This window comes from Theropithecus gelada, chromosome 5 (genome assembly GCF_003255815.1).
Source record: "Theropithecus gelada isolate Dixy chromosome 5, Tgel_1.0, whole genome shotgun sequence".
Taxonomy (NCBI): domain Eukaryota; kingdom Metazoa; phylum Chordata; class Mammalia; order Primates; family Cercopithecidae; genus Theropithecus; species Theropithecus gelada.
This window is the reverse complement of record NC_037672.1, coordinates 73,549,464-73,621,552: the sequence shown is the minus strand read 5'-3', so window position 1 is coordinate 73,621,552 and position 72,089 is coordinate 73,549,464. Positions and strand designations below refer to the sequence as shown.

Here is a 72,089-nt window from a genome sequence, read left to right as displayed (position 1 = left end):
TGTTTAAGTGAAGAGCTGAGAATTTTCTCTGGATTTTAACATTTGTAATTCCAGTTACTCTAAAACAACTGAGAAAGATCTATACTAAAGAAAACCTTTTTAATGTCATCCAGGCCAACATGGTGAAACCCCGTCTCTATTAAAAATACGCAAATTAGCTGGGCGTGATGGCGCACGCCTTTAGTCCCAGCTACTAGGGATGCTGAGGCAGTAGAATCTGAACCCCGGAGGCGGAGGTTGCAAAGAGCCGAGATCGCGACAGTGCACTCCAGCCTGGCAACAAAGCGAGACTCCATCTCAAAAAAGAAAAGAAAGAAAGAAAAAAAAATTATGGCATTTGCCTACCAAAATTACTTTTTGAAAAAGTTTTCGAGTCATTGAACATAAATGTCTTTTCTGTCAGAGGCATGCATAGAAATAGAGATGAGAAGGCAAAAGGAAGCAACACTAGCAACCTCTGAGAAAACTCTTGTGGGCAGACAGGGAAGAAAATGTGGGCTGCTGTTTTGACTAGCAACCATCTACAGAGGAATTTTATTGCTCTTTGAGAAACACTCAGTCCCTTCTAGGTCATGGCTCGGTGATGGCTGTGTCTGCCTTAAATGACAGAACGGTAAGGAACAGCTAGCTGTCGGTCATTCTACTCTTTGGAACTACCAGGATTCAGCTTCCACAAAATAGAGGTAGAAACAATGTAGGTGGTATTTGCTTGATATACTTATGCTGTTAATGCTTTTGGATCGTGTCACCTAACAAGAATTTTACTGACTTAACTGAGATGACTCTGTAATTGATTTTTGCAAAACTCCCTCGCTCAAAAAGTAAAACAAACAAACTGAGAGTTAGTATTTTATTTTCTTAGTTCCCCTGGGAATTCTAGAAACTTGTTTTTGCAGGAGTGGCATCTCCATATGCCCATATGGAATTTGTGCACCAAAGGAGGTTAAGGTTAACTATTGATATGTATTTGCATAGTACTTTATAAATGAATGGGGGTGAAAAGGGAAGATAAAGGGAAGATACAAACACTTTGGTGCTGTACTGACTGGGTAACTAAGGTCACTCAAATTACTCAGCCTCAGGAATCTAAGGAGCTCATTATGAATAACAAAAGAAAATTCCAAGGGTTTTAAGAGCTTTTGTGCCTGGAACCAGAATGCCAAACATATTTCTTATTCTAACACAGCCAGATAAACTAGAATCTTTCAGTGTATCAGAGATTCATCAACAGAGAAGAAAAATGAGCTTACATTGTCAGCCGTGGTGGTAACCTCATTTCAAAGCTATGTATACTTTTGAGTGATATAGATATGAATATAACAAAATTCTGATTTACAAGAATCTCAGTACATTTGCTCAGAGCTGTGCTAGGCTGTGATAGTTCTTTTTCACAACTACCATTGTAGGTGAATGCCAGATATATAATAATCACCTTCATACCAGTAAATTTTCTTTATGAAAAAATTTCAAAGAATTTTGTGTCAGTAAAGGGTTGTGACTTGAGAAATAAAAATAAAATTCTAAGCCCCCACGACTGACTGAATGGATTTCCTCTCGACCAAGGGAACCACAGAGAAAACCTGCATTCACAACCATAACGGGATGGGAGCTCAGTCATGCCTCATCATAACCCCTCCCTTGCTAACTGTCATTAGGTTTTCTTCCCTAAGTGTCACCAATAAATTCGGTAGTCCCAAAAGTGGGATCTTTCCTTGTTTGGTATTGCAGAGCCAATTCATGAAACCAAAAATGAGAACAAGCGGATCTAGCTTTATTTGATGGCCAAGGAAAGGAGAAACAGGAACATAGCTCACAGATCAATTTCTCACCTACTGAGAGATGAGATGTTAAAATGTAGGGTCTCTTTAAGGAAAGGCTTGGACGTTAAAAGTGAGGGGAGGAATATTCATATCCTTTCTGGAAATGGGCAGTGATATCAGAACCAGAGTCCAACATTGCTCTTGCTCTTTTATGGTTTCTTCTGGTCATTGTCATGGTGATTGTTAACTATCATGACTCTGCTGCAAGTGTCACTTAGCATGAAAATTGGATTATAATGAAGTCTGAGATCTCTTTAAGGCCACTCAGTCAGCCATCTTGATTCTAACTGGTTTTTGACTAATTCTCCTGAGGAGGAACTTCTGTCTGCATGCCTTCCTGTTTCTAAAAATAAGCAAAGTTACAGCAAGGTAGAAGTTCAGCTATGTCACAAAGGCATTATACTGGGTAATAAATCAACTAAAGAGAAATCAGCCTTTTCAAAAGATTGCTAACTCGTCTTCCCAGGTATAGAACAAAGGTAAGATGAGATTAATAATTCCTTCACCTTTCCCTGAGACATCTGCTCCCTCTATTCCCTTTTTTCCTCAAATGTTCACCTATCTTATGTGAACTGTTCATTTACTGGGCACTAAATAATGTCTCTCAAGTGTGTAATCATTTGTCTCACTGCCACTGTCATGCGTGTCCGTGTGCAGAGACCACCAAACAGGCTTTGTGTGAGCAACAAGGCTGTTTATTTCACCTGGGTGCAGGTGGGCTGAGTCCGAAAAAGGAGTCAGCGAAGGGAGATAGGGGTGGGGCCGTTTTACAGGATTTGGGTAGGTAGTGGAAAATTAAATCAAAGGGGGTTGTTCTCTGGTGGGCAGGGGCGGGGAGTCACAAGGTGCTCAGTGGGGGAGCTTCTGAGCCAAGAGATGGAATTTCACAAGGTAATGTCATCAGGTAAGGCAGAAACTCGCCATTTTCACTTCTTTTGTGATTCTTCAGTTACTTCAGGCCATCTGGATGTATAAGTGCAGGCTTAGGTTCAGAGGCCTGACCTTCACCATCCTTCCTTTTTTGAAGGAAAATTCATAAATACTAAACCTCCCAAGAACTTCTTTGGAAATGATTGATTTCTGTCAAATGTACTTCTCAGGTCATGTTTAACAGAGTAATCCACTAGCAAATGATTATTTAAAACAAAGAATCCAAGCTCCCCCCAGACCAATGTATTCGAGTCTGGGAATGGTGCCCAAGACATCGTATTTTTGACAGAATTATCAAATTCTGATACATTTTACAAATATCACAGCTTGGAAACAATTTTTCTCTCTTCTTTCTCTCTCTCCTTTTTTTTTTTTTTTTTTTTTTTTTTGAGACAGAGTCTTGTTTTATTGCCCAGGATGAAGTGTAGTGGCATAATCATTGCATAGCCTACTGCAGCCTCCACCTTCTGGACTCAAGCAATTCTTTTGTCTCAGCCTCCTGAGTAGCAGGGACTGCCGGCGTGTGCTACCATGCCCACCAAATTTTTTTTTCTTTTTTTTTTGAGACGGAGTCTCACTTTGTCGCCCAGGCTGGAGTGCAGTGGCGCGATCTTGGCTCACTGCAACCCCCACCTCCCGGTTCAAGCAATTCTCCTGCCTCAGCCTCCTGAGTAGTTGGGATTACAGGCACATGCCACCATGCCCGGCTAATTTTTTGCTATTTTAGTAGAGACAGTTTCACCATGTTAGCCAAGATCATCTCGATCTCCTGACCGTCCTCGATCATGGTCTCGATCCACCTGCCTCAAACTCCCAATATTTTGTTTTATTTTTTGTAGAAACAGGGTCTCACTATGTTGCCCAAGCTGGTCTGAAACTCCTGGCCTCAAGCGATTCTCCTGCCTCAGCTTCTCAAAATGCTAGGATTGGCCAGGCTCGGTGACTCACGCCTGTAATCTCAGCACTTTGGGAGGCCGAGGCAAGCGGATCATGAGGGCAGCAGATCAAGACTATCCTGGCTAACATGGTGAAAACCTGTCTCTACTAAAAAAAAAAGAAAAAAAAAAAAAAGAAACAAAATAGCTGGGCATAGTAGCAGGCACCTGTAATCCCAGCTACTCCAGAGGCTGAGGCAGGAGAATGGCATGAACCCGGGGACCGAAGCTTTCACTGAGCCAAGATCGTGCCACTGTACTCCAGTCGGGGTGACAGAGCGAGACTCCATCTCAAAAAAAAAGAAAAAAAAAAAAGTGCTAGGATTGCAGCTGTGAGCCATCACATCCAGGCATACACTATTTCTCTAGGAGTTCTGTTTTTTGTTTGTTTGTTTTTGCTTTGTATTGTTGCTGCTATTGTTCTTGTTTGAGACAGAGTCTCTCTATATCCCCCAGGCTGGAGTGCAGTGGCATGATCTTGGCTCACCGCAACCTCCACCTCCCAGGTTCCAGTGATTCTCCTGCCTCAGCTTCCCAAGTACCTGGGACTACAGGCACACTCCACCACACCTGTCTAATTTTCATATTTTTTAGTGGAGATGGAGTTTCATCATGTTGGCCAGGCTGGTCTCGGACTCCTGACCTCAAGTGATCCACCCACCTCGTCTTCCCAAAGTGCTGGGATTACAGGCATCTGCTTAGTTTTAGTAAAAGTAAACTCTAGGATGTAAAGAATAAGTGTCTTTCTTTTAAAACTTTAAAGAATTCTAATCCTCAAAGGATGAGATCAGTGGGTTTGGCCTATGTTGAAAATAGTGAAAGAAATTATTAGTACACCCTTGCATATCCAAGCACCAGATTTTTAATATTTCACATAAGTCCTACATTTTAATTACTAATATTGTACTAATGCTAATTTGCTGTTCTCAGTAACTATTCTATGGTTATACGAAATGTTTGTGTTAGAGGAAGTGGGGGGAAAAATATAAGGAAACCCCTTTTACTATTTTTGCAACATTTGTATAAGTCTGAAATTAGTTCAAAATAAGTTTTTTTAAGCTGCTTAAGTCTTTGAAAAATCCTTATTAGACCTTGTTGCAAATATAGTAAAATAGCCCAGTGTTTTGAACACCGTGACTTATGTTCTAGTTTCAGCTATATTATCTAACAACATTTTTCCTTATGGTGAAAGGAATCAAACACATTCCTCCATATATCTCTCAACTTCCTGAGCCCAGCACAAACACATTCCTCCATATTTCTCTCAAACTTCAGAAAAACACCACCTGGGAAATCTCCGATAAGGACACAGCGGGAACCAATAAAAAATGCTAAATGTGCTGTAACCGAGAGAATTACCTTGTTCCCCTGTAACTTTACATATCCTGTTTACATCGGGCTATAAAAAGCAAGCACTCGCATTGTTCGAGGCCCTCTTGTATGCTGTGGAATGGAGGGACCAAGTTCGAACTTGTAGTAAAGATCCTTGCCGCTTGGCTTTGACTCTGGACTCTGGTGGTCTTCTTTGGGGAACAAACGGTCTGGGCATAACAATGGCTCAAAAGATTGGACTAAACTAGAGCTAGATCCACTATGGCATTGCTTCTATCCCTAACATTATGTAATTCTATGATTCCAATTTATATATTCTGGATATAATATCCTCATCCAGTGTATATATTGCAAATATATATTTCCAGACTGTGGCCTTCTTTTTCATTCTCTTAACAGTGTCATTTCATAAACAGAAGTTCTTAATTTTAAGGAAGGCCAATTGTCACACTTTTCTTGATGGTGAGTGCTTTTTATGTCCTGTTTAAGAAATGTCTGCCTACTACAAGGCCATGAAGCTATTCTCCTATGTTCTTATCCTCATGCTCATTGTTGATATGGTTTGGCTTTATGTCCCCACCCAAATCTCATCTTGAATTGTAATCCCCAGGTGTTAAGGGAGGAACCTGGCAGCAGGTGATTGGATCACGGGGGCGGTGTTCTCCCCATGGTGTTTTCATGATAGTGAGTGAGTTATCATGAAGTCTGATGGTTTTCTAAGTGTCAGTTTCCTCTACTGTCTCTTTTTCTGCCACTTTGTGAAGCAGATACTTGTTTCTCCTTTGCCTTCCACCATGATTGTAAGTTTTCTGAGGTCTCCCCAGCCATGTGGAACTGTGAGTCAATTAAACCTCTTTCCTTTACAAATTATCCAAATCATGGGTATTTCTTTATAACAGTGTGGAAATGAAATAATACAGAGAAGTGATACCAGGAGTGGGGCACTGCTATAAAGATAACTTAAATGTGGAAGCAACTTTGGAACTGGATATTGGGAAGAGTTTGGAACAGTTTGGAGGGATCAAAAGAAGACAGGAAGATATGAGAAAGTTTGGAACTTCCTAGAGACTTGTTGAGTGGTTTTAACCAAACTGCTGATAGTGATATGAACAATGAAGTCCACGCTGAGGTGGTCTTCAATGGAGATGAAGAAACCATTGGGAACAGGAGTAAAGATCACTCGTGCTATGCTTCGACAAACAGACAGGCAGCATTTGCCTTTGCCCTGGAGATCTGTGAAACTTTGAACTTCAGAGAGATAATTTAGGGCATCTGGCCGAAGAAATTTCTAAGCAGCAGGCATTCAAAAGGTGAACTGAATATTCCTGAAAGTGTACAGTTATATGCATTCACAAAGAGATGATTTGAAATTGGAACTTATGTTTATTAATACAAGGGAAGTAGAGCATCAAAGTTTGGAAAATTTGGAGCCTTACATTGAGGTAGAAAAGAAAAACCCATTTTCTACGGAGAAATTCAAGCTGGCCACAGAAATTTGCATAAGTAATGAAGAACAAAATGTTAATAGCCAAGACAATGGGGAAAATACATCCAGGGCATGTCAGAGACCTTCACAGCAGCCCCTCCCATCACAGGCCCAGAGGCATAGCAGGGCAAAAAAAAAATGGTTTCGTGGGCCAGGCTCAGGGCCCTGCTGCTCTGTGTAGCCTTAGGACTTGGTGCCCTGCATCCCAGCTGCACCAGCTCCAGCCATGTCTTAGAGGTGCCAAAATACAGCTTGGGCCATTGCTTCAGAGGGTGCAAGCCTCAAGCCTTGGCAGCTTCTATGTGGCATTGGGCCTATGGGTGCACAGAATATAAGAATTGAGGTTTGGGAACCTCTGCCTAGATTCCAGAGGATGTAAGGAAATGCCTGGATGTCCAGGCAGAAGACTGCTTTACAGGCAGAGTTTTTCCATAAGGAAACTGGAAAGGGGAAATGTGAAGTTGGAGCCCCCACACAGTCCGCACTAGAGTACTGCCTAGTGGAGCTGTGAGAAGAAGGCTACCATTCTCCAGACCCCAGAATGGAATATCACCAATAGCTTGCATTGTACACCAGAAAATAACCACAGGTACTCAATGCCAGCCCATGAAGGAGACCACCCTTTCATCCGTGTGCCCTGGTTGTTAGACATGGAGTCAAAGGAGATCTTTCCAGAGCTTTAAGATTTAATGACTGCTCCACTGTACTTTGGACTTGCATGATGCCTGTGACTCCCTAGTTTTTGTCAATTACTCCCACTGGAGTGGGAATATTTACCCAATGTCTGTACCCCCATTGTGTCTCGGAAGTAACTAACTTGCTTTCGTATTTACAGGCTCATAGAGGGAAGGAAGGCACTTGCCTTGACTCAGTTGTGACTTTGGACTTGGACCTTTGGGTTAATGCTGGAATAAGTTAAGACTTTGGGGGACTATTGAGAAGGCATGATATATTTTGAAATGTGAAAGGGACATTTGGGAGGGGCTAGGAACAGAATGATATGGTTTCGTTCTGTGTCCCCACCCAACTCTCATCTCCAATTATAATCCCCAGGTGTTGAGGGATTACAACTGGAGATGAGAGTTGGGTGGGGACACAGAATCAAACCATATCATCTCCCTCCTGGTGGGAGGTGACTGGTTCATAGGGGCAGCTTTTCCCCTGCTGTTCTTATGAAACAGAGTGAGTTCTCATGAGATCTGATGGTTTTACCAGTGGTAGTTTTTTCCTGCTTTCTCTCTTTTTCTGCGGCCTTATGAAGAAGATACTTGTTTCTCTTTCACCTTCTGCCATGAGTGTAAGTTTCCTGAGGCCTCCTCAGCCATGCAGAACTGTGAGTCAATTAAACCTCTTTCCTTTATAAATTACCCAATTTGGGTTAGTTCTTTATAGCAGTGTAAAAAGAGACTAATGCAATTATTTTGCCTTTCATAGTTAATTACCTACTGTAACCTGAATTGATTATACTGTATGATATAAGAAAGATAGGCCAAGTTTCACATTTTTCCATATGAATTATGAAAAAAAAATCTCAGAATTTCAAACTCACTATGCTAAAGGGAAAATTAATCTTGGCAACTGAGTCATGCAAAAATCACAAAAAGCAAAAAGACAGGAAAAAAACCCTACTTGCCTTTTGTTCTGAAACAGACAACTGTAATTTCATAGGCTTACTTTATCTTATGTAAAATGTAGATTTACTGAATAAAAGTCAAATAATTGACCTTTCCCCCACAGTCTTCCTTCCAAATGTAAAATGTATATTCACTAAGCATTAATCTGAGCTTCACAAGAATGTAACCCCTTGACTCATTGCCTATCCTGCCTCCTTTTTTTTTCCTTCCCCTCCTGCTTGTTCTTTTCCCTTTAAATATTGAAGTTCCCAAAACCCTGTTTGAAAAAACTCAGGCCACAGATCCTACTGTAACTTCTATTTCTTTTTCCCAGGCATGTCCTCCACCTTTGTAAAATAGATCTCTGAATCCACTGAAATCTGCCTCAGTCACTTTTTGGATTGCAGGTGTATTAGTCTGTTTTCACACTGCTATAAAGAACTGCTGGGGACTGGGTAATTATAAACAAAAAAGGTTTAATTGACTCACATTTCCTCATGGCTGGGGAAGCCTCAGGAAACTTACAATCCTGGTGGAAGGTGAAGAAGAAGCAAGCACCTTCTTCACAAGACAGCAGGAGAGAGAAAGGGAGAGAGGATGAACTGCCAAATACTTTTAAACCATCAGATCTCATGAGAACTCACTGAGTATCGTAAGAACAGCATGGAGAAACTGCCCCCATGATCCAATCACCTCCCAGCAGATCCCTCTCTAGACATGCAGGAATTACAATTCAAGATGAGATTTGAGTGGGGATTCAGAGGCAAACCATATTAATAGGATATCCTATTAACTCGGAATCACTTGTTGAAAAACAAAGTTGTTTGCCCAATAAATTGTAGTTGTGTAGTTATCATAATAAAATTAGGTGACTAGATGTATGTGTCAGTTTCTGGTCTCCATCCTCTTTTCTATAGATATATCTGTCTATCCTAAAAGTAATACCGCTGTAGTCTAGATGTCTGGAAGTATAACTTCCAGGTTTGACTTTCTTCAAGACTAATACAAGGTTCAAAACAGTATCAAAATCCAGATGTAGAAGGCAAGTCTATGATGAGGTGCAGGGCCACATCCAAATAGGGCTGATCGGGAGTTGGTACTGACCAGGATTTGATGTTGACCTTATAACGGTGAATTAAGGTTTAAATATATGAAGGTGGGTTGTCTTGTTTTTTTTTTTTTTAATTCTCTCTGTTCCTCAGTTTTTTTAAGTGTAACATATAGGAAAAGTACCTTTCTTATTTGATTATTGTGAGCAATAATATATTGATTCATAAAATACTTAAAATTATTCTTATAGAAGAATAGTTCTATTATATAGTAGACTCTCACTTAATGTTTGGTATTGTAATTATTGTTTTTCTTGTTAGTATTCTTATTTTAGCATCTGTAAAGTGCTCAACATTTTACTTTGAGGCATTACAGTTGCATCTCTTTCTACTATTGAAATGATTATGGACTAACAGATAAGGAAAACAGGTGTATATAGGGATATGGCTTGCAAACATTGAACCCCAAAATGCTATAGCATGGCACTACAGCAATACCAATGGAGATCATTTCCTCTTATTTAAAAAACAGAGTGGGAGAACTGGGTTTTTGAGAATGGGTATTAATTCTGTTATATTTTTATAATTTAATGGGGAAATGAAGAAATTACTTAATACATTAAAAAACGAATACAATATCTTTCATATTATAAATATTCAATATGTATCAGCTAGTAAAGAAATTATCAGCTGGTCATGGTGGCTCAGGCCTGTAATCCCGGCATTTTGGAAGGCCAAAGTGGGCAGATTACTTGTGTTCGGTAGTTGGAGACCAGCCTGAGCAACATGGCAAAACCTGTCTCTACAAAATTAAAAAATAATAAAACTTATTGTGACATATGGCATGTGCCTGTAGTCTGAGCTACTCAGGAGGCTGGGGCGGGAAGATCGCTTGAGCCTAGGAGGCAGAGGTTGCAGTGAGCTGAGACTGCACCATTGCACTCCAGCCCGGGCAACAGAGAGAGACCTTGTCTCAAAAAAATTATCTTCATTTTTGTACACCAGCATTAGATTTATTAAAAAGCAACAAGTGTAGAAAGACATCTATGCTAGAGAGATGTACTTTTACATTAAACCACTAATTGAAAGATATATTTTTTTCTCAAAAACAAAAAAAAAACATGCTTCTCATGGTACTCAGTAGGATGAACATCAGTTGTGCTAAAATTAAAGTAACATAGCTTTAAAAATATTTCATGTTCAGTGTATTATTATTGCCAATATATCCTCAAATAGAATGTTGTATTTTTATGTAGGTCATTATAAAACAGAAGGAAAATATATATATAACAATAAGATTAAAAATAATAATAGCAATATTATAACTCAAATTAATGTATATACTGAATAATTTCGAAACAAAATATTTTTGGTTTCAGAAATTTTGCCTTTTAACCAGGAAAATTCCAACTTATCTCTTCCAAGTAAAATACTTCTTAATTTTATAATTCTTCCAAATAAGACAAAAAACAACCACAACCAAAAGAGCTAAGAATATGCCTACATTTATAAGCAGTATCCTCTTTTTTCAATAGTTTTATTTGGGTAAATTTGAAATCCCTGGTTGTTTATTGCTTATCATTGAAGGAATCAAAATATTCACACAGGAGGTTCAGGATGCATCAAATGTAATGGGAATTAGTGATTGATTATGTTGTGTTCCTTTACTGGAACCTAAACCACTTTAGAAGACTTTAAAATATTTGAAAAGTTTTCATGCTGAAAGAAAATGATAACTCTGCAGATTAATAATTATAATATTCATGGTTCCCTACTTCAACTTTGTTCTCAATGCTTTCTTGTAATCATTTAGTGACCAACTTCAGTGATTCCTCTCATTCTGCCTGTAACTATTTCAAAATTTGTCCACTATCCCTAAACCTCTTACAAATTTTTTCACTAAAACCACTGGAAAAAAACTTACTGACAAAAATTAAGCAAATTTGTACTAGTTACTGTATTCATTTTCAGCCATACCATTGCCACATTGGCCTTCCTGTAAAATATGTAAATAGAGTAAAAAAATTATACTCATGAAGGGTTATATATGACTGTCTTCTGTATATCGAGCAGATCTGTACTTGACTTTGTGCTCAAGTCCAATATAACAGCTGCTCCCTTGGCCTTCATGGGAGCAATGTTATCCTGTTGGTCCACAAACAAAGGAATGTCCATGGAGGGACTCCATGGTAGGTCATCTCATATATGCTGTTGTTCCACCATAAGTTATAAAAGCTTTGGTTTGGAAATGATCTAGGATTGGGTGAGTTTTAGCAAGATTACTAATTGTATGTCTGAGGAATAAGATGAGAAATGCACAATTAAGGCAATGAAAGATAAAGTGTTTTCTATGTAACAGGGTATTGCATTCATGAAGCTGCCCTGGAATTGCTTTCAGATCTTAGAGGAAGAAGCACCTAAGCCCACTGGGGAGGTAAATGAAGACTACATGAAAAAGGTACTGTGTGACATGAGACTTGAGACTTGAAAAATGATGCTAGAAGGAGAAAATGAAAGAGCACATTCACAATAAATAAAGAGCAAGTGTGAGAAAGGGAGAGGGAAGCAAAATAAAAATGCATTATCTTAAAGAAACACTGATGTCACACTGAACGTGATATGTAGAGCAGGGCTACATGGAGTTGAGTGGGTATGCTGGAATCAGAGGAAGGACAGGCCACACTTTATCATGAAATATGTTACCATTTCATAATAAAGTTGTGAAGTATTTTCTCATAGAAAATGTAGTCACTCATAATAAAAGAGGTGTTATTTTTCAGAGGCAGTAGGAGAGATAGGTGTAAGATTGCACAACAAAGGACAATGTGACAATCCAGGAAGTTAGTGAAAACTCCTCTGTGAGATATAACTGCATTTGAAATAAGGTACTTCGGTTCTGGCCACAAAGAATGTGACTCTGGGTTAAAAAGTACCAACCCAGTCTGAGCACAGTGGCTCATTTCTGGAATCCCAATGCTTTAGGAGTCTGAGCCTAGATGATCTCTTGAGGCCTGGAGTTCAAGATCAGCCTGGGCAACATAGTGAGACCCTGTTACTACAAAAAAACTACCCGGGCATGGTGGTGTGCACCTGTAGTCCCAGCCACTGGGGAGGCTGAGAAAGGAGGCTCGCTACAGTGATCTATGATTGTACTACTGTGCTTCAGCCTGGGCTACAGAGCAAGACCTTATCTCAAGAAACAACAACTACAACCCCTTAAAGTGTATCTTTTTTTTTTTTTTTTGAGACGGAGTCTCGCTCTGTTGCCCAGGCAGGAGTGCAGTGGCTGGATCTCGGCTCCGGGTTCACGCCATTCTCCTGCCTCAGCCTCCCGAGTAGCTGGGACTACAGGCACCTGCCACCTGGCCCGGCTAGTTTTTTTTTTTTTATTTTTTAGTAGAGACGGGGTTTCACCAGGTTAGCTAGGATGGTCTCGATCTCCTGACCTCGTGACCCGCCCGTCTCGGCCTCCCAAAGTGCTGGGATTACAGGCTTGAGCCACCGCATCCGGCCAAGTGTATCTTTTTCTCCCTAAAACTAGAAAATAAATATGAAGAAGTTAATTTTATTTTTAAATTTTTTATTAATAAGTGTTTAATAAATTATTTCCTGTTTGACTACTATCACTCTGGCTGTTACTCATGCTTTCAGTATTTATTTTTTCACGTCTTATCAAGACATTCATTCTGTTGGATCCACCTATGCCAGTGAGTATTGGATCCTAAGGTATTTGGTTTCCTTCCAAAAATACCTTACTGAAAATACCTTATAGCATGCAGGAACTCTAAAGAAATTAAGAGATCACATAGTTAAACACCTTTCATATGACAGACAAGGAAATGGGGACGAGAGAGGGTGAGTAATGAGAAGTATTAAAACACTGATGTAAATATAAATATTCACATTTCTTGTACGTACTTTTATATTCAATTAAGATATGAAATGTAACCTTGATGTTTCATAAATGGTGTCTTAAACAAATGAGATTATCAATGACAAATTTAAATATTTAAGAAAGAGTTAAACATCATTATAATTACAATGCAAAGAATTATAGCAAATTTCTAATGAGCTACACTTGTTTTATGTATCTGTTTTTTTATATTAGTCTCATTTTCCAACTTAATATAACCTCTTAATTTTGTTGAGTTGTGTTGAAGGGAATTGCAATGGTTTCTTAGATATGACACCAAAAGGAGAAACAACCAAATTAAAATGAACAAATTGGACTTCATAAAAATTAAAACTTATGTGCATCAAAGAATACCATCAAGAAAGTGAAATGAGGAGCCACAAAATTGGAGAATATATTTGCAAAGCATATATCTGATAAGTTACTTTTATCAAGAAAATGTAAAGAAAGCTTAAAATGCAAGAAGAAAACAACACAATAAAGAAGTGAGTTGAATTATTACTTTAGCTTTGAAAGTTATGGAAATGACGAGTTAATGGGTGCAGCACACCAGCATGGCACATATATACTTATGTAACAAACCTGTACGTTGTGCACATGTACCCTAGAACTTAAAGTATAATAATAAAAAAGAAAGAAAGTTATGGAAAAATGCTATTGTGGCCAATGAAATATAATCAATGGAGCAATTTAAAGACACTACCGAATGAACTTGCCTGGATAGTTGATGAGGATAGTTCATGAGGTTCTGACACCTTCCTGTTTCATTATCCTTGATCTCAATAAACTATTACTAAATTTGAAATTTTTCCTACATCTTATACTAGAGTTGAACTGGAATTTTTTTTTTACAAAATGGGTCAGGAAATGGGTGTATAATTTGCCAAAAGACACATATTGAGCATATTTTCCATTACTGCAAAAATGTTTGGGGGTGAATGTTATGATTACTTTGAAAAGCTCTATAGAGATGCAGTTCTGAACAAGAAACATACCACAAAACTACAAAAATCAAGGTTTGACATATACTATGGTTTAAATGTGTCCCCTTCAAAATTCAAAATGTTGAATTTCCATTTCAAAATTCAAATGTTGCCAATGTGATAGTATTGAGGTAGACCTTTTAAGAGGAGATTAGGCCATGAGGGCTTCTTCCTTGTGAATGGGACTAGGTGTCCTTATAACAGAACTTGACAGGGACAGTTTGCCCCTTTTTGCCTTTATGTCTTTTTTTTTTTTTTTTTTTTTTTTTTTTTTTTGGAGACAGAGTCTCGCTCTGTCGCCCAAACTGGAGTGCAGTGGCCGGATCTCAGCTCACTGCAAGCTCCGCCCTTCGGGTTTACGCCATTCTCCTGCCTCAGCCTCCCGAGTAGCTGGAACTACAGGCGCCCGCCACCTCGCCCGGCCAGTTTTCCGTATTTTTTAGTAGAGATGGGGTTTCAGCGGGTTAGCCAGGATGGTCTCGATCTCCTGACCTCGTGATCCGCCCGTCTCGGCCTCCCAAAGTGCTGGGATCACAGGCTTGAGCCACCGCGCACGGCCGCCTTTATGTCTTTATGCCTTCCGCCAAGAGTGGACACAGCATTCCTCCCCTCCAGAAGACTCGGTGTTCCAGGAGCCATCTTGGAAGCAGAGACCAGAGAGATCCTCACCAGACAATGAACCTGCTAGCCCCTTGATCTTGAACTTTCCAGCCTCCAGAACTGTGTGAAGCAAATTTCTGTTCTTTATAAATTATCCACTCTCAGGTATTTTGTTATAGCAGTGCAAATGGACTAAGACAATGTCCTTCTTGGAGATGCCAGCGGTCCCTGTGGTGAGTTGCTGTCTGAGATACTTGAAATGTCCTTTGTGTATAGTCTCTGCTTCTCTCTTGTCCATACATTGAAAAAATATGGGTGAGGACTTTGATTCCTTCCTTCCTATATATCTGTTGTTATACCTGAATTAAGTGGTCAAATTAAATTTATGGAGAAGGTAAAAATACGATATATGTGCTTTACTTTGACTTTTGGTTCCAAACGTTCTATGAAAAGAAATGAGATCAGTTTTACAGAGAAGCACTAAGTATGCTATGTTTTTATATGGTAGCATAAACATTCCATTTTCTTTGTGCATTTGAAGGTGAGCTTCCATGAATATAAAAATCAAAGAAAGTTTTCTTTTATAGGTAAATAAGGAAATGAAAATATAGAATGATCTATCAATCTCATAAATATTCTGAAGGGGCTTACATTATAGGGTCAGTTAGAACCCTGTGGCCATCACTCATACAAGACACTCTAAGAAATCATGACTCTGAAACTTGAAGCACTTCAGATTTCTTTCAGAAATTACAGATTCATTTAATTATAGTTTTAGTTTTATCTCTAAATGAACGTAGATGCATTATTGAATTACAAACATATTTCTAGCACAACTGTCTATATAGTAATAAGATAATTGTGTTTTTTTTTTTTTTTTGTTGAGACAGAGTCTTGCTTTGTCGCCCAGCCTGGAGTGCAGTGGCCGGATCTCAGCTCACTGCAAGCTCCGCCTCCCGGGTTCACGCCATTCTCCTGCCTCAGCCTCCTGAGTAGCTGGGACTACAGGCGCCCGCCACCTCGCCCGGCTAGTTTTTTTGTATTTTTTAGTAGAGATGGGGTTTCACCGTGTTAGCCAGGATGGTCTCGATCTCCTGACCTTGTGATCCGCCCGTCTCGGCCTCCCAAAGTGCTGGGATTACAGGCTTGAGCCACCGCGCCCGGCCCTGATAATTGTTTTTTATCTCCCTATTTAGAAAAAATAAATATCAAACACACAACACATAGAAGTATACAGACAGACAAAAAAGATCTAGTAATTGTAAGATTTATCATTTGCCAGTTTGTAAGTTTCTCTTTAAAGAATGCAGTTTCTAGGACCTAATAAGCAGGCACAGCTGGAAGGCAAAACAGATCCCCCAAAATTAAGGGTCCTATTTTTATACCGAAACCTGGATCCCCAAAAGAGGGAATCAGTCCATCTCCCATAAGACTCTTATCTCTCAGTGTGGGGTGAGGATATTTACATGCCTTCTAGGTGGCCAAGAGCATGCTTCTCTGATTTAAACATGAAAAGAGCCATGTATTCTCAGATAATGGCTATTGCCTTTTCCCAAAAGGATATTTCCTACCTATTTATAAAACATCAAAGCTCTCTCATAATGTGAAGTAATGTCTTTTTTTTTTTTTTTTTTTTTTGAGACGGAGTCTTGCTCTGTCACCCAGGCTGGAGTGCAGTGGCCGGATCTCAGCTCACTGCAAGCTCCGCCTCCCGGGTTTACGCCATTCTCCCGCCTCAGTCTCCTGAGTAGCTGGGACTATAGGCGCCCACCACCTCGCCCGGCTAGTTTTTTTTGTATTTTGTAATAGAGACGGAGTTTCACCGTGTTAGCCAGGATGGTCTCGATCTCCTGACCTCGTGATCCGCCCATCTCGGCCTCCCAAAGTGCCGTTTTTAATAACAAAACGGTCTTAAAAAGAACAAAGTTGGGGACTTATACGTCCTGATTTTGAAGTCAACTGCAGATCTACAGTAATAAAAAAAATGTGGCATAGGCCTACAGATAGATGTATAGATTGATGGAATAGGTTTTAGAATCCTGAAATATACCATATGTTAATGGTCAACTGATATTCAACAAGAGTGCCAAAACAGTTCAATAGGGAAAGAGCCTAGTAAACAAATGTTGTTTGTTTTGACAGTTAATAACACGTGTTGTCAAGGATGTGGAGGAATTGGAATCCTCATACATTGCTAATGAGACTGGAAAATGGTATGACCACTTTGGAAAACAGTCTAGTAATTCTTCAAAAGTTAAACACAAAGCTAATATGTGACCCAGCAATTCCATCTCTAGGTATAAACCCAAGAGAAATGAAAATATGTCTACACAGAACTTGTACATGAACATTAATAAATAACATTATTCATGATAGCCAAAAATTGGAAAAAATTCAAATGTCCATTAACTGATGAATAATAAACAAAATGTGGTATATCCATACTACACGTTATTTGGAAATAAACATGAATGAAATATTGGTACTTTAAATAACATGAATGAGTCTTTAAAATATTATGAAAAGTGAAAGCCAACCACAAAAGACCACATATTGTATGATTTCATTAGTGTGAAATATCCAGAAAAGGAAAACAAATAGAGACAGGTAGTAGATTAGTGTGTGGTTGCCTAGGACTCTAGAGATGCAGAAATTGCACAGGGTGGGGGTTGACAGCGAATGGTAAAGTATTTCTTTTTGGGAGATGAACCTGTTCTAAAATTATTTTCTGATTTTACAAGTCTGTTAATATACAACGAAACATTCAATTGTACACTGATATGGTTTGGCTATGTCTCCACCCAAATCTCACCTTGAATTGTAATAATCCTCACGTTTCAAGGGTGGGGCCAGGTGGAGATAATTGAATCATGGGGGTCGTTTCCTCCATATTGTTCTTGTGGTAGTGAATAAGTCACATGAGATATGATGGTTTTATAAATGGGAGTTCCCCTGCACAAGCTCTCTGTCTTGCCTGTCGCCATGGTTGTGAGGCCTCCCCAGCCATGTGGAACTGAGTCAATTAAACCTCTTTCCTTTATAAACTACCCAGTCTTGGATATGTCTTTACCAGCAGCATGAGAACAGACTAATATACATATATTAGATTGGTGAATTGCATAGCATGTGAATTATATGTCAAAAAATCATGACTAAAGTGTTTTTATAAAAATACTCTAAAAAATGCTAATTCATCCATATAATTATTTTATCTCTAGTTGTGTGTCAAGGAGACTGAAGACAAAAGAGCCTCTCTATTGCCACTACTTTTGGTAGTAGTCTAAAATATATTACATAAATGTGATGACGTGTTCATGCAAAATCATTGATCTCAGCTGGATGAAAGCACTTAAAAACATAAAGAGACATTAAATACATTTGTGTAAACACAGGGTCATCTACATTTTGTTTTTCCATTTGCCATTGACATGTTCAGACTACTTATATAATGTATTTACTTCAAGGGATAAGAATTATATTTTAACTTCCGGATTGATTTATCCTTGCATAAAAACAAAACGTAAGAATGGCAGAGGGAACAACAATTTAAAAAAAGGCATTGTATTTTATCAAGATGGCTATGAAATGGACTTCAGCTCTTCTACTGATACAGCTGAGCTATTACTCTAGCTCTGGGAGTTGTGGAAATGTGCTGGTGTGGCCCACAGAATATAGTCATTGGATGAATATAAAGACAATCCTGGATAAACTTATGCAGAGAGGTCATGAGGTGACTATTCTAACATTGTCAGCTTCTATTCTTGTTTATCCCAACATAACATCCGTTACTAAATTTGAGGTTAATTCTATACCTGTAATTAAAGATTATTTTGCAGGGTTTTTCTCACACAACAGATTACTAAATGGATACATGACTTCCAAAACATATATTTTGAACATATTTTTCACTAATGCAAGAACTTCTTTGGGAATATTCTGGTTACACTGAGAAGTTCTTCAAAGATGTAGTTTTGAAAAAGAAACTTATGACAAACCTACAATAATCAAGATCTGATGTCGTTCATGCAAATACCATTGGTTCCCGTGGAGAGCTGCTGGCTGAGCTATTAAAAATATCTCCACGGGGACCAATGGCATTTGCATGTCGCTTCCTAAATTGTAGAAACTAGACTGAATACTCTGGAAAAACATGGCTATGGCTATGGTAGGATTAAGTGATGGTGGAGTACAAAGAGTTTTTAAATTTATAATGGTTACTTTTATATTTTAGAGAGAAAAACAAATCTATGTTTAATTCTACAGTGACTTGTGTTAATAATCATTCATGATTATGTATATACTAATGTGACATTAGAGTCTACCCACTTTATTTACATATGTATGAACAACATCTATAAAATATATAAATTATGTGTAATATGCACATTTATATTTGCTTTAGCAAGGCATAAACAATTTTGGCTACATTATTTCCAATGATTTTAGAAAATTACCTGGCATATTCATGTGACAATTTTATTTCTTTTGCCTTCCCCCTGCCCCGCTTCAGGAAAATGCACTACAATTATCTGAGATCATGGGAAAAGCTGAAATGTGGCTCATTCAAAACTACTGGTGTTTGGAATTTCCTCACCCACCCTTACCTAATTTTGAATTTGCTGTAGGACCCTACTGCAAAGCTGTCAAACCCCTGTCTAAGGTAAACCTATTCCTAGTTGTTTTATTCTGTTTGCTTTGCATTTTCAGGGGGAATGACTGTATTCTTCGTTCAGAGTGTTTGTCTCATAGTGAGACACATATGGAAAGTGGGGAAAGTGACCTGCCAATTAGAAACTGGTATATTTGTTCCTCAGAACCATCATAAGTATGCGAATTGCATTACCATTACAGAATAACCTGAGATACCTGGGAGACTTTGAGAATACAGTCAATTAACTTAAGGTCTTATTATTCAACACATAAGAATCATTTATTCGTTTAAAGAATATAGTGACTAAAATATACCAGAAGTGCCAGATTTGCAAAGAAACAAAGTAGACATGGCTTCTGCACCCTATACATTTTATCTTCTACTGTGAAAGATAAAATATAAGCAAGTAATAAAAACTGCATGAAAAGTGTCATCTTAAGGAAAGACTACAATGCTAACGAAGCATTTAGAGGAGAGTACAGAAAGTATCTCTGAGTCATTAATAATTAACGTGAGCCCTAAACAAGGTGAAGGGATGAGAGGGAGAGGAAGAAACATAAAGAAAAGCAGGTAGAAAAGTAAGGACAGTTCCCAGAGACCCAAAGTTTAGTTCTGTAGGAAGAGGTTGAGTAATGAAGCAGATGATGCTGGTGAGGTAGTATAGAGCCAGATAATTATAGGAGTTTGAACATATGTTAAGGGCATGCGGAAGACAGTGAAAAAGAGTTAAACAAAAAAGGGATATTATCAGATTTCCTTTTTAAAAAAAAATCTCAAGGTTTAGTAACTGGGTTGATTGTAGTGGGGCAGGACTATAGAAAGGGGAATCACGCTAAAGAGAACTTTTGTAAGAATGTTCTTGCAAGAATTCAGGCAACAAGTGACAGAAAACTAGACTAGAATGTTCAAAGAGGCAATACGCAATGGCTTACATGTATAATTCCAGCACTTTGGGAGGGGGAGGCGGGAAGCAGGTTTGAGCCCAGGAGTTTGAGACCATCATGGGCAAAAACATGAGCCCTTGTTTCTAGAAAAAAAATGTTTAAAAGTCAGCTGGGTATGGTGGTACATGCCTGTGGTCCCAGCTACATGGGAGGCTGTGGCAGGAGAATCACTTCAGCCCACGAGATCAAGGCTGCAGTGAGTCATAATCATGCCACTGTATCCCAGCCTGGGCAACAGATGGAGAACCTGTCTTAAAAAAAAAAAAAAAAGAATGTTGATAGATATGACTATGCCTACTCATACAATAATAGGCCAACCTCATATTGTGTTGTGTGTGTGGAAAAAAATAGTTAATATAGATAAAACACTTGAAATATCTCTAGTACATAGTGATCCAGAGTAATATTGACTCTTGTCATTATTACTGTTTTGTTTATATTACTAATACTATTAACTAATTTGTGCCAGACACTTTAGATATTATTCCTCATTTTATAGAAACTGGTCTTCTAATAGATTAACATTGTATTCTCAACCAAAATCCTACAGAACAGATATCCTGTGGATTGGTATAAAGTCAATGTATGGATCAGATTAACAAGTGGAAATGCTAAAATTTTATTGGAAAGGTTGAGGCTTTTCACTTGTATTTTAGCTTAAAAGAAACACCATTCCTCAACAATATAAGTATATGACTTCAACTATATTTGCAGACAAAACTAGCATTTACTTTCTTTCTTTGTTTCACTTGGGTTTTAATTATATACATATTTTTTCCTGAAGAAGAAAGCCATTTTAATACATTCAATACTGACTTATCCTCCATTTTTCTGTAGAAATAGTGATTTATTGTATGGAGTTTCCAGTGTTTACCTTTAACTGATTAAAATGGGTAGAGCATGGAGTTTTCTACTTAGTTCCAGGTGAATTCTTCACATTTCCTGGCTTTTAAAAGTTCTCCCTCCACAAATCTTCTGTTACTATATATCCACATAAACCCCAGTCATATAATCTCTCCCCACTGACCTTGGCAAACACGATGGCTTCTTGTGGATAACAGATGAAGGCAGCTCATCCCGTGAAACCAGGTGGACACACTAGCGTCTTTATTTTTGAACCTCTAGCCAAAAAGAGTCCATTAAGGCCAGCAAAACCAATAACACCAAATCTTGGAAAAAATCCAGGAGGTGCATTTTGGAGATATTCATAGCTGTCTAACCCCCACTGAACCAAACTTTGCATCTTAGGCTTAGTTTGGGAGTATGTTTCCTGACACAAATTTGTATATGTCTCACAATAGCGTCAGAACTGTAAGATGCCTTCTTCAAGCTGGCTCCTTGACTCTTCTACACATTTCGATTGACCCTCAGGAACTGAGTACAGTGAAAGCTCATCAACCTTCACGGGGTTTTGGGGAGATGAGTCCTTTTTTGGTGCTGCATAGACTTTGAAGGTGAACACGTGTAGGCTGGTTGGCCTCATGGACCTCTGAATTACTTTGAACATGTCGTTGGCCGCGGTGGCTCTGGCAGGATTTACTTTCTTTTATTCCAGTTTTATTCCACTTTTTAAAAACTTTCTTTTATTCTAGTATTTCTTTTTTAAACCTATTCTTACTTAAGATCTCAAAGTTTCACATCTTAGAGAATACAATGGTGGTTTACCCTATCAAAGAGTTTTCTGCCTTATGCCCAGACTATATTACACCTCAGTAAAGCTCGCTTAGGGAACATGGGTCTTGCTATATCATAACTGCTTGATAGAGAAGCATAGAAAAATGTACAGTGCATGTAAAATAAAGATCAAATAATTTCTACCACTTGTATCAGTTTTGTCAGCATATAGGATGATATTCCTTATGAAGAAACACATGAGTCAACATATTCTAACTTAATATCATACTTTTAAGATATAAGCAGAAAGCCTGTAATCCCAGCACTTTGGGAGGCCAAGATGGGTGGATCACGAGGTCAGGAGATCGAGACCATCCTGGCTAACACGTTGAAACCCCGTCTCTACTAAAAAAAAAATACAAAAAAAACTAGCCAGGCGAGGTGGTGGGCGCCTGTAGTCCCAGCTACTCGGGAGGCTGAGGCAGGAGAATGATGTGAACCCGGGAGGCGGAGCTTGCAGTGAGCTGAGATCCGGCCACTGCACTCCAGCCTGGATGACAGAGCCAGACTCCGTCTCAAAAAAAAAAAAAAAAGATATAAGCAGAAAGGCAGCATTCTTTATGTACTATATGATCTAAGATATTATTTTTGTCTATGTTCTTATTGGCAGCAATATAAAAGTGAGATCTTATTCAAGTGTTAAGACTCAATGTTCATTTTGACTGCAAGTTATTTAGGCTGTATATGGTAACTTTCACAAGGTAAAAAGGTTGAGGTAGGATTGGTAGAATTTCTAACCAATTAACTACTATTCTTGAAAGATTTCTTCATGCGCATAACGGGAAAGTGATTATGTTGGCAAGGAGGGAAAAAGAGGAGGAGGAGAAGGAAGGCACAGAGAACGGTAATAGCAGTATAATGGCAATCATTAGCAATATTAGCTGTTGTTACCAAGTTGGAGAAAGCAAGATTTGAAGCGATGTCAGAAAGCTTGTCCTTTTATTCTTTGTTTTTGATGTTATAGATTGTTATACAGTATCTCATATTGTTGATTATTGGTGTGACAAGAGCTGCTAAAATCTACTTTATATATATATATATATATTTTTTTTTTTTTTGAGACGGATTCTCACTCTGTAGCCCAGGCTGGAGTGCAGTGGCCGGATCTCAGCTCACTGCAAGCTCCGCCTCCCGGGTTCCCGCCATTCTCCTGCCTCAGCCTCCCGAGTAGCTGGGACTACAGGCGCCCGCCACCTCGCCCGGCTAGTTTTTTGTATTTTTTAGTAGAGACGGGGTTTCACCGTGTTAGCCAGGATGGTCTCGATCTCCTGACCTCGAGATCCGCCCGTCTCGGCCTCCCAAAGTGCCGGGATTACAGGCTTGAGCCACCGCGCCCGGCCAAATCTACTTTATAAAAGTCCGTAATACAATTTTATTAACTATAGTCCTCATCTTATACATTAGATCTCTAAACTTGTTCATTCTACATGTTTGCTAATTTGTATACTTTGACCTACATCTTCCCATTTCCTCTCACCGCCCACCACCCCTGTTGGTGGCGACCACTGTTTTGTTCTCTGTGTATCTGAGATCTTTTTAAAAATATATGTTCCACATGTAAGGGAAATCATGCAGTATTTTTGTTTCTATCTCCGGCTTATTTATCTTAGCATGAAGTCCTCTCTGTCCATCTGTGTGGTGGCAAATGTTAACATCTCCATCTTTTTAAGGCTGAATAATATTACACACACACACACACACACACACAAATACATACATATATATATAAATATATATATACACACACACATTTTAAAATCCACTCATCAGTCAAAGGACACAAGTTGTTTCCCTATCTTGGCTATTGTGAATACTGTTGCAATGAACATGGGAGTGCAGCTGTCTTTACAAAGTGGTGATTTTCATTTTTTGTTTTATACCCATAAGAGAGATTGCTGAGTCACATGGTAGTTCTATTTTTAATTTCTTTAGGAACCTCCGTACTGTTTTTCATAATGATTGCACCATTCTGCACTCTTACAAATAGCGAACTAGGGTTCACTATTTTCTCCACACTCTCACCAGCATTTTTTGTTTCTTGTCTTTTTGATAACAGCTATTCTTATGGATATGAGATGATATCTCATAGTGGTTTCATTTGTATTTCCCTGATGATTAGTGATGTTGAGCAATTTTTAATATGCCTATTGGCTACTTTTGTTTCCTTTAGAGAAATTTCTGGTCGGGTTCTTTCCCCATTTTTTAATAGGGTTATTCATTTTTTTTTTGGTATTGAGTTATAAGAGTTCTTTACAAATTTGGAGTATTAATCCCTTATCAGATATGTAATTTGCAAATATTTTTCCCAGTCTGGAGGCTGCGTTTTTATTTTGTTGACTGTTTCCTTTGCTGTGAAGAAACATTTTAATTTGATGTAATCCCATTTATATATTTTGCTTTTGTAATCTGAACTATTAGTATGATATCCAAAAAATCACTGCCAAGGCCAATGTTGAAGAGATTTTCCCTTATGTTTTCCTCTAGGAGTTTTATGGCTTCAGGTCTTACATTTAGGTGTTTTATTCATTTTGAGTTGATTTTTGTTGCGTATCTCACATGTATAGTGTGAGATAAGAGTTCATTTTCATTCTTTTGCAGGTAGAAATACAGTTTTCCTAGCACTGTTTATTGGAGACTATATTTTCCCCTTCGTGTCCACTTGGTGCCCTGCTCAAAATTTAGTTGACCATATATGTTGCATTTATTTCTGTGCTTTCTATTGTCTTCCATTAGTCCATGTTTCTGTTTGTTACCAGTATAATTCTGTTTATTACACCTTTGTAACATAAGTTTAAATCAGGAAGTATGATGTCCCCAACTTTATCTTTCTCAGTATTTCTTTAGCTGTTCAGTTTGTGTGTGTGCGTTTGTCTATATGTATATGTGAGGTTCCATAAAAATTTTAGGATTTTTGTTCCTATTTCTGTAAAAAACGCCATTAAACTTTTGGTACAGATAGTGTTGAATCCATGTGTTGCCCTGTGTAGTATGGACATTTAAAAAATATTAATCCCATCAATAAATAAGATATATCATTCCATTTATTTGTGTCTTCAATTTCTTTCATCTGTATTTTGTAGTTTTCCTTGTACAAATCTTTTACCTTCTTGGTTAAATGTATTCTTTTGTTTTTGTGTGTGCTGTTATAAATGGGGTTGTTTTCTTGATTCCTTTTTTAGCTAGGTGATTATTTGTCTATAGAAATGTTACTTTTGTTTCTCTGTTGATTTGGTATCCTGCAAGTTTTCTGATTTACTCCAACAGTGTTTTTTAAGCATCTTTAAGCATTTTCAATATATAGGATCATATCATCTGCAAATAGGGATAGTTTTACCTCTGATTTAGATGTCCTTTATTTGTTTCACTTATTTAATTGCTCTTGCTAATATTTGAAGTACAATGTTTAATAGAAGTGATTAGCGTGAGAATCCTCACCTTATACCAGATCTTACTGGAAAAACTTTCAGTCATTCTCCACTGATATATTACCTGTGTGTGTTTTTTATAAATGACTTTTATTATTATTATTTTTTTTTGTGACGGAGTCTCGCTCTGTAGCCCAGGCTGGAGTACAGTGGCCGGATCTCAGCTCACTGCAAGCTCCGCCTCCCGGGTTCACCCCATTCTCCTGCCTCAGCCTCCCGAGTAGCTGGGACTACAGGCGCCCGCCACCTCGCCCGGCTAGTTTTTGTATTTCTTAGTAGAGACGGGGTTTCACCGTGTTAGCCAGGATGGTCTCGATCTCCTGACCTCGTGATCCGCCCATCTCGGCCTCCCAAAGTGCTGGGATTACAGGCTTGAGCCACCGCGCCCGGCCGACTTTTATTATTTTGAGAAACTTTACTTCTATACCTGAAAGTCTTTATTGGGAAAAATGCAGAACTTTATTAACTTCTTTTCCTGCATCATTTGAAAGGAACATGTGGTTTTTAATCTTTCATTCTGATAATTCATGTGTCACATTGGTTTGTATATGATAAACCAGTCTTGCATGCCAGGGTTAAACCTCACTTGCTCATGATGTACGTTCTTTTTGATGTGTGGTTTAGTTGTTTGTTAATATTTTATTAAAGAATTTTGTATAAATATTCATTAGAAATATTGTCCTATAGCTATCTTTTCTTACAGTGTCTTTGTCTGCCTTGGACATGAAGGGGATTCTGATGCCATAAAATGTTTGGAAGTATCTTCTCTATTTCTATTTTTTGACAGAGTTTAAGAAGTATTGATAAAAATTCTTTTTTGAACATTTGGTATAATTTGGCCATGAAACCTGGTCCTGGGCTATTCTTGGTTGGAAGGGTTTTAATGACTTCTTCAACTGATTTGTCAAGGATTGGTTCAAGTTTTCTACTACTTCCTAACTCAATCTTTGTAGGTTATATTTTTCTAGGAATTTATCATTTTTTTTCTAGATTATCCAATTTGTTGCATTTATTTATTTATTTATTTTATTTATTTTGAGACAGAGTCTCGCTCTGTCCCCAGGCTGGAGTGGCATGATCTCGGCTCACTGCAAGCTCCACCTCCCGGGTTCACACCATTCTCCCGCCTCAGCCTCCCAAGGAGCTGGGACTATAGGCGCCCGCCACCACGTCCGGCTAATCTTTCGTATCTTTTAGTAGAGACGGGGTTTCACCGTGTTAGCCAGGACAGTCTCGATCTCCTGACCTCGTGATCCACCCGCCTGGGCCTCCCAGTGCTGGGATTACAGGCGTGAGCCACCACGCCCGGCCTGTTGCATATATTTATAATAGGCCTTCATAATACTTTACTTCTGAGGCATCTGGTGTAATGTCTCCATTTTCTTGTTTTATTTATTTGAGTCTTCCCTCTTTTTGTCATAGTCTAGCTAGTGTTTTGCTGATCTTATTTTTTCAAAGATTACTTTTTGGCTTTTATTTTTTCAGTGTTTCTGTTCTCTATTTTACTGATTTGTATTATTTTCCCCCTTTTGCTAACTTTGGCTTTAGTTCTTTTTCTAGCTTTTTGAGGCATAATGTGGTATGTGCACTAGAAAAGAAATGTATACTCTGCTGCTCTTGGATTGTAAGTTCTATATGTCTGTTAGGTTCATTTGGTGTAGAATGCAGTTCAAATCCAGTATTTGCTTAATTTTCCGTTTAGTTGAGCTATTCAGTGTTTAATGCGGGGTATTAAGATCACTGAATATTATAGTATTGCTATCTATTTTTTTTCTTCATGTACATTAAATTATTATTTTGAGATGGAGTCTCACTGCTGCCCAGGCTGGAGTGCAATGGTGTGATCTCAGCTCACTGCAACCTCCGCATCCCGGGTTTAAGAGATTCTCCTGTCTTAGCCTCCTGAGTAGTTACAGGTGCCCACCACCAAGCCCAGCTAATTTTTGTTTTTAGTAGAGATGGGGTTTTGCCATGTTGGTCAGGCTGGTCTCGAACTCCTCACCTCAGGTGATCTGTCTGCCTCGGCCTCCCAAAGTGTTGAGATTACAGGAATGAGCCTTTGCGCCTGGCCAATACTTTCTATATCTATTTAGGTGCTCTGTTGTTGGGTGCATATATAATTCTTATGTCATCTTGATGAATTGGCCACTTTATCATTAATGACCATCTTTGTTTTTGTAAGTTTTTACCTTGAAGTTTCTTTTATCTATTGTACATTATGCCACACCTGCTCTCTTTTGGTTACTATTTGTATGGAATATATTTTTCCATTCTTATACTTTCAACTTTTGTGTGTTCTGGAAGCTGAAGTGCGTCTCTTTTAGGCAGCCCGTAGTTATATTGTTTTTTAATCCATTCAATCACTGTTTATTGGATAATTTAATTCATTTACAATCAAGGTTATTACTGACAGGTAAAGACTTATTTTGCCATTTTAAAAGTTTTGTTTTGTAGATTCTTTGTTCATTTCTTCCTCTGTTTACCTTTGTGATATGGTAATTTTCTGTAGTGCTAATAAGCTTTGTCCTTTATCGTTGTTTGTGTATCTGCTGTAATTTTTTGCTTTGTGGTTACCATGGGCTTACATAAAACATGTTATAGTTCTAATACACTATTTTAAGCTAGCAACAACACAGATCATATAGAATTATTCCAGATTTTTACCCTCTTCCCAATGTATATTTTTGTTGCCATAACTTTTTTTTTTTCTTTTTTTTTTAAGGACGACTTTGTCGCCCAGGCTGGAGGGCAGTGGCACAATTTTGGCTCACTGCAACATCTGCCTCCTGGGTTCAAGCGATTTTCCTGCCTCAGCCTCGCGAGTAGGTGGGATTACAGGCATGCACCACCATGACTCACTAATTTTTGTATTTTTAGTACAGGAGTGGTGTCACCATGTTGGCCAGGCTGGTCTTGAATGCCTGACCTCAGGTGATCCACTCACCTCAGCCTCCCAAAGTGTTGGGATTACAGGCGTGAGCCACTGCACCCAGCCTGACATTTTTTTATGTTGTATATTCCTTAGCTTTTCAGAGCTATTATTTTTTTACTATCTTTCAAATCTCTAGTCAATAATCTATATTTAAGACATGGAAGAAACTGAAAGGGAAAGAAAAAGTGTAAGATTTAGAAACAAGAGAATCCCCACCCCAAAAAATTAGAGATTAAATGATCCATATGATAGATAACAGAATACTATGCATGGATTGCTTATACTCTAAGGATTCCTATTCCTACTATAAGGAACTTGCGGACTAAACTTGAGCCAGTTCTTTTCTATGTGCTTCAATGTTAGTATGTTTCAAACTGCATTTGGAATGTTTCCTATCCAAGTAACAAAATCTTAAAACATCAGGATAAAATTATCCATGTGTGTCACAGTCACCTTTACATTGGGTCAGGGAACTAGCTTGGTCAGTTAAGTGCTGGCAACAGTTCCTTCTTCCTTTCAATTCCATACCCCGACATGCCTGAGGACTCAATGTTTAACATTATAACAAGACAGGATGTACGTGACCCTCAGAAACACCACGGCATTCTACAGCAGAATACTGTAGGTATCTCCACGGGCAAGAGGCCAATACTCTGAAAAGTCAGACATTCAAGTGTTATAACTTGTATGAGATCCTGATTTAATGGACATCTGCTAGATTTTCTCTGTCCATGTGTTTTGGAAACTGTCCTTCCTGATGTAATCCTCACAGAGGTGACCATATCATCTGCCTCTCTTGCTTCCCATGCTGGGAGTCAAAGGACCCCATTTCCCTGGAAATACAGATTGGTTTAGGGCTTGCTCCAGGACCAACATGGCTGTTCAGTCCTTCGGGGGAATTGTCATGGACACTGGGAGGAAAATGGTCTCTCTCCTGCCACTGAAACTACATGGATAATGGAAGCTTGGAGATAATGGCCATTTTCTAAAAAATTAGACCATGCTTGATAAAAAGCCATTATGGGGGAAATCAAATCCAAAAATTACATGCTTGAATTGTTACTCCTTTGAACTATTACTCCAGCCAATAAAATCCTTGACTGGATTTCTAAACTCTGAATGACTGAATTTTCTGTTTTTCACCTGAACACATCATACTAATGTAGATTTTTAGAATCACAGCATTGTACAGTACATGAAAGAAACCATGTCTCCCATGGTGACAAAAAGCTGTCATAAATGTGTACGATTAAATAAAAAATTCTGATTTTTATATACTCTCCTGTATCTTGCATTTTTTATACAATGTTCCTGTAACTTTATTTAAAAAAAAAAGTCAGGAAAGGATAAAACAGTGATGATTACATGAGCCAACACAACTGTTAAGAGTAACGCCAGACACCTGGTAAAAACTTGATGGCTTTTTAAAATAGATTGACTCAATACTAAGCTCTTTAACACTCAACACACAAAGCATAACTTAACATCTAATTGGATGGCACTTTAGAAAAACCCTCTGCTGCAAATTAAGCCTGAAGGAAATATTAATGTTTAAAAATCTCAGGCCAGGTGCAGTGGCTCACGCCTGTAATCTCAACACTTTGGGAGGTTGTGGTGGGTGGGTCACTTGAGGTAGAGTTCGAGTCGAGCCTGGCCAACATGGTGGAACCCTGTCTCTACTAAAATTACAAAAATAGCCGGGTGTGGTGGTGATCACCTGTAGTCTTAGCCATTTGGGAGTCTGAGACAGGAGAACTGCTTGAACCTGGGAGGCGGAGGTTGTAGTGAGCCGAGATCGTGCCACTGCCCTCTAGCCTGGGCGACAGAGACTCCATCTCAATGATGCATATTTATATGCTATTTTTTCAAAAGTGATGAGGTGGCTTTAGAAACACCAAATAAAAACATAGATAAAATCTTGGCCCATCAATTATTACCTTTCTGATCTTTGGCAAGTTTACTAGCCTCTCTGAGCCCATTTAAATGAGTCTGTATATAAAAGCACAAAGTGTCTATTGCATACAAAGTGCTCAGTATTTATTATTATTTCAGGAAAATACCTTTAATATTACCTACCAGTTTTGGGTAACTGGTTACAGAAATTCTTAAAAAACTGTAGATATCATCTTCACTAGCTTACTGATGAATACAAAATGCCAATGAAGTGACTTACCGTATATCATCAACAGGTTTAATTAAAGACAATGACAAAACTAGAACACAGGTTTCCTTAAAAGTATTTTTTCCTCTCTACCACAATGCAGATTTAAAACAAATCCTTAGGCTTTAGTTTTGTCACTGTAAATAAAACTAGTGTGAATGCAGGGAAGATACTACATGCTGGTATGAATATGAATGCAGTAAAACTATAGTTTTAAATATCCTTTAAGAGTAAAGTGCCTGTGTTCTTCTTTTCAGGTCAATATAAATATAAAACAGTGCAAATTTGATACTATAAAAAAATTAGTCAAACATTCAAATATTCCTAATGTTTATAAAGGCCAAATTCCAAAGGCCAAAACTCCAGGTATAACTCAAATTAAGATTCAAAAAATTATTTCATAGACTGTTTTCTTGAGCGGCTCTATTTCTATGTTATAGCTGGTTACCACTGGAAGAGCTGGACAGTTAACTTAAAATACAGAACTAATATAAGAGGGTTAAAAGTCTATTTATGAAGTAAAGTAGAAAGCACGTACAAAGTAGTTCACTTACAGAAGACTAAAACAACAAATACAAAACCTAAATAAACGATTCTGTGATCTAAGTAGACTCAAAAATGTTATCAGGTGTATAAATACTTAACCAAACTACTAACATAACTCTGTGTATGTTAGAAATAGAAGGAAGTTTTTAATACAATAGGCCTAGGTCAATCATTTCTGCTAAAATGTGCCTCAAAAAAGGCAAATGGGGTTCCTAAAATTCCTCAACAAAAAATATTTTTATGTCCATTATTGCATAATAAAACAAACCAGTAACTGGATAAGAAAAAAATACAAAAGATAACTGTCAATCTTTACCAATTTATTTTATACAAAACAGTAGCAATGTAGAATATGGGAATCGTCTTCCGCTGCCACGCACGCAAGTTGTGAACATTCCAAGCCAATGTATACAATTTGGAGGGGAAGGCTAAACAATAGCATCAACCACGCTACTGAACATAGGAATTTTTCATTTAAAAAGATTAAAAATTAGATAGCAATGTCTTCTTAATATTGCTCTCATCATTGAAGACTGAGGAAAAATAAAAAGTGACTTTATAAGTTTTTTAAAAAAGAGGCAATGGGGAAAAAAACAAGAGGCTGCTACAACACTGCCATACAGTCAAACCATCATACTTCAACATTTGCATACTTGATAGCAGCATTATTTTTACTGAACCGTGTGCAACTACATGTAGAAACACATCAAAGCAAAATATCATGGCAGTTATCAATCAAGATCCAAAAAGAAAAAAACAAACAAAAAAATAACTCTAGGATGAACACACTATAAGAACATTTATGAAGAAAGAATCAATATCTACATTCTTGGACTGTTCCATTCTGCCCCAATAAAAGTGTCAATTCAACTGTCAACTGTGGATTTTTGGCGGATTTGAGTTTTTCCAGTTCTTATGATACTGCATGCTTGGAACAAAGGGGGTCATAATAAATCCTTCTACACAATGAACTTTATAGGTAGACAGCTGAAAATAAATTTACTACTTGTAAACACACACAAAAAAAAATACAAGATTTTTTGTATCTTTAAACAATCAGTGCTTCCAAAAGCCCATTATCTTCTATATCGACCTCTCTCCCCTCGGTCTCTGTCTCGATCACATAATCGCTCTCTTTCTCTTTCTCTATCACGTCCTCTATCTCGCTCTCTGTCTCGTCTGTTATCTCTAGGGCGGTCTCGCTCTCGTTCCCGATCTCTTTCACGGGGTCTACTTCTCCGGCCACTGACAACAGCTTGTGTGCGACGAAGGAAATCATCCACCCTCATATCATAATCATGCTAGAAAAGGGAAGAAATGTGTTAGGTACGTCAAAAATGCAAATAGTATAGGTGGATCCCTGATTTGGAAAAAAAAATTTATATAAACAATTTTAAAATACAAAAAAAGAAAAAAGTCTCTATATTATAATTGGCGGAGAGAACAATCTAAGGAAATGCAATAATAAATTAATTCACAGAAGGTTAATATGCTGACATGGTTTAGAAAAAGGATGATGTCTCATTAGACATCTACAACAGATTACTCAAATCTCTTTATGCAGTTTTCTACTTAACTTTAATGACTTTTCCATCTGATCCTTTCACAGTAAGATTTAGGCCAAAGAAATTAGTGATGACTTTCAACTATTATCTATATATACTGCCAATTATGCTAAATGTCATCAATGTTTTTCTGGCACAGGCTAGCTCGACATTTTTTCCTCCAATTCTACCAACTTCAATTTTACAAACTGAGAGTATTATGTTCCAGATTTTCTTTCAAACTAAATTGTTACAACTAAGTGATGTGCAAGAAAAGTTGTGGCTGCTCCTAAACTTGGCCTCTGCTCTACTTTAAACTTTCTGCTCTTAGTTCTCAGCTCGTCTTACTGATTTTGGTCTTTTCTCAAAATTTAGCTGAAATAGGATTCGAAAACACAATCCCACATTACCTTTTATATATGTGATTATATAAGCAGAGAATATGTATACTAACCAAAAAATCACTACATAAAGATCCATAAAATAGAACTTGTTAAAAAGGATAAATACAGTTCAGAAAAACAAATTAAAAAAAATCTTAGACTTCCTATTTTAAAAGTCATGTGATCAGTTATGGGAATTTTTAAGACACCACAACCCATCTAGTTAACTAAGATTTCATTATAGATAGACTGTGTATTTCTTTCTTGTATGCCTAACTGAAAATAAACTACTAAAGTTTGTGAATCAGTTAACTAGTACCCTCAAATTATTTTACACAATGTTAAAGGTCATGACATGACTTGATTTAGAGAAAATTACTATCTTTATGAGGATAAGGAAATTACTGACAACACATAAAAATGTCTCAAAGGCCAGAAAGCTACTCTGATTCTCACAAATAGGCCCACTCGTCATCTTAAGCTGGAAAATAAAAATATCTTTATTTGGCCCCATACACACTCATCACCATAAGTAGAGAGTGGAAAAAAAATTCTAACTTGCATATCTTACTTAGTTTAACAACAAAACTACCTCTCTAAGGCTATCAATCTTATATGCATATGAATTATGCTTCCAACACCTGCCAGAAGACAATTCCACTTTTTAAAATAAAAGTACTATTAGGGGGAAAAAAAAAAAGCATTTAATAAACTCAGCCCCACTAGTTAAAAACCCAGACAACTCAAACTAGAGTCTTTTTTTCATTGGTCCTGTTTTGAAGCCATCAAAAAAAGCTTTCACATCAATCTTATCAAATAATTAACAGAATCAATGAATAAAGGACATACCTGCTACATATCGTAACATCCGGTTATTCTTTGTTAACATCACAATAACCAGAGGTAAAACAATTCATTAGTTACTAGCTTTAACACTTGGTAAAAATAAAAACAAATGACTAAATGAGATTACAGCTAACTTAATATACACTATCTATCCTACAAAAATTGAATCAGAATACACAAAAAGTTCAGAAATACCTATTAACAATATTAATTACACAGCATAATTAAGGTCTCAATATGGAAAGAACACAGCCTAGGTACTGCCTAAAAGGGGTTCTATTTGTAGGTGTTTGCCTTAAGCAGTTTGTGATCTGATCAGTAAAATAAATATATTCTACCTATATAATCCAAAGGGGCATAATCAGGCATTTTTAATAAAAACAAACTAGGAATTACTCCAAAATAGTCTGCAGTTTAAGAATATGCAATGGTCTGTCATTCACCACACTGTGGTCTCCCCATATTTAAATTACCTACAGAATTCTAAGTAGTTCCCTCACACCTTTGCCTCCTTGTGCACTTACTACTCGTTTATCTCTGTATCTTGCTTCATGTGGTACTGGATGATGTCCTGAGTAAGGGGGATGAGCTTGAGGAGGTGGAGCATGGTGCTGATAGTAAGGATGGTGTGGAGGTTGTTCCATTCCCGGGTAAGGGGGCTAAAAAAGGAAAACCATTCCCATTAAGAATCTACCAAATACCCTTGTAAACAAGCCATTCTTAGAAACCTTCATCCAAAATGCCAATCCCAAAAAAGTGAATCTGTACTAGACATTTATTTTATGGCATTAAGGTGTTTCAAAATATCCTTTTTGTTTGTTGAAAATTACACATCTTCTAAGATACAACATGTTTCTACTTTTCTACTCCTATCATATAAATACTAAGGGAAATAGCAAACCCTCACATGGTGTTTACTGTGAGCCAGGCATTGTTCTAAGCACTTTACTAGTCTCATTTAATTCTCACAACCTTATGAGATAAATACTATTTTCCCAGTTTACAAAAGGGAAAACTGAGGCAACAAGGAGTTAAGCAACCTGCTTATAGTCACACTACTGTTAAGTGGTGAAGCAGACATATGGCATCAGGCATCCTAAGTTCTACAACTGGTAAACTGGTTAACCACTTTGTATGTATCTACTCTTAAAAACTTCAACAGGCCCGGTGTGGTGGCTCATGCCCACATCCCAATGCTTTGGGAGGCTGAGGGAAAAGAATCCCTTAAGCCAGGAGTTGGAGACTAACTTGGGAAACAGAGTGAGATCCTGTCTCTATAAAAAATTAGCCAGGCACAGTGGCATGTGCTGTAGTCCCACCTACTCAGGAAACTGAGGCAGCAGGACCACTTGTGCCCATGAGTTCAAGACTGCACAGAGCTATGATCACACCACTGCATTCCAGCCTGGGAGACCACATGATACCCTGTCTCTTAAAAAAAAAAAAAAAAAAAAAAAAAAATCCAGGAGCAAATTAACTTTTAAATGCCATTAAAAAATGAATAGAGGGTAAATTAAAGATTACTTTCACAGTTACTATCAAGATCACATATTAAATTTTTTAAATTTCCCAGAATATAAAGGGAAAAAGTCTCATAATCATCTGCATACAATAGTATAAAACTGTATACCTTAAAGAGACACAAAAGTCAGATGAAGAGGCCATGTGGCCGGGCGCGGTGGCTCAAGCCTGTAATCCCAGCACTTTGGGAGGCCGAGACGGGTGGATCACAAGGTCAGGAGATCAAGACCATCCTGGCTAACACGGCGAAACCCCGTCTCTACTAAAAACACAAAAAATTAGCCGGGCGAGGTGGCGGCGCCTGTGGTCCCAGCTACTTGGGAGGCTGAGGCAGGAGAATGGCGGGAACCCGGGAGGCGGAGCTTGCAGTGAGCTGAGATCTGGCCACTGCACTCCAGCCTGGGTGACAGAGCGAGACTCCGTCTCAAAAAAAAAAAAAAAAAAAAGAGGCCATGTAACATATAGCATTTAAAATAAAGAGATAAATTAAAATGTAAGAAAACAGTAGAAGCTAAACTTCCAGGTTTTTATTTCTTGAAAATTAATGCTTCAGCTATCTTCAATATCTTAAAATATACTCAAAGAAGACAAGTTTTCTTAAAGGAAATAGTTAAAAAGCAGGAATAATCAGAGTTTAATTAATCTTATTTTACACAAAAATTTAGTGAATATTAGATCAGGCACTATGCTAAACTTAACATGTACTTTGTAAATTTATCTTCTTGACAATGAGAATGACACTACTACATTAAATGTTAAGCTATACCAGGACAATCACGATGTCAATTTCATTCACCATGACATAATCAGAACAAGCACAGTGCCTTCCACAGAGTAAGTACTAAATATTATATTTGATAAGCCAACTACGGAATTTTACACATGAGGAAAACTAAGAGTTGTATTAAGAAATTTACCCAAGGTCACAGAGATGGGAAGAAAAAGAAATATATCTGAACCCAAGCAGATTTTGCACTACTAATCACTACCATAATACGCTATTACAGTTCTGAAGCCTGTACTATTAACACAAATGAGCTTTTGGTCTTTAGTTTGAAAGACAGCATACAATTATTTATCACCAAAAATCTGTATTTTAAGTCTTTTTGAGATGGAGTCTCCCTCTGTTGCCCAGGCTGGAGTGCAGTGGCACTGTCTCAGCTCACTACAACCTCTGCCTCCTGGATTGCAAGCAATTCTCCTGCCTCAGCCTCCCTGAGTAGCTGGGACTATGGGCACACGCCACCACACCCAGCTAATGATTTTTGTATTTTTAGTAGAGACGAGGTTTCACCATGTTGGCCAGGCTGGTCTCGAACTCTTGACCTCAGGTCATCTGCCCGCCTCAGCCTCCCAAAGTGCTAGGATTGCAGGTGTGAGCCACGGCGCCCAGCCAGTTTAAGTCTCTTTAATGAACAACTATAACAATCATATTCTGAGTAAGCACCTGAAATATTAGAACGGCAAATGAAGTTATGTAACTTATAAAAATAGAATAATACAAACCATTCCTTGCCAAGGTGGTGGTGGTCCCATGTTATGAAATTCCCTCACATAATCATTGTAGGACTAAAATGAAAGATGATAATGTCAATATAATTAAAAATTATCACAGAACTGCAAAATAAATCAGAGCCTGATTTTATCTACATTAAATAGATAAAATGAAATGCTTACCCCATTTAAAAACACATCTCGGCGAACTCCTGAAAATCGTCTGTTGGGAATAAGATTTGTGAAACTAAATTCAGGTAATTCATAAACTAGTTCCAAGAATGTAATTCAAAGCTAGGCAAGAGTGAACCCGACTTACCTGTCTACTTCCTGGTATCGTGGATCCTTTAAATACCCTGTTCAAACATCAAGCATTTTAGTAAATCAAATTTATATTTTTCTATTATGGCATTATAATTAAACCTTCCTTACCACTCGTTTCAATTCTTTCCATGAAATATGTACTTTAAGTGATGTTACTATTATCCCATTTTCAAATTTTCTTCTCAGATTACATGATAATCTAGAAAATAACTAATTATATCATAGAATTGTAAACTGCTAGAGAAGCTTTCATATACGTATCTTCTACGTTCACAGTCCAAATCTTGCTAATCAGAAAATTTCTTCATTCTGCATCACAGAGAAGGTAAGGGCACAGGAACTATCTTGAACACAGTATGACAGGACTTCCTTAAATGTTTACTTTCCAGCTTGGGTATATGTAGGCCTTACCAAGTAAACCAGTAAGCTTTTTAAAATGTAAACTTAAGGGGGAGGGAAAAAATTGCAAAAGTTGCAAAAATGAAGATGTATACACTGAAAATGAAAAATCGATGGTGATTAGAAAAATATTCCTTCCCCTGCTTCTTTTAGTAAGGACCCAACAAATTAAAATGTAGAAACATTTGAGTGGTCATGTTACTGGGGAAAAACTATTTTCACTTTCTACAACAGGACATCCTATTTTGGAAGAATGAGGCTAATCAAGCCACCTGTTACATAATAGTGCTACAACGATCACTAACATCAATCTCCTAACTGCCTAAGTTTCACAAGTGCATCACTGACTCTGTTCTAAATACATGATATCCCTTCTTGAATATAGTTTGCTCTCTCAAACTCCAGTAAGGGATAGATTAATTGAAAAGCTACATTTAGAGATTACGTATCAAATATTTCCCATTCCTCTCCAAAGACATAAAAGATTTTTATGAAAAAGCCTGATAGAATATAAGGTAATTGCTTTTCATAACTACATTTAATCTTAAACACATGTGCAGATAAGTTTCCATTTTTGCAAAATTGGCAATTTCAGGTAATAGGATATGATGAGCTACACTGGAATAGACTGGACAAAAAGGGAAGAATTACACTAATGAGAACTACTAAAATTTCCCAAGATTTAAATAGTCAGGTCCTGAATTTTTTTCACTTTTAAAACTGCAGGATTGTGAGGGTTGTTTATAATTTTTTTATTTTATTTTTTTTCCAATAATTTGAAATCAAATATCTGCAGGATTATAAAATATTAACCTGGTCTCTGGTGAAACTCAGGGGGATAGTCAATCCTTGGTTTCTTTCTGCTGTTATGAATATCATAATCTTCTGGTCGACGCCTACACAAATTAGACACATTAGAAATTAAACCAAAAACTGCTGGGAGAACAAATAGTAAAGTAAGAGTTTCTGACAGAGATAAGTACAAAACATAACCCATTATTTACTTTAACATCTTAATTTTTAGTTTTAAAATTCCTGCATTTTGATTCTCAAATTAATTCCTATAAACCAAACCTTAAATGTATGCTGGAAGTAGATACTCTCTGCCATCTCATGCTATGATGAGAAAATTGCAGGCTAATCCAATCAAAACATGTAAATCACATTTTAGTAGTCTAAACAAAAGTAAACAGAGCCATTCTCAAACTAAATACCAGTTTAACAATTAAAAACACTTTCCCAAATAAAGTCTCCATTCAGTTGAAAAATAAAAATTAGAAAAACCTATCATCATTGTACAATATGTAACTCTAAAATCTATATATTTAAAACTTATGTCATTTTAGGTTAAGTCTAAACAAAATTAAGAATTTATTTTTCCTCTGCTTTGCACAAAATTATGATTTTTACATGATCATACAGAAAATTTGATACTTATTAAAAGCAACTTTACAGGAAAGTTTTTAAAATCTTAATAGTTTAAAAAACTAATTTCTTAATATTCCTTAATAACATTTAGTTTTTCTTTCTACATTTAATGACATTTAAGAATTAAGGGAATTTTTTTTTCCAGAGACAATGCCTTGAAATAAAACTGGCTTTTTATAAATCGGCAAGTAATGGGTCAGAATTTTAACAGAGTTCATAAAACTAGTTCAAAATATATTCTTTAGAAGGTGAAATTTTACTGACTACAGAGGGCTGTTCTTTACTGTCTTCCATAAATTGGGTTTACTTAACACATCATTAAATACACTTCAATTTACTTAGCAGCTAATAAAAGTTAAACAAAAAAAAAAAGTCCAAAATATTTAGAAAATAAATCTTTTTACCCTTAATGTCAAATAAAAACTTGATAACAACCTGGCATTCACTAGTTTTCAGCTATTTGTCTGAATACCAACTACTTTCATTAACTTTTTCAACACAGTTCATTCAAACTGCAAAGTTAAGTGCAATAATCCCAAGCCCCCCCAACAGAATAAAAACAGTTGCATCTACAATAAATAATACTAAGAAAATTAAAAGCTGGTTTAAAAAATAAACATACCGCTTTCCTGTAGTTTGGGGAGTGCATTTACGACCGGTATAAAACATGATAGTAACAGTTCATATAGTAGTCCAACTACTGACTTTAAGCTGTAAGCCACATACATAAATGGAGGCCCTGGCAGGCTTGAGAGAAGGTGTAGTGGTGTAATAAGTATAGTTTGCAGTCCATTGCAAAACTGAGGTAAAAACTTCACTTGTATATACTGTATTGCACTGGAAACCTCTTAGTTTAAAACTTCAAAAGACATCTTGGTGCTCAGTCCTTTTAGGCCAAAAATAAGGGGCTCTGCCAGGTTTCCTCCTACCTACTCGACAGTGTCCTTTTTAAGCTCAAAGAAATGGGGACTCTTGTTGGATTATCTGTACCTACCACAAGATGTTTCCACCAAAAGGAAATTTAACCAAAGGTTTCATCCCATCAACCATACATCCAATAGTCTTTAGCAGAATATTTTAGATTTAGCTGTATGCAAATCTACACAGGGGAAGGTGTTGGGTAGAAGGGCTTAAATCAGTCCTTTGCAAAGACTTCTCCAATTCTGTAACAAGTTAAACCCCCTTTTTCTGGAAAATGCTGTTTAGTTCATAAAGTAGTGATCAATAACCATGGCGATCCTCTAAAAAACACTTTAAGTCCACAGGTACTGCCAGCATCTGGAAAAGTTGTAAACAGACACAGCAACAGCCCTTCTTTTTGGTTTGTTGCCGGGTCTCCCAGGGCCACTTGATCCCCTTTGGAAAGAACCTATTGTTTTCAGAAGCTCAGCAAGATGTGTGAATTCACTGGGTACATGTTAGAGAATATTTGGCAATAGGATTAACACATCACGGTGATAAAATCTGAAATAGTCCCAATAATGCTCCTCTTGAGTATCAAAATAACTTAAAATATTTTATCCTCTAAATGAGGCGTCATCTTCTGAAAAAATATTAGTGATCCTTTATAAAAGTCCCATATCTGATAAGGCTTATCCAGAGACATACCTGAAAGAAAAGGCTTTTTAAAAAATATTAACAATTTTTGCAAATAAAGACTTCCTCCTCTTCCTCCTTTCTAGCCTGTTCTTAGCAACAAATGCCTACACCTCATTTCAATTGTATACATTGTATTATCAGAGTATTATCTAATCTAAACTGGTTATCACTGGTTATACTTTTTTCAGAATAAGGAAAGATCCCCATTTTCCTCTTGAAAAATGACTGAGACCAAGGTGACCATGTGAAATCCTCAATGAAGCCACAAACTAGTCCATGCAGCTTGATTTGAGGATTTTCTCTTTCTTCTTTACCGCAGGACAAACTTTTGACGAATCATATTCCTCCATCATGTTATTCTGATACATGTGCCTATTATCAGTCCAAAGAACGTTTCTAACCTTCCCACATCCCGGACTGGTTCTCGACGGGATGGACGTCCTCGTGATCTGGGCTGAGAATGCATTCTTCTCTTGTGACGCATTTTATGAATGACCTGATACAAGTCAATACTTTCATCGGGGGGAAACAGAAGACAAAGCTGGGTTCCACATTCAAGTTCAATTTCCTAGAATAGGAAAGCAGTAATTTATAAAACAAAAACAGACCCTTTCAACAGACTTGCACTTTCCTGATGTACCAGAACAAAAACTGACTTGGAGGTTTTGTTCCCACGTTGATGATCATATGCAATTCCAGTAAGATTTCCAGATTTATGAAACATTTCAAAAGTGTTTTGTGTATTCATATAAAGGGTAAAAATTGAAAGTGTAGAATCGCCAAAATTAAATACACAAATGCAGTTGCTTAAAATTCTGTGACAATCACCCTCTGAAAAGAAGGGACTATTTCTTTGTGCAAAATACAAAAATACCAGGACAAAGTCATTTAATACAATGGAGAAAAAACACGTTAGTGTGTGTACCAACAACTTTGATAATTATGATCTAAGTGCACTGAAATACATTAGATTTACCACAAAGGCAGACCAATCTATGGGCTCTTTAAAATTAAATCATTTTCAGTTATTTGTAATTGAAAAAGTGAAAACATTTTTACTTATGAGCAATAAAATGTCATATTGCTTTTGTGTGCCAGGCACAGTGGCTCATGCCTATAACTCCAGCACTTTGGAAGCCCCAGGCAGGTGGATGGCTTGAGGCCAGGAGTTTGAGATCAGCCTCGCAAAATGGTGAAACCCGTCTTGACCAAAAATACAAAAATTTGCCACTCTCATAACCTGGTCTCCAAAAAAATTAAAATTAAAAAATAAAATAAAACAAAACTTCTGGTTCAGAATTACATGTGACAATTACAAGGGTCAAAGGTTTTGGTTTTCAATTACTCTACATTTTCAATTCCATTTGTAGACTTGAAAACCTGAGTACATATATTTAATCTTTTCAGAAAGCTGCTTTCTACTCAGAAAACTTTAGCACATATACTAAATGGCAATTCTAAAATGTATTACAGAAACTGAAGAATCTGTTAAACAGTGATAATATAGTTAAAAAATTTTTTTAATCTGGCAAATTCTCTTTAGAAATATTTCTTCAATTATATCAAATGAAAGTACCATACAAAGCTGCCTATATTTCAACATTAATGGATGTCTTATTAGTCTTAATCAGTTATTATAAACTTCAGATAAGACTATTTTTTCAAATTCTCACATGATCTCAGATGGTTAAAACAAATACATCAATGAAGACCTCTAAAAGGGTCAATTAAATGTGCTTCTTAAAGAATCAATTAAAACCACAAACCTGTCCATCACGTCCGATCTTTACTGGTTTATGTTCATTCCAAGGATTGGTGAGATGAGCCGACTTAGTGAAGGGTAATTCACGCCTAAACACAAAGTAATATCAATTACATTCTTCTGCAGAATCCTTTAAGGACCTTATACTACTTCTAGCAGTGAATTCCTGTATTAATTGTAACTTAAATATGACTAAAACTTTAAAAATCACTTACAGTGGTTGAGTTTATTCCCTACAGAAAGCCTCTTCAGAGACTTTCCATATTCTCCGGTTTTCTAAAAAAAACTTAAGAGCAAGGGCTTGAGAACCAAGATAACTCGGGGCTTAAACCCCAGCCTGCTCTCTTCTCTGAGCCTGAATCTATTCCTTTGATAAAAAAGAATATCACCATCTACTTTATAGTTGTTTTACGCAGTTTGCAAATGAAATGACACATAAAATATTCAGCATATCCCTTTCCTCTACGACCTCAAAAAACTTAAAACTGACCAAAAAGAAGCTGTACCTTAACCCAGCTATTAAAACCAAATGAAAATAGAAGTGTCCCCTATTCTCAGTTGGAGGTTGGAGGCTGCTTTCCCTGTTCAAGTGTACTCCCTCATTCAATATGGCAATATTCTTCACCACCCATAGAATGGCTTGAGTTGTGCAATAAATTATTTATAAATGCATATATTTATATTAATTATGCCCTTTACTGAAACTCAAAGGCAGTATCTACATAATTTAAATATTAAAAACCTGGTTTTAAGATCTGTGAGCCATAGGACAAAATGGTCTCACCAAACTTAAAAAGATACCTTGTATTTTTATAGTGCTTTGTCAACCTAACACAATGTCACATGAATACAAAGATGACACAAAATCAACAGTTGTTAGCTGCCAAGATATAATTGTAAATTAACAGTATTTAAGGTTTTATCTGCCTGTGCATAAAACAAATAATGCCAAAATAAATAAATACTTTAAAGAACTATTCACTGTACCTACAACACAAATGAAACTGTTCAGCCAAAGGACATACAAAGATGAGAAAGATAAAAGAGTTTATATCCCTAACCTTTCTTCCATAGCCATCAAAGAAAAAAAAAAAAACAAGCACACACAATTTTCAAAGAGAATGGGTACTATGTGCACAATACAGAAGATTTGTTTTGTTTTTAATAAGAATGGTCATATCTATTTTCAAAGAAAGAAAAATAATCACAAAATGCTTCATGAAAGAAGTGGTACATGAGTTAAGCTTGAAAGAAAAATAACCCAGGTTATTATGTAGAGAACTAAGGCAGGAATACATCTGAAACAAAGAGAATGGCTAGAACAGAGGTATAATAGAAAAAGGAAAACATAAGTAACTTTACCCAGTGAATATGCCACATAACCTTACATGAATTTTCTTGAAAGTGAATACTGACTGCTCAGATCTTTCTTTAAATTTATTTTAGAGATTGGATCTCACTATTTTGCCTTGGCTGGTTGCAAACAAATGGGCTCAAGCAATCCTCCCACCTCAGCCTCCCAAAATGCTAGGATTACAGGTGTGAGCCACCACACCTGGCCTGAATGCTCAGATCTTATATAACTTTCTGTAAACCTCAGGAAAAACTCTGACATTTTCCAGGGAAACAGAAGTATTTTAGAGTTAAACTAACAAGGTGGTATGTTCTGTGATGGTAGTGATATATATATACATGGAAGAGTGGTCAGTAAGTAATGAAAATACCCACTAAGTATCACTTAAAAGCTTGGTTTCTTTTTCTAATATACACCTTACTTCACCCATCAAGAGTGAGTCAAAAATACTGAATTTTTTTTTTCCCCTTTTCAGGATGTCGGAAGCAGAAAGACTAGAACAAGTCCACACCAAAGCTTGACTATCCAGAGTCAGATATCTAGTTTTCTTTGTATTCTGTTCAATAATTAAAATTTTTCTTCTAATTGCCAGTTTAAAACAGTTATAGGAAAGGAATAAATGAAAATCTACAGCCAACAAAATATAAGAAGGTTATAAATTAATGGGATTATGACTGTTATTTAAATATCAGCAAGTAAATACCCATAATCCAAGTAGAAGTAAAAGCACAGGCCAAGCTAGATGTATCATTTGGGGTTGAGATTCTTTGGTGGCACTGGTTCCAACTATATTCAAGAGACATCTGTGCACTGTTTCAACACAGTTAATCTCAGCCAGAACATCACAGAAAACTGTGAAGTCTGAGGCAAAACAGGGCTCAGAATTAAGAAAATGGAAGGGTCTGTGATCCATGTATCCTTCTTTCTTTATCCTTTCTTCTCAGATCGCAATCATGGAACAACCAAACAGTTACCTTCTGAGCAGCTATGTTATGAAGCATACAGATGCAACTTATCTTTACTGTGAGTTCTTTGAGAACACGTAAGGGACTCTCTGACCTAAGTGGTTCTGCAAATACGGCAAATTTAACAAAACAATGTAAAATTGTGCACAGTTTTTTGTTTTGTTTTGAGACAGTCTCACTCTGTTACCCAGGCTGGAGTGCAGCAGCATGATCTCGGCTTGCTGCAACCTCCACCTCCTGAGTTCAAGCGATTCTCATGCCTTAGCCTCCCATGTAGCTGGGACTACAGGCATGCGTCACCACATCTGGCTAATTTTTGCATTTTTAGTAGAGATGGGGTTTCACCTTTTTGGCCATGATGGTCTCGAACTCCTGGCCTCAAGTGATCCACTCACCTCAGCCTCCAAAAGTGCTGGGATTACAGGCATGAAGCACTGTGCCCAGCCATGCAGAGGCTCTTATAGGCTGGACAGCAGTTTGCTGATTAATGCTAAAAAGAAAAACGGACGCCGGGTGCGGTGGCTCATGCTTGTAATCCCAGCACTTTGGGAGGCTGAGGTGGGCGGATCACCTGAGGTCAGGAGTTCGAGACCAACCTGACCAATATGGAAAAACCCCGTCTCTACTAAAAATACAAAATTAGTTGGGCGTGGTGACACAGGCCTGTAATCCCAGCTATTAGGGAGGCTGAGGCAGGAGAATCACTTGAACCTGGGAGGCTGAGGTTGCGGTGAGCCAAGATCGTGCCATTGCGCTCCAGCCTGGGCAACAAGAGTGAAACTCCATCTCACAAAAAAAAAAAAAAAAAAAAAAAGAAAAATGGAGAGACTCTAAATGAAAAGAGAAATGGGTTATTTGGAATGGACATGAAAGGAATATAACATCTAGTCAGTAAATGTAACTCTGGATGAACAGTATTTCATAGATTATGCCTTATTTTGAGCTAATTACAGGTGGCAACCTTAGGAAGTCACTTTTTATGCCTCCCTCTCTTTATCAGCTAAAATGACACTTAATCTGGTCACAATCTTCCATGTGCCTACCAACTACCTGAACCATCAGGAATTTAACAGGTTTGAGGTGGGTCTCAAGATTCTGCATTTTAACAATCAGATGCTACTGATACAAGTGATCCAGTGATCACAGGTAAAGAAGCTTAAGTCTAGTTACTATTATATCCAATTTAAATAGAAACCTAGTAACTATTATATTGAAAAAGAAAAATATATTAACAGCAGTTAGTTATTGATAGCAAAGCCCTTAGCATTTGTATTTATTAAATTTAAATCGTTTTAATTTTGAGGCTCAAACGTAACTCTCAGTATACATAGAGAATTTAAACTCAGAGTTCAAATGACTTATCTAAGGAAAATATCAATGTTAGAAATATCACATGCCCTCCAGAACTGTAAAGTATTGCAAAATTACTCTTGAATAGAACTTACGAGTATTAAAAAAATTAAAACTACAGTTTTATTGTGTAAAAATACTATTTCTAGGTAAACCCATAAACTTACTTTAAAATAATAAAAGCCCTTTACTGCCCATAATTTCACATCTCATGTTAGTAGGATAGACAATTTGAGTCTGTCTACCTCTTCAGTTGCTTGATACATTTCAAACAAGTCAGTAGAATAGTAAGTCAATGAAGAATATGAAGAATGAATAATCCATGAAAAATTAAATTCATCTTAAGAAACAAATTTCCTTATCAATAATGTAAAAATGAAGGTTAACAGAACAAATAACATTCAAAACAAAATCTGCTGCAACCCACGTAAAAATGGGCAATTATTTTCTCTCCTGTTCTCAAGAAAGCAACACCTGCAAATATGTTACATTACAATGTTTCCTCTAGCCTTTACAGAGCAGTCACATACACACACACAAAAAAAATAAATAAAAATGTGCATCTCTCTGCTGAAAAATAATCACTCCCTTTCCCTATAAATTGTCACCAGATTTTCAACTTTAATTTTGATTTCAAAAAAACTATTAAATTTATATTTTAAAATCCCTGGGGGTAATAGAGAGGAGGTGGGAGATAATACTAACAGTCTCACCACCTAACACTGCATTCCAATACCGTAATTATGGATTTTTTCATGTTATACCTTTCTATGCTGATATGTGCAAGATTACTTCCACATATATTTAACAAACTATAATCTGTTTAACTAATTTTCTATTTCAAAGAATTTAGATGATTTCCAACTCTTCCCCACAGAAAGTAATAATGGGATGAGTATTTTTTCTGCACACAGCTTTTTGCTATGCTATTATCAACCTAATACAATTATGTGTCACTTAATGACAGGGATACACTCATCAGGTGATTTCATTGTGTGAACATCACAGAACGTACTTACACAAACCTAAATGGTATAGTCTACTACATACCTAGGATATATGGTATGACCTATTTCTCCTAGCCTACAAATCTGCACAGCATGTTACTGTATTTAATAGCACAGGTAACTGTAACACAATGAAAATACTTGTGTATCTAAACATAGAAAAGGTACAGTAAAATATGGTATTATAGGTACCTCTTACAAATCCTACAGTCTTATGGGACAAGATTCTTCCTTGATGGATATGTCACTACGCAGCAAGTGACTGTATGCTATTTGTAATATATCACCCCTCTATCTTCACAGCTCCTCACTATCCTACAATAAACGTTTAGGCTGACTCACATTCATTCATTCTTATCCATCTTTGCCCTTTGTTCTTCTCTTTTCCTAACCATCTCCTTCATAAAAAAAGGTAGCTCCCTATCCCACTCACACAACCACATGCCCTCCCCACCCGCCCCGCCCATAGTTTGTTTCCATGCTCTTCTTGACTTAGGCTGCTTTCTTTCATATGCATAGCATTTTTCTTTTTTTTCATCCAAGTCCTTCATGCTCATCAAGATCTAATACCCAAAAACAACTTAAAACTCACAAAGTAACCATCTCCTTTCAGACACTTTTTAACTAAAATTAATTTTATAGGTAACAGATTTGTGTATGCCACATAAAGATCACTTAAATAATGAGCCTCTTGTGTACAATAATTCAGTATGCAGTAAGGACCTAAAAATAGTGACAACTCAGTGTTCAAAATAAGCCTGATTATTTTTCTAATAAATATAGTTAAATCTTAATTCAGTTCTAAAAGATCACAATGGCAACTAAACATCATTTGCTAACCTCCTTAAAAAATACTGTCCACAACTAAACTAGTTACCTCCGAAATTGTTAGCCAAGTCAGAGTACTTATTCCACAATAGCTAAGTGACATGTTAAATCACTAAAATTATAGATATGCCTGACAACATTTCAAGCAAATGTCCAATTCATTTACTGCTGTATTACTAATATACAAAACAAATCAAATACATAAAACTTCAGACTTAATACACCTTTGTTGGGTCCCACATTAGATAAAGATACTGAATAAGGTAAGATATGCATATGATGATGTTTTTACTTTAACACATTATTCTAAACTGGCAGCGTTTTCAAAACTTCAGTTATCTATACTCAAGTGTTAATTTACCTGCAAATCCAGTCAATTTTAAAGACACCTCCCAGCATTTTAGCACTCATTCCTGCTGGAAGCACCCAGTGTATAGGAGATCCTCCGTGATGTGATTCTGAAGAAAGTCTTGCAAACCCTAAGAGAATCATATCATAATATGTAGATGCTAATATAATTAATGTTTTTATATGTCCAAATTATTTTTATTCTTACCTTGAAATTTTCCACTCTCTCTGACAGAAAATATTAAGATAACACTCCTTGCAGATCTAAATGCAAGATTTAATTTCTTCTCATTTACAGGGAGCGTGGACCATACACCCTATATAAATAACATAAAGATCACAAAGTGAAATTAATTACAACTCTTTTGTGTTTCCAGTTATGTTTGCGAAAAACAAACAACCAAAAAAACTACATATTTTGGTGTGCTTTCAATTTAAGTAAGCTATAATGAAGAAAGATTTTATTTATCAGCTGTCAAAATAATAAAAACCTAAGGGAAAAAATGTAGACAATTACCAATTTTACAAAATTATTAAAGCAACTAGGAAACACATGGAGACGAGGTTCAAATCTAACGGACTAGAATTCTACATACTGAAACCAACCACCTACAATTATTTTAATATTACAACGATTTACTGTGGTAAATACATCCTGTTTGAAGGTGAACTGCAACTTAGAAGTTTGTCTTCTTGAAAAACTGTGCCTAATTAAAAATTACTGTATTAGTCAAGAATCTAGCATTTTTCTATTTAACTTCGTTTTTTTAAAGCAGTTTTTAAGTTCAAATTTTTATGTATCAATAGTTTGACTGAAAAGGCCTATGTTCTACCTAGAGCTGGAAGATATTTGTTAATTTCTAAAGCATTTTAACCAATTATTCATTCATAAAAGATAAAAAGAAATGGAATAATAAGGCAGATGTTATCATTCAGCTCACACCAATCTGCTCATACAAATGACATCTCATTCAAACTAAGTGCTTACAGTTGTTCCTCAGTCTCTGTTGGGGACTGGTTCCAGGACCCATGCAGATACCAAAATCTGAGGATGCTCAAGTCCCTTATATAAAATGGCATAGTATTTGCATATAACCTATGCATACACTTCCATATACTTTAAATCACCTCTAGAATACTTATACCTAATACAATGTAAATGCTATGTGAACAGTTGTTATACTGTGTTTAAGTTTGTATTTTCTGTTGTGTTATTTCTCAATCCTTTTTCTCCTATTATTTCAATCCAGTTAGTTAAATCGAAAGATGGGGAATCCTGTGGATACCGAGGGCTAAGTGTACTTCTGCCTAAATCCACTTAAGCTAGAGAGCAGAATAAGGCTATTTGGTGTACCGTTTCCTTCTGTTTGTAAAGTTTTATGGGTAGTCCTTAAGTTAGAAATATAGAATATTGACAAAAATATCGTTAGAAAAATGTCTAACTTTAGTTTTAAGTTTCTGAAAATCAGTTGAAACTATACAGTTACTCAATTTAAACCAAGAATAGCAAAACATTATAACTGCTAGTATAACACACAAATGTATTTTTGTAGCCAAACATAAAAAGAAAATTACTATCTTACAACATCCTACAGCAACTATGCATATCCTTTTTGCAAAGTCTGGAGTGGGCCTTTAAACTAATTCTTCCTTTTTCTTCTAAACACCAATGATCTTAATTTTAAAAAATAAAACTCTCCATAAAAGAATGATTTTAAAAGAACTTCAAAGTATTCATCAACCATCAACATAAAACAGTAATTGGTTAACTAGAGGTACTTTTAGAAGTGTTAGCACAATAAACGAGCCACTGAGGAAGTACAAAAACAAAAATCAACAGAAACAGGATCTTTTACAGCAAAAAGTTAAACTGTATAGCCTTCAACATTTAATATTCTGACTCCTAAAATCATCTTAAAAAAAAAGAAAACTCAAATTACAAGTAGGCTGCCTGACTACAACCCAGATCCTGACTACAACCCAGATCCTAAGTGGTAATTGCAATGTAGACCTTTAAAGCCGTAATGAAAACTGTAATACCTATGCTACTTGATACAATACAAGTCTACTTTCCCATTTAAAAATTTTAATATTAGGATAGTTTCAACAGAACTGATGCTAATACCTTAGCTTTGGCAAGAGACACATTCTCATGGTTGTTACTCTTTATGAGGAAAAATCTTGCATCCTGAAGCACATATTTGAGTTTACTGGTTTGATCTGAAAAAAAGAAACCCAAATCAATTAACCACAGGCCATTATCACACAAAGGGATCAAAACTGTACTAATTGAAATTAGCCCTCCACAACCCAGCTAAACTTTTAAAACAATCACCCATTCAACCTGGAAAGCTAAGCCACGACATGTAATAAAGCAAAGCTAAGAAAAGACAACCAGCATACTGCAAGAAAGTAAACCTAACCTAGTGATGTTCCGATATATCAAATCCATATTTAAGTATGAAAATGGTTACCAAGTTTTACAGATTTTCTTACTCAGATTCAACAGTGATAATAGACCATTATATACATACATAAATATACACACACATCTATATATAACACATACACACATATACACACATACACCCATCCCATTTTGTCCAAAAACTAAAATATCCTGAAATGTTTGGCATTATTCTAAAAGATACGCAGTAAGAAGCAGACAGAGAGCTTTCAATGTAAAATATTATTTTTTGCTTCATGTAATATATCGGAACATTACTACATTAAAAGCAGCTATTAATGGAGAACCAATAAGGCAAAATAATAACTGTGCAGCATGCAATGAAAACAATTTCAAATTTAAATGATACCTTTTCGGACAGCACGAACGGAAGATGATAATTTCTCATGCTTCTTTTCTGAACCTGTATTTAGCCAAAGTACATTTGTTCAGATTGAGCTTTAATAGAGATAAGACAAAATTTCTACAGTCTTGTCACATAAAATTCTCATTCAAGACAAATTATTCTTCCTGGCGCACCCACACACACAAAAAAACTTCTCAATGTGTACGAGTGTTTTGCTTTTTGGGTTGTTTGGATTTTTTTAAAAGTATGTGTCTGAACAGTTTCCCACTCAGAAAACTAGTCACTGAATCATCATCTTCCAAGAAAAAAAAAGTGAAAATTCCACTTAAGCAGTAACAGAACAGGATTAAAATAATAAGAAAAAGCTTAGTTTTCTCTAGAATTATTACACTGAACATGCCAAAAATCAGTACTAATGGACATCAACAAGTTCACACTAAACTACAGCCTCCACACGCTTTCTAAAGCAGATTACATTAGAATCAAGTCAGATATGATCACAAAATGAGAATACCTGCATATGACTCTGATGCAGAGCTTCCACTTCTATCAAAAACAATTGGAGATATGCCTCTAGCTCTCTTCCTTTCCTTCTTTTTCTCATCTAAAAAGAACAAGAGTTTTTTTTTAAATCACAATATAGAAACGAAGAGAAGTAATCAAACAAGAATGTATCATTACATGTCTAGTTTTTGCATAGCCCTTTTATTAGTCTGTGCTCCTCTCCTGATCCCTCAATTTCCTAAGAATGTTTTATTTTAAAAATACTGTTTTAAAAGTACAGGCATCTTATTTCTCTCATTAGTTTCAAGCAAATAAAAACAAATGAAATAACTACAAAGTCAGGGCCTTTACTGGCATATATAGGTGACCGTGAATACAGTTTTCCAAGAGGGGGAAAAATTTGCAAAGCAAAAACAATTTCTTTCAAAACTGTGTCCTTTCTACACACCAAGTAACACTGTCTTAAGTCCTTATTTTTTAAAACTCCACTACCATTCTTCATCACAATTCCAATTCTGATTCTATCTTAAGAGATGTGATAAACCCCTGAACCCAAAGCTTTACAAATGGAAAAAATATATATACCATAATTAGTGATTCCCTTCTGGTTGTCACTGCTTGTTTTTGTGTCTTCTATTTCATTCTCCTTAGCCATTTCCTCCCTGGATTACTGCTCTTATTTTCAAATTCAATTTAAAATTTACCCCTACAATTTTAATGGTAGCCTGTGTATCTCTGTAACAGAGCTGAAAATCTTCAGTAAATAGAAAAGGTTTGGATTACCTGTCATGTAAGAACCAGTCCCAAGCTTAGTTTGGAACTTTATAAGCATATACATGAGGACTTGAAATGGAATACAGCTCTCCTATCTGTTTATTTTTATCTTAATTTTACCATGATAAGCTCCTTTTACTTTTCAGCTTAGAGATAAGGGAATAAGAAGAAAAAAAATGCATGTTTATTTTTATACAAACAATGGAGAGCTGAAAAAGAATAATCAGTGATCATGTATACAATAACCCACTATATAATGACAGCTATTTAAAAAGCTTTAAGTACTTATCTCCTTTAATTCTCAGAACAAGTTTACAAGATATTCTCATTACAGATGAAGAAACCTTGGATTAGACAAGTGGTTAGGCAACTAGACTAGGGTCCCACAGTTCCTGGGTGGCAGAACCTAGACTCAAGGGCAGGTCTTCTGGCTTGGGCAAGTAGAAAGGATGTTTTATAACTATTTCTGAAAGGGGATTACAGGTTTACCTGTCTGGGGGGCTTTTTTCATTGTTCCTTTCAAAAGCTCTGACATGTTCTAATTTTTCCTCCATGGTTATTTCTTTCAGGAGTCTAAGCATTATGAATGGATCAGATTTAGTGTAATTTATCTCTTGTTGCTATTAAAAAAGAATTACTTTATCGTCCAAAGTACCAAAAAGGGCCTGGCGCATGCCTATAATCCCAGCACTTTGGTCTAGGCAGACGGATCACTTGACCTCAAGAGTTCGAGCCCAGCCTCGGCAACATAGCAAGACCCTCTTTATATAAAGACAAAACAATAATAAAAAAATTACTAAAAAGATCTGAGATAATGCAGGGAAAATAACAGAAGAAGATCCTACTCAATTGTTTTTATATAATGCTAAATCCAGCATTAGCATTAGAAATCTCCAAGGAATTTTCATCATTTTTGTATGAATAACTCCCAATGCTCTTAAGTTTATGGCCCTCTCCGCCAACTGTTACTCTTAGGTCAAAAGAACAATGAAAATCATCTAATAAATAAAGCATTATCCATCAGCCTGTTGCTTTTATAAACTTACCAAAAATTCTGAGAATAAGGTAAAATGAACTGGAATCTAGAAAATTCATGACACAGAAACTAAATTGTGATCACTTTTATCTAAAAACTGATGTCTCCTAATGAAGAAATTCCAAAACCACTCCATTCTCTTTCATAAACTATTGTATAAAAAAAAATTTCCTGCTTATTAATATAGTACCTAATGCATGTTCCACATAAGGGATTTTCCTTTAATAAGGAAAATAAAAATTTCAGGTATCTCTTTTAGAATAAACCTAATCTAGTAACAGAGTTTTGATATCAAGATTTGTTATAAAACTACAGTTACCATTTAATTTGAAATGTCTTCTCCACAAAAACAAAGTATATCAATCAAGTTACCTTACTATGTATCATCTAGGAGCCTGTTACAATTGCAGATTTCTGGTCCTACCATTTAAGTAAGTTCCCTTTGTTTAATGTAAACAATACAAACATTAAAGTCTAAGAAATAACACAGATACAAAAAAGATTCCTACAACAAAATGTTCCCTACCCACGGGAGTGGTTTCACACATTCTCCACAATAAATGAACATTCAACACATAATGCTAATGAAATTTTTCTTATTATCTTAAATTATAAAAAATACATCCTATCAGTTTGCAAAAGGCATGATGGAAGCACAGAATTAAAGATTCCACAAGTTTTTACAACAAATCCAACTACTCATCCATTCCGTTTATCTCTACCTCCCTTGAAAAGCCTATCTTAACTCCCAAACCCAGACTTCTAGCGAACAAAAGGTTGAAAGCACTTCAGTTGCCAATCACTAGAAAATAACTGGCCATCTGTTCTACCTATACTGTATATAGTATAGATATAAACCATCTATATAGTATAAATATGTAATATATATAGTATAGATATGTACTATCTATATGTAGTATAGGTAGAGCAGATGGCCAGTTATCTTCTAGTGATTGGCAATTGAAGTACTTTTCTATACTATATATATATATAAAATGTACTATTATAAATGATCAAATTCTATAATAATGAAACTGTAAATGTATTTCAAAAAACAGGAATTTTCTTATGTTTAGTACATTTTGCTTATGTAGCAATCTGGTAGCATCTTTACATAAGACAGTCATACAGTGCTCTGTAAGTACCCTGACCTCTCCTTGCTGTACCCTCCCCCCAGGAAAGGTTCCCCTAAGCCTAGTGCCTCCAACTACCTAACAGTCATACATTTTTGTCTCATAGGTATAGAGAGGCAGGATAGACAGCATTGAAGAAATGACTCAAGACAGCTCTTACCTGATTTTTCCACAAGAATTTTATTTATAGTCTTCGTCTCCATCTTATACCTTACACCCCAGCCCTCCTGTCGACCCTGTCTCAGCCAGTCAACTGATAGACACAGAATTAGAAGAAAAGTCTGTGCTCCCAGGGAAAAAAGAAATAATTTGTTTTGATTCTGAAGCCATAAGATGGAAATCCAGGGATATTCTACCAAAGAAATACTGTAATACCCAGTGGACAGGTTTCATATGAATATACTTCAAGTACATCAGTGTTTAAATAAACTGCTGACTGGTATGAAAATCTAAGAATTTACAGAAATCTGAAATACGTTTCCTTATACTGAATCAAATGGACTTGTGCTCATTTACAACACAACCAATCTGTAGCTAGGAAATGCCTTTACTAAAATATGCAAATCTTATCCAAGATTATTCAAATGTATTTATAACATTCAACGGCATATAATTATAAAAGATCACAAGACAATCCTATTAATATCCCCCATCTCCTCAACAATTTTATAATTTAAACATTTTCAAGACCGAAACCTATCAAGTTTTTTTAAAGACAAACTTTTACAAATAAAAAGTAGTACCTGATCCATCTGTGCCTGAACCAGATCTGACGGACCCATCTGTGAAGGAAACAGATTCAGAACCAGAGTCACTGGCCTCACTTCGAGTGTCATAATCATTTCCCTCCTCTTTCTGGTCTCTCTCATCCTGTTCATATTCTTCTTCTTCCTCCTCCTCCTCCTCTTCTTCCTCTTCCTCCTCCTCTTCCTCCTCCTCCTCTCCATCTTCATCTACCTCTTCATCTTCTTCTGCATCTTCTTCTACCTCTTCATCTTCCTCCACATCTTCTTCCACTCCTTCCTCCTCATTCTCAGTGTTGTTGCCTTGCTCATCAGAAGAACCACTGCTGCCAGTCTCATGATCAGAGCCATATTCTTCAGAGTTCACTTCTTCCTTAGAAGACTGGCTGGATCTGCTTGCACGTCTATCCACTTCAAGCCCAATTCTCTGATGTTTAAAGAAAAAGGGAATCAGCAGTCATATAAAAGACAAGGTCAGGGTGAATAAACAGTTCTAAAGCCTCAAAAAGAATGGCTTTCTGTTTTATATCTGCAATAATATTTACTACCTCAGAACCGTCTGGCGTAGGAGATTTGGCCCTCCTTTCAGGATCCCTTTTCCGGACACAGGTTTTTTCAGGTTGATTCTTGTAAGGTTCTCTCGAGGCACTACTTGATAGACGAATTTTCCGATCAGCATCTAGACGCTTGTTTCTTTCAGATCTTTGATATTCCTCATTTTTATACTCTGTGACTGACTTTCCTTTTGTACTAACTATTCTTTTGTTATTGCTAACAGATGAGCTCAGTGGCTTAGAAACCAGTTGTCTTGAATGGACAGAAGGCTTTTGTCGTTTGGTATCAGTAGATTCCATTCGATCACTTTTTCTTTTTGATCCTTTAAAATACAAAAAAAAAAAAAAAAAAAAAAAAAAAAAACAGTAGTAGTAGTATTTGTAGTATTCCATTTATTTCACCAAAGATTGACAATAATATACATCAGGAAGGGGGGAAAAGGCCTCATTTCTTTAAAAGTCTTCTGAAAGATTTCTGCTCCAGAGTTAATCTAAAAGAAAACACAGCTTTCAACTACAGGAATAAATCCATATATTTGAAAAGTTTCATATATTAGAAAAAAAAAAAAGATTATCCCCATTCATATGGATATCAGTTTGTTATGTACATTTAGTGTTAACTGCCTCAAGGAACAAGTACAAAAAAGCACTTAAGTCATTTTCTTAAGAAATTGAATCTCCTCTATTTATACTGTTATTTCAAAAATAATAGAACTCTTACATACCCTTTTTCTCGTTTTTATCTTGTTCACTCTCTGGATTATACAGTTCATCATCTTGTTCTGGTACTTCAGTCAAAATATCATCTAGAACATTAAGTTCTCCATCTGCAAATAAAAAATTAATAGGGAAAAATCACCATCATTAAGCACGTACTTTTGAGAACTTACTAAGCGTGAGGTCACAAGGGCCCAGGGAGCTTTTACTTCACTTTTACATAAAAAAGCATTACTTTTATTTCAGAATCAAGACACAAGATTAATTTCTATAAAACAATAGAGGGTAATGAATTGGCCAGTCATGGTGGCTCATGCCTGTAATCCCAGCACTTTGGGAGGCTGAGGCAGGCCAATTACTTGAGGCCAGGAGCTCGAGACCAGCCTGGCCAACATGGTAAAACTCTGCTCTGCTAAAAATATAAAAATTAGCACGGTGTGGTAGTACATGCCTTTAACCCCGGCTACTTGGAAGGCTGAGGCACAAGAATCACTTGACCCTGGGAGGCAGAGGCTGCAGTAAGCCAAGATCGCGCCACTGCACTCCAGCCTGGACGGTAAGAGTGAGTGTCTCAAAATATATATACATACATACACACACACACACACACACACACACATACACACACACACACACACAGAGAGAAGTCTGGGCTATCTGGTCTTCAAAGCCAGGAGTATACATCTCAGAAGGCATGAAAAGATATATCGGAGCATAAAAAGAAAATATAAGAATGTCTCTATTTTTACTTCATTCTTAAATTTCTAAAATTTCTGATGGCTTTAAAATGTGTACAATAAATTAGTATAGAAATACATATGTACAACCTATAAATACACATTTACCAAAAATGTGCACTCCACAATTACAAAGGGAAAACAACTTTGCAGTGGAGAAATGTCGCACAGGCCAAATTAACCAGATAATTAAAGTTAACATCACCAGTAATGAGACAAATCAACATCATGGACCTCCTGTTACAATGCTCTGAGAACAGAACTATGCTTTTGTAATGTTCTATGCAAAATGGAAAAGCTGAACCTACATGAGGAAAAATCAGACAAACCTAAATTAAAGCGTATCCAAATATGTCACTGTCATGAAACAAAGAGTAAGAACTATTACATATCAAAGCAGACTAGAGAAGCATGAAAACTGAACACAGCCCACAATATTGGATAACTGGAAAAACTGGTGAAATCTGAATAGTTTATATCAACGTAAATGTATCCCATTTAACGTGTTTATCAACGTTATTTGGTGAACTTGAACATCTGCACGTCTATTTCTTCATCTACTAAGTAATGAATGATTAAACATGTCTTATTCTATATGATTTGTATATATATTTTTAAAATAATACAATTTTAAAGTGACAAAATATTTTTAAGAAGTAGTAAGCATTGGTTAATATTTGTTGTCTTGAAAAAGGTTGTAAATATCAACATTATTTTTCTAATTTTGACTGTACTACGGTTAAGTCAAAGAAAGTCCTTATAAGACATATTTAAGCATTCAGGGACAAAGCTGTATTATGTCTAAAACTTACAAATGGTTCAGGAAAAAATGTGCACACACGCACGTACACACACACACAGACACACAGAAAGAGATAAACATGACAAAATGCTAACATTCGCAGAATGTGGCTGGAGACTAAAATAAAATTCTTCACACTGCACTTGTAGCTATTATGTTTATGTGAAATTATGTCAAAAAGGAAGTTAAATGAAAAAATTATCAATGCGCTATATAATAAAAAAAGTTTAGAGCCTGCTGGTGTGGACTGTAAAAGCATAAAACTTATTCAGACAAGGGAACTATGACTATATTGACATATTCAATGATCATGAAAGCATAAAACTCAGTTTTGTCCCCACTTCCACCTCGTCCAACAAGACAAACCTTAGAAATACACACAAATACCATTTTAAATTTTAAAATAATGTACTAATGCTAATAGTAAATGTTTAAACATTATTCCAATACCAAAAAAATTTTTCCAAATTTAAGTTGTGCCAAAGAGGAAGTATAAAGCAATGAAAACGGATGAGACAGAACAATTATATTTGTGGCTTCAGGAAAAAACAAAGCCCACTTGAATTACAGCAAGGTCTATTAATTAACCTGGGGGCTATAAACAGGTTAAAGGGGATTCAAATTTTCCCCAAAGTGGGAAAGAAATCAGTGACTGAAGAGAAAAGTTAATACAAATGATAAGAAGGTTACACGGGAAATGGAAAAGATAACATTTTCCTTTATATTTGAAGACAGACACAGTCTAAAGATATCTGTAAACTACTATGTCTGGAATAGCAAAATTGATTATTTTGGGTGGTACCAACGCTGATATGTACTTTCTATCATTTTTCTAAAATGAAAACAGGTTACATGGGTTTTCATTTTTGTTTACTTTTTAAAAATCTTATTTAAAATCCAGACATGTCAAACAAAAAAGCTTCTCTCATCATCTAGATTCATGTTTTTGGTAAGACAAAATTCCTTCAAGATCTGAACGGTGGCAAACACCATTTTTGGACTCTACATCATAAATAAAAAAAAATAGTTTGACAGAAGTAAATCCACGTTTTACAGATGTTTAATAAGTACTGGATCGAAGTTCACTAATCAATAAAAAAGTAGATCCAACAGGTCTTCACAGAATCAAATACATTTGCAGAAAACAAAAAGAAAAAATTTAAGACTATCAAATGAAATAGGCAAATATAATGCTATACAAATCTTTTCATAAAATCACTAGATCTTATTTGGAAATATCACCCCTGAACCCTGAACATTTATATATTATACACTTTAAACATGCTAAATTTAATACAGAATGAATTTTGCAGAATGTTAATTTAAATTAATTTAAGTTTCAAAGACACTTAAAGCCTGGTTTTCCTATAAAAGGGGGTATTACTGTTTTAAAAAGTTTTAATGAATTCAAATTCAGACATTGGTTGCAATTTTAGAAAGCACCTATAACCTTTTTCAAGACAACAAATATTAACCAATCCTTACTACTTTTTAAAAATACTTTGTCACTTTAAAATCTTATCGTTTTTAAAATATATATACAAATCATATAAAATAAGGCATGTTTAATCATTCATTACTTAGCAGATAAAGAAACAGAAGCACAAATGTTCTAGTTCACCAAATACACTTGTCTAATAACAAACAGATTAGTATGAAGTTCTGGCTTTACAAATCTACAGTTAAATTAGATGGGGAACAATAAAAGCACCTTTAACCAACGTATAAAGAACACAAATGCAAAATATTAAAAGGACATATATACTAGAACATAAATTTCAAATTAGTGCACCAGAAAGCTCTATATCTTTAACATTACAACATTTAAAATCTACTGAAATATTCAAAATCAACTATAACATCCTCACTTAAATGATGTACACACTTTTATCCATATTACAGTCCATAACATCAATAAACTGTGTGGTTTTACCACAAACTGGCAAACTAAAACCTACAGGATAAACGTGGCCCACTGCCTGTTTAGAATGGTCTGCAAGAATGGTTTTTACATTTTTAAGGTGCTTATTAACAAGGAAAAAAAAAAAAAGCAAAGAATATGTCAGAAAACACTTACAGCCCACAAAGCCTATCTGGCCCTTTACAAAGAGTTTTGCCAACCCCTGACAAAATACAAATGACCAAATTTTAAGTTACTTTTCTCCATCATTGAAACTCCTTATATATATACTAGAATATGATATACAAGGGAAAAAATCTTGGAGGTTAAGAAAATACAGGTTATAGCTTACATTTAGGTATCAGGAAATTCCAGTCTTTCTGAGTTCAAGATTCTTCACCTCTGTTAAGAGGCACTTAAAAAAGATCAGTTTTGGGGACAGGAAAAGGAGGGCATTTGAATCTTCTATGAGTTTTCAACCTTTAAGACTCCCCTTCCTTATCACTATCGGACTTTAAGAGGTTGCCTGCCCCAATCCTCTTGCTAATGGCCTACATGATATATATAAAACCTGGTCCAGAACACAAAACAAAATCCCTTCTTCAACAAAACAGGTATGGTATATACATACATGTTCCAATTATCTACTGCTGTGTAAGATGATCACCCTAAAACTTGACTTAAAACAGTAACATTTTTCATTATGGCTCATGGTTCCGGGGCTCGACCTGGGTCTCCCACGTGGCTGCTGTTAAATGGGGCTAGGGCTGGGGCTGAAATCATCTGAAGCCTTGTTCATTGACAAGTCTGGCTGATGTCTAGGCTGGGAAGATTCAAAGCTGGAGCCTCTCCAACTCTCTCTGTGTGATTACTCATTACTATGGCAGCCACAAGTAGGCAGACCTCTTACATGGTGGTTTAGGACATTCGTGTCCCAACAGAGAAAGGACCAGGGAGAAATCCAGCAACACTATCACAGTATTTATTCATCCCAAAAGCTTACCTAGGTTCAAAGGGAGGGGACACATACTCTAATCACTGTTGACAGAAGTGTCATATGTAATACATGACAGATGTTTCCAAAATGACGATAGTTTTAAGGATAAATATTTTAATTATATGCGTGAAGTGCATTTTTAGTAACAAAAAAAATCATTTAAATAGGTCAGTGTTAACGCTTACAGTCTCTGGCCATAACCTTCACTGACTTGAAAAAGTACACTTTCCATACATTTTAATTATTTTTTTTAATGTAGAATGAATTACAAAAGCAGAAACATTTTAATACTCTCACAAGTTACTGCTATTAAAGACTATAATCATCACTGGCATATCCATTTTTAAGAAGAATTATCTCTTTAAGATATAAAGTAATATCCACTAGTTCTAGGTTGACTTTCTTTAACCTACCTGAACAAATGTTTTTAACCATTTCCTTTGTCCTGAAATTTATTATTGATATTCTATATAAATAGAAATATGTATGCTTTCAATTACTTCACAATAGTTTGATAGTAGCATCCCAACCCAAGAATAATAACAGTAAACAAAGATTAGAAATGCCAGGTTACAAAAAGGTCTATAAACATACAATTCATGCACTACAAAAATCCTAATTTCTATGACACAAAGCACTTCACATTGAAAGTTTTTTTTAGAGGTCTATATAGAGAACTATGCAGACATTAAAAATAACTTTTTTTTTTTTTTGGTAGACGGAGTCTCGCTCTGTTACCCAGGCTAGAGTGCAATGGCACAATCTGGGATCACTGCAACCTCCACCTCCCAGGTTCAAGTGATTCTCCTGCCTCAGCCTCCCGAGTAGCTAGGATTACAGGCGCCCACCACACCATGCCTAGCTAATTTTTGTTATTTTTAGTAGAGACAGGGTTTTGCCATGTTGTCCAGGCTGGTCTCGAACTCCTGACCTCAGGTGATCCACTTGCCTTGGCCTCCCAAAGTGTTGGGATTATAGGCATGAGCCACCGTGCCTGGCCTTTAAAAAAATCACTTTAATTCTCTTAAAAAAAAAAAAAAATTTTTTTTTTTGAGACAGACTTGCTCTGTTGCCTAGGCTGGAGTGCAGTGATATGATCTCAACTCACTGCAACCTCCACCTCCCAGGTTCAATCAATTCTCCCTGCCTCAGCCTCCCAAGTAGCTGGGATTACAGGAACCGCCACCAGGCCCAGCCAAATTTCTGTATTTTTAGTAGAGAAGGGATTTTGCCATGTTGGCCAGGCTACTCTCGAACTCCCGACCTCAGGTTAAAATCTATAAAATTTTGTTCCAAAATTAAGATGTCACAAAAAGATGGATTTTTTTTTTATAATGTGCCAGTGCAACAATAAGCTTAATAAAACAATCCTACATTAAACAGTATTTACATTTAGAGCTAAAATTCAAATCCATCCAAAAGTTTTATACTAGCAGTCTATAGAATAAACTCAGCTCTTGAATGCTGTTTTAAAAAAATTCTAAGGATTTAATATGAAAACCTGCTTAAAAAAATACTACTTGATTATTAGGGGCCCAGATTCTCACCTGAAAACAACCAGCTGGAGTAGTCTAGTCTTCTGTTAAGACAGAGAAGGTAACATATGTCAAAGATTTGCATTAGACAATCTGGGTTTGTAGCTGGTGAATCAGTGTATTTACTATCACTACCTGAACAAAGAGCATGCTGGCTTTTAAAAAAAAGACAAAACAAAAAACCCATGATACTATTACCTAATGTATTAAGCAAGTACTTTATCTGCCAGATTCTGGCATGCACACATATCTGCAAACCCTGCATAACACTGATCTTAAACTTCAAAAAAACTCAAGGCTCAGTTTAATATACTAAGGCACAGGAACATCAAACTAGTTTTAGTATACAGTATATAATACTTGGGAAAGAGGAGGAAAGCTAAAGGGGACAATCCTACTCAACTGCAGATTAACTTCCCTGACAGTTGCAAGCACTGTGTTGTCAGATCTTCCACATTTTCAAGAGGACTCTGAAACCCAGATTTTTATTTGGAATTGCATGACTTTTAAGTGCTGCCTCAATTAAAAACGAAACAGTTGGCTGCTAGATTCCATAGTTGGCTGCTAGATTCCTCTGTGAAAGTATAATCATGTGTGAATGTTTTGTATTAATATTATAATCAGAAACTATTAGCAAAATGAGTTTTGAGGTAAAGGTATAGATTCCCAGGATATAGGAAGTAAACAAGGACATAAAAAGAGTAACAGGTCGGGCATGGTGGTTCACACTTGTAATTCCAGCATTTTGGGAGGCCAAGGCAGGTGTACAGCTTCAGCTCAGGAGCATGAAATCAGCTTGGGCAACATGACGAAACCCCATCTCTACAAAAAACACAAAAATTACTGGTGCGCCTGGTGCGCACCGCACCTGTACTATCAGCTACTCAGGAAGCTGAAGTGGGAGAATCACCAGTCTGGGAGGTCGTGGATGCAGTGAGCCCTGATCGCACTACTATACTTCAGCCTGGACAACAGAATAAGACCCTGTCCCCCTACAACTAAAAAAAAAATCATCATTATTTTTAAAGCCTGTTCAAAAACTGACAAGATGTTAGAAATAACAAAGCTAGCTGTTTGTTGCTTGGCTGGGGGATTTTTGTTTTAGGTAAACATGGAAACTTAAAATTTACCATAATCTTTACATTCTTGTCCAGGAAGGTCACAAACCTTAACTCCAGGGATACCAGGGTAGAAAATTAACCTTTATCTGGGACAGTCACTTTTTACTGCAGAAGCTTCTGGGTCAGAAGACTGCACTATTTATTAAGATGTGAGGTTCCAGCATCAGACTAAGATTTAGTATTTAAAGAAAGTTAAATATTAAATATATTACACATTTTTTTTTCTAACACAAGGTACCAAAATAAATTATATTTTAACTCATTTAATATAATTTTAGTGGGATTTGGCAATGAAGTAAGATTACTAGAACCTCCCCCTTCTATATCTTGTAATGTACATTGTACGTTTAGACTAGTTTCTCAGTTTCTGTCATTCAAAATTCTCAATTCTCCAAATGAAGTTTAAAAACTTGGATTTCCCATCCAAAATTGCTGTCTTCTAAAAAATATACAATTTAAGTGCAAAGAAAGCATTTAAAATTTTCTACCTTACTTCTCCTATAGATAAAATGAATATATTGGAATATCAATTACATACTCTATGCTTTACACAGCCCAAACTAAAGTGAACCAGGAAAGGCAATTTTATCCTAAGAAATTACTATAGCGAGAGCCATAGTATATACACAGTCATCATGTGCCACAACATTTTGATCAATGATGAAATGTATATACAAATGACAGTGGTTCCCTTAAGATTATAATGCCTCATCTTTACCATTTTGATGTTCAGATACACAAATACTTCCCATTGTGTTACTACCGCCTACAGTAGCATGCTGTACAGATTTGTTGCCTAGGGACAATAGGCTATACCATACAGCCTAGATATACCACTGAAGTTTGTGTAAACACACTATGATAACACAACGAAACCACCTAACAATGCCCACCTTCACTGATGACACATAACTATGTGTGTGCACAAGACTCTGTGTGTGTGTATACATATTTGTATACGCCTGCATGTAACCGTGTGTGTAACAGCTGGGCATGGTGGCTCACGCCTGTAATTCCAGCACTTTGGAAGGCTAAGGCGGGCAGATTGCTTAAGCCTAGGAGTTCAAGATAATCCTGGGCAACATAGGAAGACCTCTTCTCCACTAAAAATAAAAAATTAGCTGGGCATGCTGGTACACACCTATAGTCCCAGCTACTAGAGAGGCTGAGATGGGAGGATCACTTGAGCCCTGGGAGGTTGAGGCTGCAGTGAGCCATGACTGCCCCCACTGCACTCTGGCCGAGGCGATAGAGGCTGTCTGAAAACAACAACTGTGTGTATATATACAGTAGTCCCTCACTTATCCAAGGTTTTGCTTTTGAGGGGTTTGTTACCCCTAGTCAACTGAGTCAATCACTGTCCAAAAATACAAAAATGGAAAATTCCAGAAATACATAATTTATAAGTTTTAAACTGTGTGCTAAGTAGTGTGATGAAGTTATGCACCGTCCCACTCTGTACTGCCTGGGAAGTGAATCATCCCTTTGGTCAACAAATATTTGCATTACATATGTTACCTGCCATTAGTCATTTAGCTAACTGTCTCGGGTAGATCAACTGTCCACATATGGCAGTGCTAGTGTTCAAAGTAACCCTTATTTTACTTAATAATAGGCCCAAAGCACAAGAGTAGTGATGGTGGCATACTGTAATGACTGTTCTACTTTATTATTGTTGTGGTTGATCTCTTACAGTCCCTAACTTATAAACTTCATCATAAACATGTACATATAGAAAAAAACACAGTATATACCGGATTTAGTAATATCCATTGTTTCAGGTATCCACTGTGGGTCTTAGAACATATTTATCAGGAATAAGGCTGGTAGAGGTTGGGGGTGGGGGGAAAAGTGTTGTATAACTTAAACTGAGAAACTCTTAGCTTTGGTTATCACACTGCACATGTCATATAACCAATCAGTTAACGAAGTCCAACCTGGTAAATATTCAAGGTACTGAAACACAATTACTGTATACAAGGAACCCAGTGAACAAGACAGATGTACTCTGAGCCCTCAGGGAGCTTCCAGTTGGGTAATGTAGAAAACATGTTATTTTTAATGCAGTAACTCATTACACATTACTCATACACGTTTTGGATAGATTATTTTTTAACTGTTCTTTGTAGGAAACTTTGTAAAAGCTTAATAAAATTTATACAAGGTGTCTGCAATAACAGAAAAGATGCGTATTTCCTCCTTATATAGAAAAATAGCATTTAATATTAGTTAACACCAACATTGTAACACTTTTCAAATCCAGTTTATTGGGCAAATTATCACCACAGGAATGACAGGGAGCTAGCAATCTGCCCAGTTATATGGGTTTCAGCTTCTAGGTATGAGTATTATAGAAGCATAATTATAGATTATAGAAATTAATGTCTTTATTACCCAGATAGGTGCAAAACCCTTAATTCAAGAACTCTACGAACAGGAGTCTTTTCACTGTTCTGTGATTAATATAATTGCCAATTTATGCAACTTAGACTCATTCGTTATCAAGATCTTAAACCATTTATGGAATCATTTGAGAAGGAACTTAACGTTTGTGACATGACTGAGATTTTTAGAGGGTTTATACTTATAATTTCCTGTTTCATGTTAGGCAATAAAGCACTTAGAGTACCATTTTTCCTTAAGAGAGGAAGAGCCAAGTATTGATTCTAACTATAAAGCTAGGCATGCAATGATGATCAAGTAAATGATACAACCTGTAGGTTACCTAAAACTCTCCCAAAAACAAATAAACAATTCCAGTAGGTAGGTGCTAGTTCTCCATGTAGCCCAGAAACAATCTTTGTTCTAAACTATAAAGATAAAGCACTTATATAAACTTTTTAAATAAAGTTGTTATGAAAATTAAATTTAAAAAAAAAACTAAGCAAATGTGAGGCAAAGAACCTTCTCAAAAGTGGGGAAACGTATCCTATGTATAGACAACAGGTGACATCACTACTTCCCAATAATAGCTATACAGTTTATGTATTTGTATTGCATTATCACCACTAAATCATCTCTAAAGCAAAAGTTTTAAAATCATCTACTTTTCTTCTTCAATGTGCATTACTGCGTCTACTCTATCAATGACTTGTAAATATTTTCACCTTAGACAACGAATTCTTGAGAAGTACTGAATTTCACTCATGTTTGTGTTTGGTTCATTTCGCCCACCACAACCACTACAGACTCCCATATCCACAGCTCATAAATTACAATCAGATGTTTGCTGAATACTTACTAATTAAGAGTATGTATTTTTAATAACTGAGTTAACTAAGTAAAAGCAGTTTCTTTTACTAACACCATGTAATCCTATGTTCACATTCCTTCTCGATTTCTCAGAAAAAAACAAAAAACAAAAAACAAAACACAAACCCAGGGAGATTTTTTAGCATTTAGTTTAAGGATGGAACATCAAATTGCTATAACCTAATCAAAGAACTACTTTAGGATAAGGGCAGTATCTTAAACATATTCCCACCCACTCCACTTTCCAAGCTTGTCCCTATCCTAGGGCAGTTCACTGAAGCATGAAGACTCTCCTGATGTAGAAACCAGAAAAATTAAGAAAAAAGGATCACAGGCCTAAGTAACTTGACTCTAGAGCCCACTTAACAAACCCCCACAAAAATCTCCCAAATCAGTTAGGCACACAGAAGAGATGTGTGAGACACAGAGCAGCGACCGTGTCATATTATTAACTAAAATCTTTCCAAGACTATTATGTTAATCTTAGGGTTGAAAAAGATCTTAAAGCAGCATTTAATCTAAACCACTCTCCAGACAGATATTGATGTAGGACCTACATTAACATCTCTAGGGCTTGGGAACTTAGTATATCCTTCCATTATAGCAACATCAGTTCTCCCTACATTTCACTGAAATTTATCCCTCCAACTCTCTATAACTTGCATCCATCTGTTTCTGACTGTACCCTCTGGGACCTACACACGTTTTTCTAGCATAATAGACCCAGGATTTCTTTGTCAGCCTAAGTCACATAGTTATCTTTCCAAACTAAGTATTCATTTTTCCAAGTACTATGTTTTTCCAAAATGAGTATTCGAGGAACAAAACGGCTAGTTCCCTTTGCCTATTGAACAGGAACAGCCAGAAGTTATTTGCAGATATTTCTCAAGATTAATAATCTGCCAGTGCCACTTCTTATACACGCTCATTTACCACACTACCAGTGTTGATCGCGGCATTAGGGGTTCTCAAATTTTAGTCTAACAGAAATGGTTGTCCTGAAAATACGCATTACATCCGCATGATCCTACCAGGAAATAAACCTAGGAGCTTGCAACTCAGAAAGGCCCCCTCTCAGCCCAAGACAGCTAAACGGAAAATCAAGCCTGAAATCCGGATCAAAGAAAAACCCTACTGAGATGAAGTGTTAGGCCATATGGAGACCGAGGACGAAAGGGCAGGCCTGGTCTCCGCCAATGAGTCCAAGTGTCTCGGTGGGGGCGACCGGCTCCTCACGAGGCAAGCTAACCTCCCCAACCCCCACTCCCGCCCCGCAACGACGACCACTGCTCCATCACTCCACTCCCAAGCCCCAGCCTCGCCTCCGCCCGTCACCTTTCTCCGCACTAACCTTTCTCCTCCCGAATGTCGGCCGCCATTGCTCCCCTTCGGTTTCCGCCGCTGCCGCCGCCGCCGCCGCCACTTAGACGCGACTCGCGCGGGTGCCGCAGCCGCGGCAGAAGCACGGGCCCGTCCGTCAGTCCGTCCGCCCAGCTGCGCGCGTCGCACTTGGCCTCTTTAACACTCAGCCTTCTCGACTCTTCCCTCTTTTTCCCTTTCTCCCTTCCTTTCACTCTAGCTTCCAGCCGCCTAGGCCCAGCCTTCTCGTTAGGGCTCAGACTCGAGCGAGGGTATGGGGGAGGGAAGGCAAACAGATGGCGACGGCGGGCGGCGCTAAAATGGAGCCTGCTTCCTGCGCGAAACAATCCCGCTCCCGAAATGCCGTGCGCTGTTTACGCTTCGTTCCTCTCTGGGAACGTCACAGTACGGAGAGGGGCGGGGAGGCGGGACGTGCAAAAGAACGTGACGTGACGTCACCGCGTCACCCCGCTGCCCTCAGCCCGCTGGTACCTGGAAGGAGTCTTACGCAGAGATTAGGTTGCCCAGGCTGTTCATGGAGTTCCGGCTGTGCTGGCTATACCCGGATGGCGTAATTTTCCAACCTGAAACTCTTAGTGGGGTCCCTGCCAGGCCTTTTTAGCTAGAGTCTCTCTAAAGGACTCCTGATTCAGTTCGGGAAATCGGAGTCTTATTTAGGACAAGTCTGGGTGAAGCCTTTATGTTTACCAGATGTGCTTTCTTAGTTGGGGTTCCACTCTTACCCAAAGGCAATGCAACATGCAACCAGCTCCTTTGTAGTCACAAAAGCCTACTAGTTTTTGTTTGTTTTGAGACGGATTCTCGCTCTGTCGCTAGGCTGGAGTGTAGCGGCGCCATCTCCGCTCACTGCAACCTCTGCCTCCCGGGTTCAAGCGATTCTCCTGGCTCTGACTCCCAAGTATCTGGGATTACAGGCGCCCGCCACCATGCCCAACTAATTTTTTTTATTTATAGTAGAGACGGAGTTTCACCATGTTGGCCAGGATGGTCTCGATCGCTTGACTTCAGGATCCACCCACCTCGGCTTCCCAAAGTGCTGGGCTCACAGGCGTGAGCCACCACGCCCGTCCTAGGTTTGTTTTTAATTGGGGAAAGAATTGTATCGTAATATGTCTTTGTAATTAACAACTAATTTAAACATGTATCAAGGCCCTGGGGCACAAAATTGATTAAAGCAGACCATCCAGGAATCGAAACTACAGAAGAAATGACCAATAGATACATAACTACATAGTGTGGTAAAATCTGCAAGAGAAACTTGCTTAAGATTCATTATCCAATGGAAAGAAAATCTAATTTTGCTTCCCTGAACTATAACTGAATTATAAGGGTAAGAAAAATCTGCAAAAAGGTAACTAAGTAACTTTGTGATATGAAGACAAACTGGCAAACTCATTTCATATTCAGAGAAAGACAAGTGGTCTAGAAGTCTAGAATGTAGTACCTCTTTTTTTTTTTCTTGAGACTTGGTCTCACTGTCACACAGGCTGGAGTGCAGTGGTGTGATCGTGGCTCACTGCAACCTTGGGCTCAAGTGATCCTCCCACCTTAGCCTCCCCGGTAGATGGAACTACAGCCATGCTCCACCACACCCGGCAAATTTTTTGCATTTTTTGTGGAGATGGTGTTAGCCATGTTGCCCAGGCTAGTCTCTAACTCCTGGGCTCCAGCAGGCTTCCCACCTCGGCCTCCCAAAGTGCTGGGATTACAGGTGTGGAGCCACCAGGACTGGTCCTGTTTCTAGGACCTTAATTGGACATTAATTTGAATATATGAACATGCACACACCACAAACACACACACGTTAAATAATATCTGATGATCCTGAGGAATTGCTATTGGTATTTTTAGTTGTAATAAGTTATTTTTTTTTAAAGAATTTCTTACAATTTCATGATTCATATGAAAATATTTGCAGGCCAGGTGCAATGGCTCACACCTGTAATCCCAGCACTTTGGGAGGCTGAGGTGGGCGGATCACCTGAGGTCAGGAATTTGAGACTAGCCTGACCAACATGGTGAAACCCCGTCTCTACTAAAAATACAAAAATTAGCCGGGCGTGGTGGCGTGCGCCTGTAGTCCCAGCTACTCGGGAGGCTAAGGCAGAAGAATTGATTGAACAAGGGAGGTGGAAGTAGCAGTGAGCTGAGATTGTGCCACTTTCACCACAGCCAGGACAACAGAGCTAGACTGTGTCTCAAAATAGTAATAATAAATATTTGCAAATGAAATTATATGGTATCTGGGATTTATCAAAATAAACTGGTGGCAGGTGTAGGAAAGTGGGTGGGAGAATAGATTAAACAAGTCTACCCATGAGTTAATAATTGTTGAAGCTGGGAGATACACATGTGAAAGGAAAATCTTCCCCAAATCACTAAGCCAAAGGAAGAAGTCAAGCTGGTGATTGATGTCTCACGTATCCCTAAAATGTGTAAAATGAAGCTGTGCACGAACACGTTGGGCACATGTCATCAGGACAGCTTGAGGCTGTCGTGGGCTCTTGCTTAACCTTGGCAAAATAAACTTTCTAAATTGATTGAGACTTGCCTCAGATACCTTTTGATTTACACATACATTAGTAGATATTATAGTCTCTTCTCTACTTTTGGCAATTTGAGTTTTCTTTAATAATTTTTATAAGGAAGAGCAAAAGAAAACAGCCCAGTAATTTAGAAGATATCAAAATGCCATTTTCCGTGATTCTACATTTGTCCTATTAGCACTAAGGAGTAATTTTTAATGTAAATAGAATTCCATATGTGCATCTTTGTTATTAAAATAAGTTTATGGGGCCAGCTGCAGTGGCACGTGCCTGTAATTCCAGCCCTTTGAGAGGCCGAGGCAGGTGGATTGCTTGGGCTCAGGAGTTTTAAGACCAGCTTGGGCAACCTGGCAAAACCACGTCGTGCACACCTGTAGTCCCAACTTCTCTGGGGGCCGAAGTGGGAGGATTGCTTGAGCCGGTGAGGTTAAGGCTGCAGTGAGACATGACTACACTCCCGCACTCCAACCTGGGCAACAGAGTGAGACCTTGTCTCAAAAAATAAACTGAAGTAAGTTTATGTTAAACTAAGAGCACAGCTGTAAAAAAAAAAAGTAGTTTTTAATTCAGTCATGTTAGTAAATAGGAAAAGTTGTTGAGGTTATAAAGAGTGAACTCTAGATATGTTGAACATTGGTCTGAAGGTATTGTATAGTGATTAAGAGAGTAAGCTTTGCAGTCATAGTGACCTGGGTACAAATTCCAGCTCTGTCTCTCAATAGCATGAGACCTTAGAGGAATTAATTTCTAATCTTTAGTGTCTTCATAAATGGGAATTTAGAAATAATTTCTGAAGGATTGTTATAATGTTTCAAATGATTTTTTTTAAAGGCAGTTAAGTGATCAATAAGCTAGAGCTATTGTTATTTTTATTGTTCTGTAGTTCAGGAAAGGTGGATTTTTCTAACAATTATTGTTGGTGAACTTAAACAGAAAATGTAATATTGAAGGACTCAGATTTTTGGCCTAGCTATGGGTGGAAATAACTTTCTGGGTAAAGATGCTAAACTAAAAACGTACAGCCGAAAATCCTCTTCAGACCTGAGGGATCATCACAATATTATTGTAAAAATATAACAATGAACATGGGAGTACAGATATCTCTTTTGAGATCCTGATTTCAATTGTTTTGGATATATACACAGAAATAGAATTGCTAGATCATATGGTAGTTCTATTTTTGAGGAACTTCCATACTCTTTTTTTTTTTTTTTTTTTTAATAGTCACTGCATCGTTTTACATTCCTGCTATGGTGTATAAGTATTCCAATTTCTCCATATCCTTGCCAAAACTTGGTATCTTTTGAAACAACTTATACGTATGTTGAAAGATGAATGGGTTAAAAAATATATGGTTTATACAATAGTATTCAATTGAATACTATTCAGTCTTAAAAAA

General features: G+C 36.9%; 1 protein-coding gene and 1 pseudogene across 3 annotated transcripts; both read right to left on the bottom strand.

Annotated features, from left to right (window-relative positions):
- Positions 1 to 21,166: 21,166 nt before the first annotated feature.
- On the bottom strand, positions 21,167 to 21,763 carry LOC112625434 (annotated as a pseudogene).
- A 6,619-nt stretch (positions 21,764 to 28,382) lies between these two features.
- On the bottom strand, positions 28,383 to 68,512 carry YTHDC1 (YTH domain containing 1). Of its 3 annotated transcripts, none has more exons than XM_025385477.1 (17): positions 68,116 to 68,512; positions 56,429 to 56,530; positions 55,698 to 56,026; positions 55,150 to 55,576; positions 51,474 to 51,563; positions 50,963 to 51,016; positions 50,272 to 50,366; positions 48,355 to 48,463; positions 48,160 to 48,277; positions 42,299 to 42,383; positions 40,934 to 41,100; positions 38,319 to 38,401; positions 37,102 to 37,138; positions 36,966 to 37,029; positions 36,795 to 36,857; positions 34,292 to 34,426; positions 28,383 to 32,295 (listed from the first exon to the last, which is right to left on the bottom strand). In XM_025385477.1, the coding sequence occupies exons 1-17, from the start codon at positions 68,141 to 68,143 to the stop codon at positions 32,071 to 32,073; spliced, it is 2,211 nt and encodes a 736-aa protein (XP_025241262.1). In that variant the 5' UTR covers positions 68,144 to 68,512; the 3' UTR covers positions 28,383 to 32,070. The 3 variants fall into 3 exon arrangements, with proteins under 3 accessions (XP_025241262.1, XP_025241263.1, XP_025241264.1); XM_025385478.1 differs by having other exon boundaries at positions 36,966 to 37,005; XM_025385479.1 differs by lacking the exon at positions 50,963 to 51,016 and having other exon boundaries at positions 30,943 to 32,295; positions 36,966 to 37,005.
- Between the last annotated feature and the right edge of the window lie 3,577 nt (positions 68,513 to 72,089).

Bases quoted from the DNA above. Each gene is read 5' to 3' on its own strand.
- YTHDC1 (XM_025385477.1), bottom strand. From the start codon at position 68,143: ATGGCGGCCGACATTCGGGAGGAGAAAG. The intron at 36,858-36,965 runs GTAAGCATTTCA...CTTTCATTTTAG, and splicing joins GAGATGTGTTTTTAAATGGG to TCCTACAATGATTATGTGAG. The intron at 34,427-36,794 runs GTTTGTATTATT...TTCCTTTTTTAG, and splicing joins CACCACCTTGGCAAGGAATG to CCCCCTTACCCGGGAATGGA.